The sequence below is a fragment of the Polypterus senegalus genome, chromosome 3, assembly GCF_016835505.1.
Source record: "Polypterus senegalus isolate Bchr_013 chromosome 3, ASM1683550v1, whole genome shotgun sequence".
NCBI classification, from domain to species: Eukaryota; Metazoa; Chordata; class Cladistia; order Polypteriformes; family Polypteridae; genus Polypterus; species Polypterus senegalus.
The window spans coordinates 197,168,638-197,240,726 of NC_053156.1; the positions used below are offsets into that span (position 1 = coordinate 197,168,638).

The 72,089-nt window shown below is 36.6% G+C and overlaps 2 protein-coding genes across 2 annotated transcripts in view; both read left to right on the forward strand.

The window, feature by feature from the left end:
- The first annotated feature begins 17,451 nt into the window (after positions 1–17,451).
- Positions 17,452–43,502, forward strand: glo1 (glyoxalase 1). Its single transcript, XM_039748353.1, has 6 exons — positions 17,452–17,637; positions 19,835–19,917; positions 26,871–27,011; positions 30,850–30,917; positions 34,409–34,498; positions 43,015–43,502. The coding sequence occupies exons 1-6, from the start codon at positions 17,560–17,562 to the stop codon at positions 43,104–43,106; spliced, it is 552 nt and encodes a 183-aa protein (XP_039604287.1). The 5' UTR covers positions 17,452–17,559; the 3' UTR covers positions 43,107–43,502.
- A 7,010-nt stretch (positions 43,503–50,512) lies between these two features.
- The window catches only part of btbd9 (BTB (POZ) domain containing 9), a 142,108-nt gene continuing 120,531 nt past the window's right edge, over positions 50,513–72,089 (forward strand). The window contains exons 1-4 of the mRNA XM_039748354.1: positions 50,513–50,759; positions 66,801–67,013; positions 68,122–68,485; positions 69,268–69,532. Coding sequence (XP_039604288.1) covers positions 66,829–67,013; positions 68,122–68,485; positions 69,268–69,532 — 814 coding nt within the window. The 5' untranslated portion in view covers positions 50,513–50,759; positions 66,801–66,828. The remainder of the gene's footprint in view (positions 50,760–66,800; positions 67,014–68,121; positions 68,486–69,267; positions 69,533–72,089) is intronic.

The following is a 72,089-nucleotide window of genomic DNA, read 5'->3' on the forward strand; positions in this document are numbered from 1 at the left end:
AACGAAGATGAGATGGTCTAGTGTTTGGCACAAACTCAGCGAAAGTGCGAGAGAAACTTTTAAGTGCTGGGTCTTAGCTAACATTAAATAAAGCCATTGACATCGCAAGATCACACAAGAGAGTGGCTCACATGAACTGACTGTGAACGCAGAAACGAGAACAAGGAAAAAATGCATTACACAATTGAGAAGGCAGCAAAATAATATACTGCGGAAACAAAGCGTGAATTTAAATTAAGTTTATGGACGTCATACAAGCATATTCATAAGTGCAGCTACTTTGTAATGGAGTTAAAATTGCTGTAGTGAGAAACAAAGCATGGTGTAAACCGTAAGTTTAAATTAAGCTTATACAAGACACGCTGCGGAAACGCATGGTGTTGTCATGCCTGCCGCTTGTCATGAATGAATACGATATTCGCAAGATACAAGTTTCATGAGAAGACACGAGGTATAAATGAGACTTTGGATCACTTTGTAACGGAGTTAAAATTGCTGTAGTGAGAAACTTTTAAGTGCCAGGTCTTAGATAACATTAAATAAAGCCGTGGACATCGCAAGATCACACAAGAAAGCGGCTCATGTGAACGCAGTACGTAGAGAACAAGGAAGAGCTCCAAAGAATGCAGAACAAAAAACGCATTACACAATTGAGAAGGCAGCAAAAGAATATGAAGTGAGTGACGCATACAAGCATATTCATAAGTGCAGCTACTGCGGAAACAAAGCACGGTGTAAACCGTAAGTTTAAATTAAGTTTATAGACACGCTGCCACTGCCGTTTGTCATGCCTACGACGAATACAATATTCACGTGATACAAGTTTAATGAGAAGACACGAGGTATAAACGAGACTGTTATTTTTAAAATGTTTCCTTTTCTTTTTCATACCTTCTTTAACACACTTCTTCTCCGCTGCGAAGTGTGGGTATTTTGCTAGTATAAACTATATGGCTAAAAGTCTGTAGACGCTCACATAATCACATTTATATTGGCTTGCTGGACATCTCATTCCGAACTCACAGTCATTTATATGGGGTTGGACCCTGTTTTGTGGTTACAGTAACCTATATTGTTCTGGGAAGGATTTTCACAAGGTTGTCCAGTGTATGGGAATTAGTGCCCATTTAACCAAAAGAGAATTTGTGTGGTCAGGTACTGATGTTGACCAAGAAGGCCTGGTTCACATTCAGCATTCCAGTTCATCATAAAGGTGTTCAAAAGGGTTGAGGTTAGTGCTCAGTTCAGGTCATCACATCAAACACCTCAAGCCATGTCTTTATGGAGCTGGTTTTTTGCATAAGGGCACAGTAATGCTGAAACAAGAAAGGACCTTCCCAAACTGTCATACAAGTTTTAATTATGGGTGTTCAAATTATTTATTCTTATTAATTCTCCGTATCCCTTGTGTAGCATTGCTTCTAGATTTTTGATATCAACATGTCATAAGATTGGCATTGAATTCTTTGATTCAGTAACACAGTTTAAGCCATTATTTTTAGCTTGTATTATAACTCCCCTTCCTAGCATTGAAAACATTCTTGCTCTAGGGTTTCCTAGAAGAAAGATGAAGGAAGTCTTGTGTTTCTTGTAGTGCAGGTATTGGAAAACTAAGTAAAGAGCATAGCTGAGACAAACAGAAATCTCATGAGTGAGACCACTGAAAGTTAAACAATAACTAGTGGCTCTTAATGTTTTATTATCTCACCTTCTCAAAATGTCTCATCACAAGTATTCAATAAAATTGTTTCAGATAAAAGAAACCATCTGCAAACTATGGTAAAAGAGCAAAAAATATATATAATTAATAACAGCAGCTATAACTGAAAACAACTGCAAGACAAAATAAAACACTGAAAAAACTGCAACTACAGTAAAAGAAAACCTAATACATATCATTTTTCCTAAGTGTATAATGTATTTATATCTCTGCCACCAAAATATCAAAACTAGTATGTGACCGTTAGAAACCTTTAGAGGAAGTTGCTCATTCATTATAGGCCTTTCATTGGTAATCTGAAATTATTTATGAAACAAAATCTCTCATTATTCCACAAGTTCCACTTTTTTCAACTTTTTAGATAAAGTTCCAACTAGAATTTACTTCAAGACTTCTCTTTTAAGAAAAATGGCATCTAATCACTACATTGACACGAGATATACATAGCAGCTAGCTTGAGTCCATTGACATTGGACAAAGTCAGCAGAGATGCAACAAAAAGACTGCAAAATATGAATAAACGAAAAAAAAATTAATTCACTTTGTATCAAAACTGTGGCTGTGGTATACACATTTTTAGGAGTGTTTGGCTTCAGAACATGTCAGAGGACTGGGACTTAGAAGGGTTCAGTCTTAGCTGATATTTTGGAAGGCTAAGCTGGAGAATAAAACATGAAGGGAGTTTTAAAAAGTTACATTTACCATACTCATACTGTCATTTTGAGACAATACTGGTTGCAAGGCTTGGCTCGCTGAAATGTTTCAAAAGGCTGCAAGACAGAATGCACAATTCATTTGAAAGCTGCCTAGAAAACTTACCCTAAAATACAAAATCTACATAAAATTGACTAATTATTAAAATCTGTAAGCTGGAATGTTAAAGGTTTCAATTGTGAGCTCAAAAGGAAAACAAAACAACATATTTTAACCCATTAAGGGCAGATATTGAATATCCATTTACTATAAACATTAAAGATTAACATAAGTTGAAAAGAGATTAAGCTGGCAAAGCTTTCACTCTGTCTATTGTAAAAAGAACAGAACAGTGAAAATTTTGATTCATAAACTATTACTTTTGTATCTATTGAGGCCACCAATTTGAATGGTACTATATTATGGAAGTGTGGATTTTGAACAAAATGTAATTAATTCTGGCTAATGTAAAGTTACATGTCCCTAATTGACTCACTGACTGACTTCCAAGAAATTCTTGGCTACCTGAAAACAACCTGCAGAAAAGCAGTTTTTTAGGACTGGCAAGCTTTGTTAGGCTGAATGGCGTGTTTCTGTTTAGATTGTTCTAATGTTTTAATGTTCTAATTTCATTCCCTCAAGTGATTTACGTGATATAAATTTGGTTGTCAAATGCAAAAAATAAATAAATAAATAAACAAACAAACAGCAAGAAAACTATCATGAGATGACCAGCTGGTATTTACTGTTCAGATCACATCTGTCAGATAAAATAATTTTTAATTTTGCAGATCCAGGATATCACTATACAGTTACATTGGATATGAATGACTTGAAAAACTATAAACTAAAAAAAAATATCATATATGAGTCAAAAAACAAAATTGAGACACTTTTAGGTGCAATGTGAATGTAGCATCATTAGGCTATAGCAACACAGAGAGTCAAATGCAGGACTGGATTTTTTTAACAAATTTTTACCATTATTATTTTACCATCATTATCATTATGACTTTTCAATAAAATTGCTCCAGGATTGCCCCCTATAGATGATGCCTATGGTGATATGCAAAAATCAGAAAAGATAATACCATGTACTTGACGTGGGGCTTTGAAATGCACATAGGAAGTTTTAATTCTTGGACCCATGCAGTGTGGCAAGGCATTTCAAACTGCATTATATGAAATTTGAAAACTTTTAAAATTAAAATATTTCTTGAAATTTTTATAGGTAGTATATAAACAGGGCACTAGATGTGTAGGTAATTCTTAAGTTACACACTTAACTTTTTTATATTATAACATAACTGGCCTTGCTGCTGAGAATAATAGGAAAAGGATATGGGCAATCCTGATACCTTGCTACTGTAAGTCTATTGTACACTTTATTCTTGCGTTTTATATAAAAACGCATCTGTAGACCTTATATAAAGTTATCCATATTTATAAGAAAGAAAAAGAATTTTGCAAAGGCTCTACTGAAAGAACCCTCAACATCTGAATTGAAGATCTAACAACAAAACAAATCAGTCGCAAAACAACATAAATCTTCAAACCAGATTAATACTGATGTGAGGAGCAAAGCAACAAAAACAATATTGGATTAGACACCAGTCCTTTGAAGGACACATGGAGACTCTGGAATTACCAACTCACCTAACATGCACTTTTTTGGAAAATGAAGTAAACTGTAGTGTCCATATTTCATCAAAAGAACCTGATAACAACTGTAAATCGTGATGGTGGAAATTTTATGTTTCAGATCTGTTTTGCTGCATCAGCACCTGGTCAACTCACTATTTTAGAATCCACTACGAATGATTAATTTTTCCACTGGTTGTTTGAGGATGATGTTAGACTACCTGTCAAAAAACTGAAGCTCAAATCAAGGTGAACCTGGCAACACGACAGTGACCCTAAACATACCAGTAAATCCACCAAGGAATAGGTGAAAAGAAAGAAATAAACTGTTCAGGCAAGTAAAATCCCATATTTGATGCTGTGAGGGGATCTGAAACGGGCCATGTACATAAGGCACCACTCAAACATCACAAAGCTGAAGGAATTCTATATGTAGGAGTGGAAAAAACTTTTTCTCAGTTGCTATCAGAGACTGGCAGGCAGTTATAGAAAATGCCTACTTGAGATTGTTTCTATCAAAGGAGGCAATGCCAGGGCTTACCACAGACAGAAATGGCATACAGTATCTAGTTATCTTTCTTTGAATAAACAATAGCAAAATATTTTTTTTCAATTTTTTGTGTCATCTTTATCTAAAGATCCTCTTTAAATGAGTATCAAATCACACTTGTTAAAAAAGAAAAAAAAATCATAGGCTGTACTTATTTTTTCACATGACTGTAAATGTGATTTGATTTTTTTTTAAAAGGACATATATTAATATGACAATGTCTTTTCATAAATATACCATTAACAATTTATTGGCTAATACTTTTACTAAATATTGGGCTTAGATTTCACCTTGAAACTCATGGAATCATGCCTGTTACTTAAAAATCTTTCATGGTTTTAACTTTAACAGGGAAAACCCATTGCTCACTCAATGCACAAAGCAGATTTTGTTATAGGCATTTTACCCCATTTTGGAAATAATTTAGAAATAAAAATGCATGATTCATTCATTTTTTTAAGAAAGCAGTGATGTGACTGGTCATCTGCAATTTGCAATCTTCTTAAGTTGTATTGTCACACTGTTAAATCAGTGAACTGAAATGATTAATCACTTTTTAATTCAGTGCCATACAAAGTTTTGACAAATGAAAAGCTAAATAGCATTCATCCACTGATTGCAATGAACATGGCTACAGTTTTTGTCCATCTATGTATTCATTATTTAACATGGAGGAGGATGACTTTGAAGCAGTTGAGCATTCAGACAGCTTTGGGCTCCTCGAAGGAACCAGCCTTAGAGTGTTAGATATTTTAAACTGCATGTCTTTGGGGTGCGGAGGGAAACGGAGTGTTGGACAATGCCAACAATAGTTTTACCAAGTGATAGTTGAGCCAAGTTTCAAATAAATTGGCTACATCTCTACCTGTATCTGGTCATCAATGGTAATAGGATGGACTGCTTCATATTGTTCTGAATTGGAGATTACACGAATGCAAAATGGGTTTGAGGCATCTAAATGGCTTCACTGCCCAGGACAGGCCTCCACTGCATGCCAGAAAAAAGCATCACTCTGAGGTGCTAACAACCACACCAGTGGCCTCAGGCTTCACAAGCATAAATGGGATGTTAGCCTCGACATAACCTTAAAAGTCCCAAAATATCTCAAAAAGCCCCACAAGTGGAGGGTAACCATAAAGCTTAGCTTGCGCACAGATGGACAAACAAACACATGTTTATAAAAAGATTTATTTGAAAAATACCAACAAATTGTAACAAAAGTTCCACAGAGCAACCAGAAGCATTAAATGAGTTGCCAAAAAGCAAACTATTTAAAAATCCAATCATGACCAGTATACTCAGAATAACCTCACAATGATCCTCACTGAGCCTCTTGTCTCCACAGCCTTAGTAGGGCTGGGGCAGTTCCTAAATGAAGATGGAAAGGTGGTCCCATCTCTTGGGGGTTCCACCCACAAAAAAACACCAATACGTAATAACATGAAACCAATAAAACAACTTAAAGACGAGAAAAATAACTCAAAATAAACAATGCAATAATAAAACACAAAGTACACTTAACCTCATCTCTATATATGACCTATATTAATTTCAAAATAAAATGTATTTAGTTAATATTTCAAAACTTTGGCCAGACATTATATCAGTGACACACACACACACACAGCAGGGCTGTTGAAAAAGTGTACTTCATTGCTGAAACTGAATTGCCAAATATTACATTTGTGTTGTTTGTGTGTTTTTTGAGGCCAAAATAATGTTCATTAGTGTAGCAACTAAAAGATGACAAGTTGGGGGTTGATTTGCTTCAAACCTAGTTTTGTTAAACTTGACTTGCTTATAGAGAATGTTATTTGATTTTAATAAAATGAATAAAATGTTAAATAAATAAAATAAATAAATAAAATAAAATAAAATGACAAGTTTAGTGTAAGCAAATGCCACACATATTTGAATGGTAAGTGTCCAAATAGGATGTAGTTTCTACTTACAAGTAATTACCCCAGTTAAGTTCAAATACTTCATTTCTTGATCAATATGCAGGCATCCACCCAAATAAAAGAAATAAGTGTCTGTGTGTCCATCTGGTTGCTATGTCTCAGTCATTCCAAAAGATTGCACATCATGAAAATTGTTAGTAAAATTCATTTAATTTGTCATTCCAACAGATGGCGCATCATAGACCATAACACTACTTTTACAATCCCATACCAAATGGTATATAACTGAGGCATATGCATTTCACGAGCTCTACATTAATTACTTAAATTTAAACCTGTCTTTAAAGGTAGCACAGTCAGTAAATAATGAACGTCTGATCACTAATGCATGAGGCATAAATCATATTTAATTACACATTCACTCTATATTGAAATGTATGCACTGCATACTGAAATGCTTTTACTATACAGGTATACTGAAAATCATACACTCTATAGTGAAATGCATACACTATGTTGAGGTGTACACACTCTATAGTGACACACATACATTATATACTGAAATTAATAAACTGTATAGTGAAACATAAGACACTTTATTTGGAAAACGTCAAACGCATAGACCACACACCAATGGTTTTGGAATTGAATGTCCAACATACTCATACAGATGTAATGTTGAAGTGTCCACAAAGTTTTGAACATATTGTGTATATGGTCCCAATTAGGATCATGAATAATTTACAATATGTTTTCTTTTTACTTTCCAGTGTTGTTATGCATTACGTGGGGAAAGGCAATAACCAGAGTTATTGAGGACAGACATGAGGGAAAACATTAAGCGAATCAGAAAACTGAAATGAAATATCAGTCCTATCATTTGTTTAAAAACATAACTCAGTAAGTTGAAGTTTAAATTTAGTAGAAAAAATCAGAAAACCACGAATTCTAAAGAACAATAAATAACACACAATCAGAGGTTTTTATTAGAATATCCAGAAACTTGGATGATGATGAATCTGTTTCAATCTTCATAGCATCACGCTGGGACATCAAATGTGTGACGTCTGGGATGACACTCTGTAGCAACAGATGATACTTCATGGTGAAGACAACTCAAAATATCAGCACTCCATGGAAAACAAAATGGCAATGGAAACGATGCAAAATGATTTTTTTAACTGAAAATAAAATGAATGGAAAAATATGATTCAGTGACTTAAAAAACACATACTGGGATATGTCAGTTAGTAAAAAAACCTGAAACAAATGCTCAAAAATTGCCAATCATTCAGATATCATATTTTAAGTTTAAGATGGCATAAAGTTTAATTGTGTATTAAATTCTGCTTACATACACTGGAATAAATAATAATATTTTAAAACACAAAATGAATTGATATAATGCTAAGCAAAATAAAATAAGGCAACTTTAAAAGAATGATTACTTACCAAATGAAATACTGAACTGCAAGGAAAGGATTAGTGGATGGGCAGTTACACTCTCCTTTTCCACTTTCTTTGTAAACATGTTTAATTTAATAATAGGGTAAATATAACAGCAAAAAATCAAAGCACAACACTTTCAAACACCAAGACTACCAAACACAGTCCTATGATATGATAACATGCAGCATGATTTCATCTTTTCTGGATCGGCAGGCAATTTCAAATTTTCACTGGTGCGTGCACATGTGCATGCTTTTAAAAATTTTTTGAATGCATATTTAGAATATGGGGTTTCAATGTAAATGCAAAGTAAAGATTGAAAACAAAATATAATTAATAGTTTTGCCAAAGTAATTCTAGGTCAAATCCATTAACACAAAGACAGCAATACTGAAAAAACTATACCTTGGCTTTCTGGGTAGAGCACATACGCCTCTGCCCCACATTGCTCCTCCAGTGGATGCCAATGACCTTTTGGTTGAGAGCTCTACAGTAAGAGTATTAGGTTCTAAAGGATTTATGAATAAATAAGATGACATTAGTAGAGATCCAAAGAGAGGGTTTTGCAATTTTTGCAATAAGTGTAAAATTAAAAAGTTGGATGAGTTGAGAGAAATGAAGAATGAGAGTTCCTGCATGCCTATAAGAAAGCTCTGACTTCCCCAAGGATAAAATGTGATGAGATTTTCTCTGATATGTAAATGATGATGCCTTTGACATTTTGAACATAAACCAATTTGTTTTTCCACCTTATAAGTTTGTATTTAATTAGTTAGTTAACAGTTGATGAGTGCACTCTTAGGTTAAGTTCAGTAAAAGGAAAGGTAAGCAAAGATCTAGAAGTTTCAACATGTATCTGAAAATGTGGAGTAATTGGGGGTGACCAAACTTTGATATTTAATTATTGCTCAACTGGAAAAATTCTAGCCCACCCTTCATAACAAGCTGGGCCTCTGACAGTCTTTTTGGTGTAGTTCGGGGACAATTTAATACTGGATTGTCTGATCACATAATTCCCTGAATTTGTCAGGTGTGGGATGTAGAGAATAACATGAAAAATATTTTTCCTTGATTTACTAGTGATGTATATTTTAGGTATCTGAATCTCATTCCTTGTAATGAGAAATAAAATTAATAAAGTGAATAAAAATAAAATCTGAAAATTGAAACATGGTGAAAAAATATGGAAAGCTCTTCAAAAATGGTTGAAAATGACTGTAGACTATGGTAGTGCTCTCCTGCAAATGTGCAGACTCTTCTATATTAGAACAGATAGATAATGTTTTTTAAGATTACACTTAAATGAATACTCCATCCAAATATTGTGTTTTTTGCCACTTACACAATATAGTTTCCATGTAATGGTCAAGAAATATTTTTAATCTCATGTTTTCATGGGAAATGGAGATAACAACTTTCTGATAGAGTGGGCGTCTAAGTAGACCAACAGTGAGCCACAGAAAACATTATAAAAATGTCAGTGAAAAAATCTCACGTTATATGTGTTGCATAGTCTACATGTCAAGTCACTTCACTATATGCTCAAAATGTGCAAAACACAGGCTTTTTTGTTAAAATATTGTTAAATAAGCACCAGAGATGAATGATTACCCTGATGAATGAGGAAGAAATGATAGACAAGATCTAGTACCATTCAAACACACATTATTATTACTAGTATGGATTTCTCATCAGCAATACATTTAATATGAGAATGCAGATATCTCATCCCAATACAAAACAACTAGAAGTTGGCTCACTAATTTAATGACATTCAAATGTTTACTTTCCAAAAGGTAAAGTGTTACCAAGAAAGACAGACACCCAGGAGGACTTAGGTGCATAGCCCTTTTATATCTTCTCTTGCTTCCCAAGTCTCAGTAGGATGATCAGGTTAACTGAAGCCACGGTTTTAATGTTGATCTCACTTTCTCAATCTTCTCATTATCTTTCTGTGTGAAGAGTTAATCCCAACTGTCTTTGTGAAACTCGAGACTTGCGTCAACCTCTTCAAATACAGTTAAATTACAGTATCACACTTGTTTACATTAATTATTACAGGTTAAAATATACAGTTAGAGTAAAGATCATCAGTCTCTTTAGTCAGTTCTTATGTCTTTTCTCAGCCTGGTGTTCCGATCTTGCCCTCCTCCATATCTCCAGTTTGTCATCTGTCCATCCCCAAAATGGGGTACTCAACTCCCTCTTTATCAGATCCATCGGGTATGCAAGTGCATCCTAAAGTCACCTTTTGGGGCTTGCAGTCTTCTACCTCCTACTTCTTTGTCACTTTAGCCTTTATATAAAGCAACAAGAGCAGACAGATCAGATCATTCCACTGCACTACAACTTCATATTCTTTGGAATATCAACAACAACTGAAGAAGAAAGAAAAAAGCAATATGATAAAGTACTTTTAAAAACAGACGTTAAGCTAAAGACATGAAAAGAGTGTATACAAACAAGCTTTTAAATAACTAATCTTTTCCACAATTTGTATAAGCCAAGAAACCAAGGAGCTTAATTCTGTGATGGAACACTCATCCAGAAATATTCTTTAAGTCATCCAGACTCTCTGACCAGTTTTATGGGAAGGATTTGCTTGGTTGATGATAAACAAAAGGTATGGTTGAAAACTATATACACTCTCAACAGGTGAGCACGAAAAATAACAAATAGCTCACAGAATTCCACCCTTGGGTAAAGTACTAGACTAATAGGATTGTACATCGTTGATATTTCAAAGTACATATTTCTCTCATTTTTGATAGTCCTTTTATTCATTTGATAAGGGGGTATCCTGAAGTCAAACACAATTCTCAAAGTGAATGGAAAAATAACTCCAGACCTGACAGGTAAACTGATGTCCACAATGAAACAACTGATGAAGAAAATTGATCAAGGAACAGGTTTCTGAAATTTAAAATATCAGTGAGTACAGAGAAATGGGTAAGTCATTTTAATAGTGTACGATGAGCAATTTTAAAGAAGAACCCATCCCTGTAAGAACAGTAATAAATCCCTTAGATAAAGGTAGGCTGATAATAAAATCTATGGGAATATGCAACTACAGTTTCTCAAAAATTACAAATGGATTAAGAAGCTCTGCTTTTTATATTAGGGTAAGCTTCTACATATTATTTTATGTCCTTTTGTAAAATATGCCAACAAAAATAATTCCTATTAAGTTCCTTGGTTTGTTGAATGCCCAGATGTCCTTGTTGTAATAAGACAGTATCCATGGATTATTTTGAGTGTACACAAATACAACCAGAAAATAATTATATGAGACGAGAAATCATAGTAAAAGTTGAGCCAAAGTCAAAATCAGAGAGACATTGAGGCATGAGCAAACAAGCTACGGAGGCAAACCAGCTATAAGAGTTGTGGAGACTGGCCTTAAAATCACCCCACACACGTTTATTAACACAATCCATATTTACAAAGTGTCACACAAACCCCACAAGTCCCCCAAAAGTCCTGGCCACAACTCAAATGCCTTCACTTCTTCAGGCCGCCGCCTGCCTCCTCCACCAAGCTCTGTCCACAACTCTCCCAACTCCAGCCTTGAATAAAGGGAGGCGGCCCCTTTTATAATCACCCGGATGTGGTCCAGGTGTTTCCCGGCAATCTTCCACCGACACGCCCCAGTGTGGCGGAAGTGCCAGCTGCATCCCCGGAGGCACTCCTGGTGTCCCTGCTCTTTTTCCCCCCATGGCGAAATTGTTGAGGTCCAGGGTTCCAAAGGCATAGGGGCACCCCTTGGTGGTGACCACGGGCCCCTACAGGGTGGAGCTTCAAAGCTCTGCACCCGTGGCCCCCAAAGGTACCAGGGTGGTCGCGCCCACATGGTCTGGGGAAGGCATAAGCCCTCCTCCGGTCCTCCTGGGCGTCCCGGCCGGGTCACCACCCCAGCCATCTCTGACATAGTCAAAAACAAAAGACAAGTTAAAACCAAACAAACTTAGAATTCGGCCTACTCGAGAAACAGCTAACTACACTAAAGAGGTTTTGTTTGTTATTCAAGTAGGGATACTATAGACATAAAACACCACCATATTTTCAACATAATGTAACTAAATCAAATGCATGCAAAATGATCAAACATCTTCACAATACATTCTCTACAAAGAAAACCCCTTAAATACTTCACAAAGTAATGTAAAAACTATTATCACACTTGTAATTTTGAGCACTGAGTCCAGAATAACACTTCAGATTTTAATTAATCTGGAGCAAACATAAAAGCTTCCTTAGTTCTTTAAGTATTTGCACATTTAAATATTTGGATTATTAACTGACCATGTTGAGTGAGTAAGATTTATTATTATTATTATTATTATTATTATATACAATAAATACTTCTTGAATTCCATCTATCCACTGCCTTCATCTTCAACAGCAAGTTTTTTTCCAGCTCACTCCATATTTCAAACATCATAAATTTCTTTGGCTGTCAGTTAAAAAACATAAGAATGCAATTCCTCATGGGTCTGTAAACCATTATCATAAAACAATTCCTACTCCCTTATTTGAAGCTTCAGCCTCAAAAAACTATAAACAGTCAGAAAGAGATACAGGAACTTGGGAAAAATGTTTCTTAAATGAACAAGTGCCTTCTATGCTTCCACTAACCAAACAATCAGCATTATTTTATTTTTTAGAGAAAGAGCAATTATTGAAGTTATTAGAAGAGTGAATGACGTTCCTGTAGTAGTTTGTGAATCAAATAAATCTTTAGGCCTGATTAACAGAAACTGGCACCAGCCACTGTAAAACAGCTTTTATCTTTGCTGGCTGAAAACTGTTTGGCTGGAATGTTTAAGAGGCATTAGGTAAATCATGAGGCATTACTTAATATTCGTAATGATCCAAACCAGTATTAAAGACAGTCCTCCATTCATTTCCCTCACAAATTCTATTTAGTTGTAAGCACTTCACAGATCCAGTAGAATCACAAACATGATAAACCAGAGAGGGGATTAATGGAGTTGGCTAAATATTCTTTATTGTGATTTTATTTAAATCTCTATAATTAATACAGTATATGGGTGAAGAGACTAATCCTTTTCAACATAATGGGAAATCTGGCAACTAAATCCATTAGCCAGATTCTGTTTAATATAATATTACAATATACTAATTTTAATAGTGAATATAACCTTCCTTTAGGTCAGTGCTTCTCAATTATTTTCTGTCATGCCCCCCCTAGGAAGAATAAAACATCTCGCGCCCCCTGCGCGACTATAAATAGTATCATTTGTCTATAAAATTGTTATAAGTACACCTCTGCATAACACTGTATCCTTATTAACATATAAGAGAATAAAAAAAGAAAGAAATATGGACCAATTTACAACAAAGAATAGCTTTATTAAATGTAACAGAAAAGATTTAAAGTGCATTCTAAATTTAAAAAAAATTTAAAAGAAAAATAAAAAAGCATGTTCCCCGAGGTCAAACGCGCCCCCCTTGACGGAGCCACGCCCCACTATTTGAGAAACACTGCTTTAGGTAAAGGTGCCCAGGGTAAATAAATTGCTTGCATAGTCACAATCTCTAAGATGGTAATGTTAATGATTAATTTTTATTGAAAATATCTGAAAAGTACTGGCAGTGAGTGGGAACAGCAAATATTACATAGCTGAAGCAAGACAGATAAATAGGTGAAATACAATTCTTTAAAGAAAATTAACCTAATTTGATTACATCAATTTTACCCAGTCAAACATTGGACTGTCCCTGGTAAGCAGGGAACAGCCTAATATTACTTTGGCAGTAAGGCTGTCTATTTCTTAAAAAAAAAGTTGACTCCTTATTGGTCCGAAGAGGTTTAGTAGTGCTATTATTGCATTTGTTATCCGTGAACCATTTGCCACCCATCAATTGAATGAAATTTAATCTTAACCGTTTGATAAATAGTTTCAATTTTCAATTTTTCTATAAATGTACCAATGATATTTTCAGAATCCACTAGAATCCACAAAATCCTCAAAGGAAAAAAGTAGCATTTAATTGTATAAGAAGAAAAAAATGTTGCCTCCCAGAGGATGAATAAAAGTGATCATCAGTCTGACCTCTGGAACTGGTAAATATCCCTTTCTCCGAAGCTATGAGATTTTAAATGCCTTGAACTACCATAATAACAGCATAATTCTTTTCTGAAATGTCTCTTTCTTTCAGCAAGACTAACAATGCATTCTCTAACCTCAGCTGGAATCACTAAACTCTTTTTAACTGACTGAGGTAATGCAGCTACTGTTTATATTAGCTCTTGCTTTCTGTCAGTTATACAAGATATTAGTAAATCTCCAATGTCCTCTCGGGCAGTTAATGCTAAAAATGTCTTATAGTCACTAATGAATCTTAAGTTTAACAGTAGATTTGTAACATCGTTTCATTCTGGCATGTCAAATGCATTCCTGTATTACTGCAAAAAAAGTTTGTTAATATGTACAATTAGGATGTTCATTTTCTTGCATAGCCCCTTCTAAAGGTTTACTCAAAAGCAACAAGAAAAGAAAGCTTTCTTGGATTTGTCAGTAGTGTAAGTAATTGGCTGACTGTTAAAGTTAACCTACACTGCTTAACAAAGTATTTTTGGAGTAGTTCTATAAAGTAACAATCTAAAGTTCATGAAATATTTGTACTGGTGCTGTCACTCTCCTAGATTATTCTAATCATTTTAAAGCCATGTGTTTTTGTTGTATTGTTAAATCACTAACATGAATTAGCAGGCTTCTGACATTTGCATGTCAAGCACAAGCCTTCTTAGAGTGTTTTCTAAATGTAAAATCTGAATGGATAAAACTTTTGTGACCAATGAGAATGAAACTCATTAAAAAGAGAACATATCATTGGTTTGATATATAATAATAAAGAACAAGTAGAAGAAACTTGAGCAAGATATCAAATGTTTTTGCATATTCTTCAGAAAATCTAATTGCTTGAACAATATTAGGGAGAGTAATGCATTAAGCATTAATAACAAAATAGATAATCAAGCAAAGGTTTTTGAGCCATGGATAGTACTCTAAAGTCATTGTGTTATTGATCTTAATGAATAATTTTGCAAGGAAAATCTCCTGCTTGGCGGGGAAGAATTTGGATATACATCCATTTTTTACGCCATGTATCACTGACTATATCAGAAAAGATTTTTGCCAAAATTAATTCACATCATATTTGAATAATAAATTTTAAGTCAGTTATTTTTTGCTTTCTTGTTTATTACGATCCATCTAATCATTTACTGGACCATAATGTTAAAGCAAAAATCAAATTTAGAAATGCTGTGGGCTTGTCAAACAATATGTTGTCTTCAAGGGTATTATGACCTAGATAGATTGGTAGATCGCAAAGGTAGTGCAGGTAGATTGCATTCAAAAATTTTTTTTTTAAACGTTAGTCTATCATATATCCTCCTTATGGCATTTACCACTTGATTGACATGCAGGGCAGCCAGTCTGAGATCTCTTCTCTTCTAACACACTGGTCATCCTGCACTCACGATCAAACGCGCGAGCTACTGCAAAACTCCGGTTGTGATCTAGTGAGCCTTCCAATTTATATCGATTAAAGAAGGGATTTTAAAAAAATTGTTTGGGGAGGGTATGGGCTGGATGTGTAATTGGAAGATGATTTTTCTCTCACAATGTCACAATCGAAGTGGGTTTGATCTGTCAATCTATCATTGCTATTCCAAAGTAGGAAAATGTAAAAACTATGAAACTGATGTCCTTCCAAAAAGTGACCTGAGAAAGAGAAAGGTGAGGGAACTAAAATCGCAGTCAATCGGACAGCCGTCATTTTTCACTTGGCTGAATTCAAAAGCTCCTTGACTGCTTTATTCGGCTGTACTTATTTATGCGAGTCAGCCTTTTCCCACATAACGATTATTAAATCCAAATACTGTAGTGACCATAAATGTATTGAATTGTTATTGTGCCATAAAGGTTATTCAGTTATGCAAGTCACGACAACATACATTTTATGTATAAAGTATACTCAGTATGTGTGTATATACTGTATATATATATATATATTTTTTTTTTTTTATAATGTAGGTAGATCATTTTGACCTGGTCATTTTAAAAGTAGCTTGCAAGCCGAAAAAAGTGTGGGCACCCCTGGCCTAGAGGTTATGGTTTTGGCAACAGTAGCAAGCTTCTGGTTGAGTCCCCAGCCCTCAGTGTTTGATCCTAAGAGGGTCTTTTCACCTGTGAGTCCAGCAATTCTAGAAATGCATAACATTGTAATATTGTTTTCTATGTAGATTTGAATAAAAGGGTTTGATCATAAAAAAGAGTCTACAGTATTCCAAAATATTAAGGAATTTCTTATATCTCAAAATCATTATGTCACAATCAAAACTGAACTTTTGTCCAGGAGAATGCACCAGAGGCTAACCATTTTTAAGGAGGAAGACTCTTAATTTGCAGCTCAGCTGTCCCCACATCCTTCATACTGCTTCTGACTTTGCATGGAAAATCCATTACTGGTTTATCTGGTATTGAGTGCATTGAAATTCATTCTTGCACATGCTATTTAACATGCGACATGTTGACACTCTCTTGTGCAATGATGTGCAAGTATAACTTCTTATTCTTGAAACTTTTGTCTTCTTTATCTCAAAATTTTAACAGCCCATTTGTAATTAACAGACAAACTTTACAAAACCCTGCTAAATATGCCAAAAGACTGTCGAGCAAGTCGCCCTCATGTCACATACAGTATGACCCTGCGGCATTCACATACATTCTCACGCATGAACCTAGTAAGGGAACTACAACATAAAAATACGGAAAGATTTTATTATAACTTCCCAAACATAAACTGAGGAAATTACACATCTCTCCTCGGAGTCTACCCCCACCCCGGAAAAGGCAGCCAATCATTTTCTGCACTGATCCAAGGGCAAGTGCAATTTGTATTTATAGTAGACTATTGTAGAATCTCCATAATGGCATTGAATTTAAGGACAAACATGTACAAATTACATGTACAGTATCACATTTTTGCAAAATATTAAAAGAAACGATGATGAATACAGCCAGAGACCTTTTTTTAAGAAATAATCAAGTCTATCGTTCCACCAAATACGAATATACAATGTGCTGGGCGTGTGATGAGTTTCAATAGCTGCTATTCGTAAATATGATTCAGTATGAATCAGCATGCAGCAGTTCCTTACTAATAGATCTCTTAGTAACTCGCTTACGTCTATTACTTACAAATGGTATGTAAAATTAGAGAGGACAGAAATTACAACAGACTGGTCTTGGCGAGCCTTCAGGAGCTCAGTTTGAATTATAATGTACAGCTAAGCAGACTTTCGCCGCGACATGAAAACTGCCAAGAGAGAGATCAAATACAAGTTATAGCAAGTCACAACTCCACCCGTAAATCTGTCAAAAGCAGAAACACGAGCGCCTAAAAATGATTGGTGCTCATCAACAAGATACCGCCTACTCCTTTCTTCTGATTGGTGAAGTGCGCACGCACACCAACTCTCCAATTGATTACTGACGCAGCAGAAGACGTCGGGGCTGCTTTTACACTTTTGAGTTGAAGGCGGCTTGCCATTTTTTGGAAAGAATTTCAGTATGTCAGACGAGCAGCTTCACGGACTGAGCGATGAGGCGGCTGAAAAAGCTTGCAAAGATCCGGATCCTCTGACAAAGGTTAGAAAATGAGTTATCAGATCTGGGACTGGCCTGTACTGTACTTCTAGGCCGGGAGTAAGGTTGGAGGAACCGTGTGCTGTTAATGTTGTCTGCCAGATTCTCGATAGGAACATCTCTTTACCTTACGATGTTTGCAAATAAACATAATACAGTTTTACCTGTAACTTGCATCATAGCACCTAACTTTAAAAATGGTAGAACTTGCTTCGCACTTCATATCAGCATAACACAGCTGGCACGTCTCAACATCAGAAACATTACCTTTTTGAGAATTTGCCCAGTTCACTTCACCCTTTGGAAAGATCAGCTGTCAATTTTATTTGTCTGCCCTCCACTGTAACCGGATTTCTAGTTTTACGTTTAGTACACTGTTGTACAGATATATTTGTAAGTATATATTTACGCATGGAAAGTTTGAATTTTAAGAAAGACCACGTTAGTGTCTTTCTGCAAAAGTAGTCGGTAATAACAACTATTGTCACCTGACTTCGTGCTGCTTTGAACAATTAAAAACTCAATATTTTATTTCTGTGCACCATGTATGTATGTTTTGTGACACAGTGGGAAGAGGGAGCCTGATAGGCGTTTAGACTCTTGTTGCTTCAGTTGTTATCGACGATGGTACTTGACGTTCGTTCCATGCTTTGTGTGGAGTTTGTGCTAGGTACTTTTCCAGTATCTGTATGGGTTTTCTCTCCCACATCTCAAAGTTGTTTGCGTTTTGTTGATTTGCAACTAAAATTAGACTTGGACGAGCGAGTGGGTGTAGGCCAGTGATTTTGGGTCGGGGACTGGCATACCATGTTCTAGTCTTGGGAATGAGTTAAAGTCTCTCCGACTCTGAACTGAACACTGCCTGCTTTCTGAAAATGGATAGATGGGAATAATTAAAAAAAAATCAATTAGTAGTATTCCCAATAAAATGAATTTGTCTGAATAAATGTTTTAAATGTTATTTTTTGGATCTGTTTTATATGACTTTTGTATTGGCCTTAGTAGCTTGAATGTGATTTGGTATCTTCTGAAAAAAATCGTGATTCCCCTTTTAAAAGAGAAATTGTGTGAGGAAAAAAATACATTTTATTAACATTACATATATACTGTAGTTTGTTTGTAAGCATCTTTTGAAGTACTGAATATCAAATTAATGCAGGGCATGAGACTACCTTTACTCCTGCTATAGTACATACAGTACCAGCCCCTTTCTTTTTCCTGTTCCACAGTAACTGTACTAGCACGGAAGTCACTTTTTTGTGTGACCCATTCCCACTCAGTATTCTGTGATTAACCAATATAATAGTGTAAGTGGAAATCTGATAGAGTACATACATAACCAGTACATGATATATTTACGTCAGACCAATTTGGAGCATAAGCATACACACTATATTCAGTACTGTATGAACAAAGCATAAAAGTAACCAACAGAGACCACCTGCAAAATACAAACCAGTAAAATGCTTTTGCAAATTGATTTATTTCATGCTGGCAGACAGATGATAATATGGCTGCAAATCACTATGATACATATACAAAGTTGACATAGCATGTACAGTGTATATACTTGTATTACCACTGCTGTATATAAACAAATCAACAATATGAACTTCAAAACCAATTATTATTATGGGCAACAGCATGTGACTTACAGCTTGTTTTTCCCATCATATACAGTATATGCATTTGTATGTATTCTTGTTCGTCCATATAATATATGCACATGCCTAGTTAAGTCACAACAGATCAAGTACTGCATTTGTTATATGAATTATTCTGAAAATTGGAGTCACCTCCTAGATAGGTTTATGTGTAGGGGGTTGACAACGAAGGAGTATGTTTAACTGTGGTGTTGGAATAAGTTGGTAGCTAGTGAGATTTATGGTTAAGGAGACAGAGGATGCTGGTTTAAATTTTAACATTTGTTTGCATTTTGAGGCTTAGCGGTCATTTTCTGTGCTTGTGCTGGATATACTGTACTTTATATAAGATTTAGTTATTGAAATAAGTGAGATAAAGAGCATTGTGCTTGAGATCTTGTTCTCAGACACAATGCTATTTTATTGTGTCATGCCAGATTACACTGTTCAATTTTTTTAACAAAATGTTAATATGTTTCATTGTCCTGCTGACCAGTCTGTCCTTATAAGCACATAGATTCTAACTATTGTTGAAACTCTTCTGCTGTTCTCCACAGGACTTCATGATGCAGCAGACTATGCTCAGAATTAAAGATCCAGTGAAATCATTGCACTTCTATACCAAGATCCTGGGAATGACGTGAGTGTTTAGAAATGGTCTTTAGTATTGGACGTTTTAATGTAGCACAAAAAATTCATCCTGATTCTCAATGTATAACATAAAGAATCAATTGTGCAGCTTCTCCGCTAGCATAAGGAAGCAGGGCATTAGCATAGTTTTAATTCTACTTCTGTCTTTGTTGTGGTTAACCACATAGTCAGCCTAGTTCTGTTTTCTGTGGTCTCATTTATAAAACTTTGCGTGGATTTCAATATGAAAATATAAGTACTCAAAAAAAAAGAGAAAATTGTGTACACCAAAATAATATATGATGTAGAAAACCTAGCATATGCATATATTTTAAGTAATTTACCCTTTATAAATCACAATTATCTTCTAAATGTGCGTACATGAATGTGTCTTGACCCCCACCCAATTGCCACCCTGAAACGGCCATATAGGAACTATGATGACCCCCCGCAAACATATACAGTCACAATGCTGCAGAACTTCATTTGGTGGTAGAGCAACTTCCCTCCTGATGCATCGAGGCCCTGCAAACCTGCATTTAAGAGTATCTATCTGTCTGTGCTCCACAAGTGAGTTCTGGCACTCAGGGAGATGTGTAAGGCACCTGCCTCTGAGCTAGTAGTCATTATCACCTGGAACATTTAATGATATAATTGCTGTTACAATGAATAGTATCGGCCATATGAAACACTGAGGGTTCAGCCATCACATCTGCCAAAGCTACTGTGTCTCAAAGTAAATGAATCATGGGTTGTTACGGGCCACCAAGCCATGACATTGTTGAGTCTTGTCTTGGCATCACAGATGACTTGCATGTTAATTGAATGCAACTCATTACAGTTAACAAAAGCAGCTTCATTCTTACTGGGTGCCAATATGAGTGTAGTAAATTGCTCAGATTACATTAGGAAAAACAGATACTTCTGCAAGTTGCCTTTTTATTTTGGCAAAGACATGTTATCTCTTGTGTTTGTAGTACATTTAGACTATATGAAAATTGGTTGTAGCATGTTGTCAGTCTGTTAATGGTTTCCAGCTCCGTGGCCATGATGGTCTGAAGCTTGGCAGAGATATTCCTTACCTGTTGGCCAGTTTCTTGAGAAGTGACAATAGGCAAACTACAGTACATAAACTGACAAAAAAACAAAAATTCGTTCTGTGCAAATATGCTGCTTTGGCCTTCTTTAAAAGGGAAATAAAATAGAGGTTGTACATCATATTCATCAGTTTTCAGACATAATATGTTAATGCACATTCTAATAATGTCTTGGTGACATTATTTTGTGCACAAATCATCATTTAGCTGATTTGGCTCCATTTCCCTACATGATCAAGGGTTTTGTCATCTCAAAGTTTCTCTAAAATGTTCCCTATTGATGGGTTGGTGTTGCCTTAAATATATGCATGTTCTCCCTTCAGGTGTTGTTTTTTTAATATATACTGTATATCTTAACATTTGCGTGGAAAGCTGTGTACGCACATTCTGGGCCTCTATTTCTATATGCACAAATTTTACAAATCTGATCCCTGATATTTATGATGCCAGTGAAAAAATGCCCTTAGTGATTCTTTAAGTGCAGGGATTACAATGCCTTTTGAGATAACCTTACTCAGAATTTTATAGGGTGGTGCATTCTGTTCATCCAAAGCAGCATTTTTTTCCTCGAGAGTCACATATATGCTAGACCCATGCATTTTCTGTCCCCACTTGATGTAAGTTTTAGGGTGGCTGTTAGTGGTTAGAGCTTATCTCGGCACATCTGACTGAAGTCAGAAATCAACTGTAGACAAGAATCTAACGCATTTCTGGGTATATATACAATTACACAACCACACTTACTTATATTGGGGTGACCTAATAAACTCTACACAAACATTTTTAAGTTTTGTTGCCAACCTATTTAAAAAGTTATAATAGATATTTTAAAACATATTTCTAAAAATATTTATATATATATGCTTCATTTTAATTTATTAACTGTACTAGCTTGGAAAGAAAAACAAAACAAGACAATTTATTTACAAAGAATATATTCTGAAACCTTTTTCAATAAACAAAAAAATTCAAAAAATAAATTTAAATTTTTTCTGCCCAGCTGGTGAAGTTCTGCATGCATCCTAAGCTTCTTAAAGATTAAAGCATCCTCTTTAATGTCCGTAACAATATGAAAATTACTTAGAAATTTTAGATTTATTGATAAAATACAGAGAAACTAAATAAACAAACATATAATAAAACAAGGTTCAGAAAGTTACTGGACAAAGTCACGGATGCCTTATAATACTTAATGGCTACACTTTTAGAGACTGAAGTTTTTTAGTCATTTGCCAGGTCATTATATATATATATATATATATAATATATATATAAACTGAACAACTTTGCCACTGATCAGAGCTGTAGAGTTGTTTGAAAAAGTAGTTGCGAATATGCATCTGACTTTATACTCGTAAAACAAGGGTCAAATACTCAGTTCAAAATATTAGTTTGAGCTGCTTTGGGCATTCCATGTCAAAGTACCTAAACTAATACAGCCGTTGCAGCTTACCGTATATCAAACTTCTCCGATACACCATATAGATCTGCAATCTGTCGTATTTTTAAACCGCATAACAGAAGGTGTTCTATTGACCCAGCTGGAATGTCAAAGGATGGACGTCCAGAGCAGGGTACTGCATCACCTGAACTGGAGTGTAGTAGAGTCCGTTCCACCTGTTCTTCGATAATTTCAAAAATAGTTTCATCTATATCGGAGTCTAAAAGGGCCGCCAACATTGTAATTTCTTCCGATAAATCTTCAATTCTCTCTCTGAAATACGTAATATCTTCGTCAGAATCCATTTCATCGGCAGTAGTAAGCATTTTTCTAATTAATTCATGTGTTATCGATTCACCAATCAGTAACTAGAGGGCGTGTTAGAGCCCACCCTCTCAACTTTGACGAGTGAAAGTGACAGTTTTATTTCAAGTCGTATTTCATGACGGTTTGCAGGAATGTTACGGACAAAATGAAATAAATAAATAAGCAACGAAAAACATTTCATGACACATTTATTTATTTATGCTCACATTTCACAGTTCGTTTATTTATTTACGCATTTATTTATTTAATTTTGTCTGAAATATTCCTCCATACATAATGTGTCACCCGATGAGTGTAAAAGCCACCACTGACCTTTTAATGAACCAATAGTCTGATCATGTGCAGGAGTGCTTTTCACTGTAAATACTCTCTTGTGGTGTTTGTGGGTTGATGTGATTACAGTAATCCCTCGCTATATTGCGCTTCGACTTTCGCGGCTTCACTCTATCGTGGATTTTAAGCACATCTAAATATATATCACGGATTTTTCACTGGTTCGCGGCTTTCTGTGGACAATGGGTCTTTTAATTAATGGTACATGCTTCCTCAGTTTGTTTGCACAGTTGATTTCATACAAGGGACGCTATTGGCGGATGGCTTAGAAGCTACCCAATCAGAGCATGTATTACATATTAACTAAAACTCCTCAATGATATAAGATATGCTTCCTGCACGGTGCTTGATTGTTTGCTTCTCTCTTATCTCTCTCTGCCTGACAGAGGGGGTGTGAGCAGAGGGGCTGTTTACACAGAGGCTGTTTGCCTAGAATATACAGACGCTCCTCTACAAAATGCTGCTTTATCGTGGTGCTTCTGCATACTTAAAAGCACGTATTGATTTTTTGATTGTTTGCTTTTCTTAGCGAGCGCTCTATCTGACATTCTCTGCTCCTGACGGCGCTCTTTTGAAGATAAGATATGTTTGCATTCTTTTAATTGTGAGAAAGAACTGTCATCTCTGTCTTGTCATGGAGCACAGTTTAAACTTTTGGCTAAAGGGTGTTATTTCATGTCTAGAGGGCTCTAATAATGTTAACAGGGTGGGAGAGTTTATAAGGGCTTAAAATATATAAAAATAACCATACAAACATATGGTTTCTACTTTGCGGATTTTCACCTATCGCGGGGGGGTCTGGAACGCAACCCCCGTGATCGAGGAGGGATTACTGTATACAGTTTGTGCTGTGTGTTTTACAACATAACACAATGGTCGTGTTAGCTCTTTTGACACAAATAGGTAATGACAGGCAATGCAAGGTGTACATTTTTAGGAATTATAATTAATTTTTGGCTCATGATGATAACGGGCTCATTGGCAGATTTAGACTTCTTAGAGCTGTTCTCTTGGAGTTTTGTGCTGACTTGGAACCTTCATCAGAGATGCCATCATGCAGAAATCACACAGTCCTTGTTCTGTTAAAGGTTTAAATAACTTTAGGGTATATAGTGGCAGCATTAAACTTGATGATAATCTGGATTCTTGCAGCCCTAAATTGTGTAATGCCATCTATATGGGATGGAACAATTAAGAGGCTACACAGATACATCCAATTGAAGGCCTAGATCAAAAGACTATTTGCAATGATTGCTGATTTTTATAAAGTAACCAGTGTAATAGACTTCACATACATTGCAATAAAGGCACCATGACAGAATAAATTTGCTTTTATAAACAAAAAGCATGTTCATTCATTTAACAACTAATATGTGATGCTCAAATATATGTCTGACAAATATTGTTGCGAAGTGGCCCAGCTGAACTCATGATTCCTTTATGTTATTAAACAGTAGTGTGAGAAGCAGACTTCAGAGTCAATGCTATATGTGATTTAAGTAATTTTGCCATTGCCAGTTATGTTGTACAACTCACAGCACATCCTTTTTTAGATAAAATAAAGAGGCTACATATTAAGGCAATTAACATTATGCATTAGGGGTTATCAACCAAACTGAAGACAAATATATTGAGAAAACCTGTAAGTTAACTGTAATGTAATTGCTTTAAGAATAGCAAAATGTGAAGGACGTGTCATTGAGATGCACAAGGAAACAACATTTCATTGTCCTGACCCTGGAGTTTCTAAAATGCCAACACCAAAAAAGTCTCTGTAGAATTTGTGGATGGTTGAAGCCATTTCTCAAGCTAAATTCATATATTATGAATTTTTAGCGTATATAATGAACTTTAGCGTAGAAAGTGATAATGCATATTTCTGAGTGTATGCTAATTTTTATACAGTACATGAGGTGCTTGGTGTGTTGATTTTTTTTTTTCTTTTTTGATTCAATATAACCACATGATGCCAGACTACACACCACATCTATTATAATTGTTAAAATTGGCGTGTCTGTTTTCTTAAATTTGTTTGTTTAGTGGCTATTAGGACCGTCAAAATATACAAAAAGTAGGGTTCAATTACTCGTGTTAAAAATAAGAATATATTCAAATGTATGTTAAAAGTTCTAAGTACTACTACATGTTCGTTTGTACTTAACATGCCTTTATATGATTCATTATTATTATTAATTTTCCTTTTTTGCTCTAAGACATACAGCACTTACGACTTGTGCACCGACATAGCCTTCACTTGAAAATATGGCCCTTCAAAATAATAGGATTTTCTGTACATGGAATGTCAAATGGAAAAGTGGAACCTTGATATTTCACATGTCTGTAATGCATATAAGAAACTCGTACAAAATCACTCACAATTACTTAAACATGTTAAATTTATGCATTACTTTAGTCCCTGCAAAGACCACCCCCGCCCCTTGCCCCAGTTAACTCAATGGTGTGCCTTTCTGTATTTTATATAAGTTGAGGCCAGGTGAGTCTTAATATAGTAAATATTGCATTGTAATAGTCCTTAAGTATTCCCTCCTGTCTTCTCCTTGTTTAACAGCAATTTAAAAATTCTGCTACTAAGTAAAACATAATTCTCTGCCAACTTTTTAAACAAATCTCAAGAGATGTAGGCTATCTTTTTTTTAAAAAACAAAAAAACAAAACCAAATAAAAAAAACAGTTTATGGGAGGTAGATTCTCACAGCGGTAGTCGTACAGTAACAAATAGGATTAAACTAAACAGGATTATTTTCCTACTTATACGGAAACCATATTTTATATTTATATTTGAACTGAATTATAGCATGATATCGAATCAAATATATTTACTTCAATGCCATAGAAAAAGATGTGCGATACATGGAAATATTTGTTTTGCTGAACATATTAAATAGAAAACCATGGATGAACATACATTTAACTGTTAATTTTTCACTGTGCCTGAAGTGAAAACATGTAAGTGCAGGTACTCTGTTTTTTTGTCAGCTTAATGGTCCTCCTCCCAATGCATTGCAAATATTATATGATTTCTTAATTGGGTCCACTTCGAAATTTTGATTACTATGATATACGTAGATGAGACAACTTGGGGATTGGGGCTCCCTTTCAATGTCAGAGTGAGAGATGCGAGTACAGCTTGGTGAAAAACAGTATAAAGCTGGTACGCCGTATCAGTGTGTAGCAGCCCACATCAAGCCCTGATCTTTAGTAAAAAGATAGAGCATTGGTGTCTCTCTTATTAAGAAATCAGTTGGCCGCGTTGTTCAGAAAGTGCGTATTGGAAAATGCTGTCAGTTTCTTCCATGTTATATTACTTTAGGAGTGTTGTGGAGATATCTTTGAAGGTATCCTCAGGCTCTACAATCTCTCACAATATGCATTATATAAAGTTTGTGCTGTACTATGATTAGACATTCTTTACAAATACTGTCAAGTCTCTGATTAGGTATTTTATATGCTTTCCTGACAATTGGATTAATTTGGTTATTATGAAAAGCTGGCACATAATGAATGACAACTCTTCTGCTATCGACGTAGTTGGGAAATACGTTACAGTGAGAGGATTATGCTTTAGATAAGATTCTATAATATGCACAGTAGCTCTCATTGCTTTTACTTTCCATACAGAGATTTCAGGGCCTTTTCATATGGTTTTTTTTTTCTTCAGTTCATGTGTATAGAATTTACTACAGGATACATATACAAATCACAGTAAATTTAACAAACTTTAAAATGTGCCTTTTTCTTCCTTAGTTTGCTTCAGAAGTTCGATTTTCCATCAATGCGTTTTTCTCTGTACTTCATGGGCTATGAAGATAAGAAGGATATTCCACATAAACTGGCAGAGAGAACTCCATGGACTTTTTCTCGTCCAGCCACCCTAGAACTGACACAGTGAGTTTTTTCATATTTGTGAGATATAGGCTACTTTGGCTTTTGCTGTAAATGCTATACAATATTCTATGGGGGTTAGGATAATGTAATAGGAGGTGTCAAAGTGAAGCCATTTTGACACTCCTTTATTAATTCTTAATGGCTGGTCAAAAGCCCTACTCTATGGTTCTATATGTATGCTGTAGATTCTTTTTTACAGTAGGATATATTGAATGAAAAATTCAAATTAACATTCAAAATTAGATTTTGTGACATTTATGTAGAGGAGTCAAGCAGCTATTTTTTAACTTGCATTCATTTGTACTGCATGGGTAATATAAGATAAATATAGTTATAAAATAATACAAATACAGTAATTAGTGTAAAAGCATATTAAATAATTAGCATTATTACATGAAAACTTTTCCAGTATGATATTAAAACATAAAATAGACAGACAAATAAAAATGAGTTTTGTTCCTATGCTACTAAAGCTTATAAAATGTGATTTAATTTCTTTAAAAGGAAATCTGTCCTTTTTATACTTTACACGTTACCCATCCAAATGAACGAGTGCATAAAAGAATGTTACAGCATAAGAGCAATAAAACAAAACAGTAAAAACTGTATAAACAGCAATGCAATAATGCCAAAAAGGTATTATAAAAGGATAGAAAATAAATTACCTTTGCTTATAGTTAAGGATGGCTACATTTACATTCAAATGAGAGTTTAATCAAGAAACAAACTTAGAAAAAGGCCATCTTAATTCGATCAAATCTTAGTAGCTGTGCTAACTTTAATATAGTATATACTGTATATATATATATATATATATATATATATATATATATATATATATATATGACAGCAATACACACACAGCACACATATATATATATATATATATATATATATATATATACATACTGCTCACAAAAATTAAAGGAACACTTTAAAGAAACACATTAGATACATCAGATCTCAATATGAAGTTGGATATCTATACAAATAACGACAGGGCAATGTCTTAGGAACAAAAGGATGCCAAGTCTTTTAATGGAAATGAAAGTTTTCTGCCTACAGAGGGCTCAATTGTGTAGACACCTTAAAATCAGAGTGAAATGAAGATGTGGCAGGCTAGTCCATTTTTTTCAAAAACTTAATTTCTGCTACTCAAAATGCTTTTCAGTATCTTGTGTGGCCCCCACGAGCTTGTATGCATGCTTGACAATGTCGGGACATGCTCCTAATGAAACGACGGATGGTGTCTTGTGGCATTTCCTCCCAGATCTGTATGAGGGCATCCCTGAGCTGTTGTACAGTCTGAGGAGCAACCTGGCGGCGCCTAATGCACCTAAACATAATGTCCCACATGTTCTATTGGGTTTAAGTCAGGGGATCGTGAAGGCCATTCAATTGTTTCAATTCCTTCATCCTCCAGGTACTGCCAGCATACTCTTGCCACATGAGGCCGGGCATTGTCGTGCATTAGGAGGAAACCAGGACCTACTGCACCAGTGTAGGGTCTGACAATGGGTTCAAGGATTTCATCTCGATACCTTATGGCAGTCAGAGCACCATTTCCTACGCAGTAGATGTCTGTGCGTCCCTCCATGGATATGCCTCCCCAGACCATCACTGACCCACCACCAAACCTGTCACGTTGAACGAAATTGCAGGCAGCATATCGTTCTCCTTGTCTTCTCCAGACTCTTTCACGTCTATCACAGCTGCTCAGGGTGAACCCGCTCTCGTCTGTAAAAAGTACAGGGTGCCAGTGGCGGACTTGCCAATTCTGGTGTTCTTAAGCAAATGCCAGTCGAGCTCCACGGTGCTGGGCAGTGAGCACAGGGCCCACTACAGGACGTCGGGCCCTCAGGCCATCTACATGAAGTCTGTTCCTGATTGTTTGGGTAGAGACATTCACACCAGTGGCCCTCTGGAGGTCATTCTGTAGGGCACGAGCTGTGCTCAGCCTGTTCCGACTTGCACAAAGGAGCAGGTATCGGTCCTGCTGATGGGTTGAGGACCTTCTACGGCCCTGTCCAGCTCTCCGAGAATAACAGCCAGTCTCCTGAAATCTCCTCCATGTTTTGGAGATTGTGCTGGGAGACACATTAACGCTTCTTGCTGCAGCACGTGTGGATGTGCCATCCTGGAGAAGTTGAACAACCTGTGCAACTTCTGTAGGGTTAAGGAATCGCCTCATACTGCCAGTAGAGATAATTACTCAAGCCAAAACTAGCATGAGTGGAAAACCAGCCAAAAAAGATCAAGAGGGAGAAACTTGAAATGACCTCCACATGTAAAACCAGTCCTGTTTTGAGGGTTTTCTAATTGTTGCCACTTTAGTGCACCTGTTGTTAAGTCCATGAACACCAATACAGCTGAAAGTGATTAACAATGACCTCAGCTGCTTAACCAACCAGAAAATTATCAGACAGGTTTAATTGATTTCATGCCAGGCCCAATAAAAAAAGTGTTCCTTTAATTCTTTTGAGCAGTATATATACCCGCGCTTCGCAGCGGAGAAGTAGTGTGTTAAAGAAGTTATGAAAAAGAAAAGAGAACATTTTAAAAATAACGTAACATGATTCTCAATATACAGTAATTGTTTTGTGAGTGTTATGAGTGATGCTGTCATCAAGGATTTGATTATCATTATTTATTTTAATCAGGTTTGTATTTGTAGGATGTGTTGTGTTCAAGTTACATTCCGTGTTTGTCAATCATTGTAAAGATAACAGGTTTCATTCATCAATTCGTCTCTTACTGCATCAATAAACAGCTTATCTTCCTCTTTATCTGAGACGTGACACACTGCATGCACGGGTTTTTTTTTACACTGTCTTCCTTTAGCGGGACATTGACTTTTCCACCGTGTGCTTTGTTTTCAGTAGCTGCACTTATGAATATGCTTGTATGTATCACACGCTTCATATTTTTTTGCTGCCTTCTCAATTGTGTAATTCGGTTTTGTTCAGCACTCTTTGGAACTGTTGCTTTTTGTCTGTGCACTGTGTCATTTCACGTGAGCCGCTCGGTGTACATGCATCGAAGGTTCCCAGCTGTGCTGTGCCATCTCGTGCAATGTCCACGGCTGTATTTAATGTTAGTTAAGACCCTGCAATTAAAAATTTCTCTCGCAGTTTCGCCGAGTTTGTGCCAAATTCCACCCTGACCATGTCATCTTCCTCTGCATAAGCACAGTCCTTCACCCGTGAATATTTAGCGGCAGTGTTTCTATTGGATTGCCGCTGACGGACGGCCTTATATGGGCAGGCACTAAATTACGCCTCCCACGGGCATCGAGCAGAAGTCTATTATAGTATATGTACGAAAAAATAGGTTCCAGTTATGACCATTACGCGTAGAATTTCGAAATGAAACCTGCCCAACTTTTGTAAGTAAGCTGTAAGAAATGATCCTGTGAAATTTCAGCCTTCTACCTACATGGGAAGTTGGAGAATTAGTGATGAGTCAGTGAGTGAGTGAGTGAGTGAGTCAGTGAGGACTTTGCCTTTTATTAGTATAGATTGGTTCTGAAATAGTTAGAGACAATACACAAATTAATTTTGAATTCATATCTGCCTGGTACATAAATGATTATTTTTGAGGAAAGTAAGGTCATAAAATGGTTGTAGTAGTAACATTATTAAGTATTTTCTACAGTTGTGTTCATTATTTGTGTGTTTTCGTTTTTCTATGAGAAATTTTTTTACTCAAACTAAAATTTTGTGTGCACAACCATACATTTGAGTTCCTGGATCTTTCCTGGTCTAGTTGCTGTTGTACTGTTTTTAATGTGTCGTAAGTGAGAAGAAAGTGAGATTAATTCTTGTTTCCTTCTTTAAAGTAATTGGGGCACAGAGAATGATGATGGTAATACCTATCATAATGGCAACTCTGATCCAAGAGGTTTTGGTACGTAGTTATTTTATGTATTCTTTTTGTTTAAAGTGAACAGCTTTTTATTAGACAAGTTTTCAAACATGAAACCTTGTACAAGTTAGTGTGTGTATGTGTGTATATAATGTAAAAATAAGAACAAGTAAGGTAATTCCAAAGATATTGGACTCATAGTGGAACTGCTTCTCATTAGCAATATGTGCAGTTAGTTATGTCTTTTTGATAAAAGATTGCACTAGATATATAAATATATTTTAAAAATTATATAGAAAATGTGACAGGGATTGTGTTTTTTTCCCCTTCCTATTTACCAAACAAGGACAAAATAATGAGAATGGAGGACCATTTTTTACAATTATAGTAATAGTTTTCTGTATTAAGAAAAATTTTCTAATGTTTATATGGTATGAAAATTTTCTTTTAATGTGCATCTTCATCCCTTTGTCCTAGTTGTAGGCTATGTTTTTAATTAACCACTTATGTTCTCCATCCTTATTTCCTTTAAAGGTTTCAAATACCTTTATAACATTTCCATATAATTCCAGTTTACTCTTAAAATATTAAATCCTTTCAATTTTTCATCACAGCTTTTACCTTGAGTTCCTGGAAGCAATTTGGTATCCCTTCCTTAAACTTTTTCTAGCGCTGTTATGTCATTCTTTTACTCATTCAGTTTTAAAAAATAATTGATTTTTCCATTTGATACTTACCCAGAAGACAGTTGTGTACATACTAAAACATATGCAAGCAAAACAATACAGCCAATTTTAAGTATAGCATTTAATGCTTGTTAAATTATTTATTGTATCTAAATTTCCTTCCTGGTAGTATAAATGTCTATAAGTAAATATTTTGTGATAAATGGGTGTCCTATGTGGATCTAGTAGATCATTGTTCCATGAAAGGACTGGCTTGGGGCATTCAGATTTTTTCTGCGTGAGCAACAACTTCTAAAAACTAACACTAGTATTAGACATGCATTTCTATACATAGGAAAAAAACAATCAAACTTAATGATTTACTGTATTGCATATTTAATGTTAAGTATTGAAAAATTAACTGATACATTTTTTTTCTTTATATAAAAAGCTTATTTCTACTGAAAATTTCACTGTATATTATAATATTTTCTCTTCTAATCTTTTCTGTCTACCATAATCTATAAACTCTATCAACATTAACAATCTCTAAAGAATTTAAAGAGTTTTAATTCTCATCATGTTTTCCATGGTTTTTTTTTTGCGATTTTTTTTATTTTGTTTTTATGTTGTTCATTAGACTAAATGTTCTTTCACAGTTATCCAGTTGAAGCCTGAAATATACCACAAATGACCAAAAGTGAAAATACCGTTTTGAAGTGAAGTAATCCTGTTTCTTAGTAAATGTTATCATATTTGAAAATGTCTTTACAGTTCCAGTTTCTAATTTCTCAATATTCAGTATCTTAAACCATGGTTACTGGTTACAAAGATCCTTTTGAAACGAATTGTAGTCTTTCTTCAACAGAGCACTCTGTTTGAAGGCCAGTCTATTCATTGTCTCAAATTTAAATGAAAAACTTTCCAGATTTGCAAATGTAGAAAACATTCCTTATCAAAGACAAACCAATCTTTCAATTCTTCATCTGGAAAGTGATTTCAATATGGTCACATGTACAGCAGATAAAAGTGATTATTTCTACCTGAAAATGTCGCTTGTCTCCCAGATAATGTGACCTAAGATTCTTGATTTTTGCTTTGGCAAACTAATTTTGCATAAGTCTTCCAGTTCAGGTAGAATACCATTAAATATTTTGATAACAAAACGGTGTTCTGCATTGTTTAACTTATCTAAGTAAGCATTGTGAACAGGATCATTATATTCTTCAACTAAGTGAACAAAGGTTTATGAATGTATTCACATTCATTCCTATACTTAATGCATAAAATTACATACAATTTTTTTCAACTGCTCATGTCAGTTGATTCATCGACTATCAAAGTATACTAGGCTGATTTCCTAATTTCATTTAATGGTTTGGATTTGATTGTTGAATTTATTCACTCAGTGAACTTAAAGGCATATGTCTTTCTTAACCAATTATTTGGTATTTTCACGTATTTGGCAATATGTTCATGAATATCCTGGACCGCCAATTTAGAAGAATATTTCACAGCCAATAATTGTTATCTATCAAACCCTTTAGCTTGTCAGGTGTTGCTTGCTTTCAAAGCATAACTTCTTTTCTGTCTCTAGGTTCTTATTTAGATTCTGTTAATATTTCTTCAACAAACCTTTCATTTGAATTTTAAGTTTTGAGATTTCTGGCTCAAATGTCATTTGAGATGGTCCTCTTTCTAGATGCTTCATGCTTTTACTGGGGCACATTTGTTAAAAAAGCCTGCTTTCAAGCACATTTTCGAAATTACATCATCTGTCTCAAAGTAGTTAATAATTTCTTTCAGAATCACATGTTGTCTGGCACTATGCGTCAAGTCTAATTCAACAAAACATTCCGTGACTGATTCTGTCTTAAACACTGTTTATTATGTGTATTGGTTGAACTGTTATCAGCTTTCCATTTAGACATGGTTAAAGTGAAAAAAAAAAACCCAACTGCATAGGCCATTTCATATAGCACAGTTTTGTTTGGAACTTGTTTAAATTGGGTAAGCAACTGAATTCGTTAATTTAATTTTATTTTTATAGTTTATTTTTATTTGAAAGTTGGTTCTTTTTGTGAGTGACCATGCAAAATCTGTGAGCATTGCTTCTGCACTACACTTGACATTGACAAGCTAGGCCATCTGCTCTTCACACAAATCAAGATTTAGATATGCTGTCTTCTAGAGAGCTTTTTGAACACAAGCAGGTATAAAAGTTTTGGCTAGCTTCATGACAGTCTTGTATACACTTCCTGTAGGCGGGTGCTGTTAAGGAGCCTATGCCTTGAAATTGCAAATATAGTTAGGCTGCTGTATACTAGTGACTCGATATTCCTGACAATATATTTTGGAAAGGTTCTTTCTCATTTTGCTATTATGAGAAGTCCATCCATCCATCCATTTTCCAACCCACTGAATCTGAACACAGGGTCACGGGGGTCTGCTGGAGCCAATCCCAGCCAACACAGGGCACAAGGCAGGAACCAATCCTGGGCAGGGTGCCAACCCACTGCAGGACACACACAAACACACCCACACACCAAGCACCAAAATAAATGGAAAGGTTTGACATGACACCAATTTGTTGCTGTTTTCCTCTTTATCAGCTCAGTCATTGGGTGTACCATTTATGTTTAGGGACTACCATCCTGACCATAATACTGCTTGTGCCCAAGTGATCATTCAATAAGTGCTTTTAGGTTTAGCTTCATACCAGAGCTCTTTATCTGACTGTTAAATTTTGAATTGCTTACTTATTAGATAAGATTACCTTTTTAAGAATCTTTCAAGTAATAATACAATCACCAATAATAATTTGAACTGGTATATGATTTCTCACAAATCTGTTTTTTTGTGTGGCAGGTCACATTGGGATTGCTGTACCTGATGTCTATGCTGCATGCAAGATGTTTGAGGAACAAGGTGTTACCTTTGTCAAGAAGCCTGATGATGGTAAATATAATTTTTGAAAGTAATGCTGCTCCCCAGGTTTGAACTTTTTTGTGAACAGCTTAAAACATTCATTTCAAAAACATGTAATAATGGTTTGAAAAATGGATGAATAAAAATGTGCTATTTCCAGCTCAAATGTAGACAATTAGCAGGCTTTTATTACTATAAGTAATTTTCAAACAGTACACTGTTGTGGCTAAGGCCTTATTTGAATTTCCTCATGGGATTAATAATCTAATGTAGACGTTAAACCTCAAACTTATTGTATTATACCGAGCAAGTCAGTTTATTTATATTGTGGTAACAGTGGGAGAAAATCAATGTACATTTTTTGTGTTAGCCCTTTTTACTTGTAAAAAATCTGACATTCTGTTAAAAAAAAGATGCTATATAAAATATTTGATCATCTAGGGCAATTCATACTAATTGTTTCTATAAGCAAATGGTATACTTACGTACCCCACAGATGTTGTTTTGCTGCATCTTGTATTCTACCTTCTTCCTGTTGGACTCCTTAGCCTGTCTTAGTTGAACCTTAAGATCTTTCTGTACACTCCTCAGCTCTTCTTGGTCCAAATTTTTTTCTTGTTAAGAAACATCACTGGTAATCCTAGGCTTATTATTAGCAAAGCAGTGTAGTGTTTTAAAAGAAACAACAGTGTCCATACAGAGATTCAGATAGATGTATGTTATCTTAGTATATACAGTATGTAAAGTTATAGTTAATATTACCCTTAAAATGCATTCTAAATGGAAAAAAAACTTTATTTTGTCTTCGTCAGCCATAACTCAAAAATGACTAATTTTATAGTTGTGTGACTACAGTCAACAAGACTGGGGGCAGTACAGTGTAAAATTGGATATGAATCCTATCAACTTTGGGGTGTTTGTGATATGAGTGAACAAGTGAATTTAAGTAGATCTCTGGAATGTAATGGATGAAAGCAGATTCAGAAACTTGGTTGGCTGTATGCACAGAATCATAGTAAACAAGAAAACCAATAATGCATCTTCCATTAACTTGGCATTAATGTTTTGAGGGAAAAAAATGAAAAGTAATTTGCAAAACATTTTAAATCGGTCACATTCACACATACAGCTCAGGAAGTTGCCAAGTTAAAAGGGATTGGGGCATTCCCAGTTACTGATGAGTGGACCACCTCACCTTTTGGTTTGCAAGGTACACTCCTCAGCCTTTGAAGGAATAGAAAAACAGAAAGGGCAGTTCTAAAGTACATTAATCACTGGTGATCCACAATTTTATATATAAAAAAGTAAGTACTTCCCAAAAAAATGTTTTTTCTTTTTTAAAATTCATGGATATATCAAGATTTGATCTTCATTTAAACAGAATGTGGCAATGTAATTGGAAGGGGTGAAAATTTGACTTTGCAATGATGTATTCAGTGAAAAATGAACAGAAATACCATTTCTATGTGTAGAAAGAGTAAGTACCTTCTTGACTGTTATACAGTAGCTCGCATTCGCCCCTTTGGCAGAAACAGCTGAAACTAGGTGTTTCCTGTAACTGTGTACCACTTTCTGACATCGGTTGGGAGAATGTTTTTCCCACTTCTCCATGTGGATTTTTTAAGCTACAAGATGTTTGAGGGGTATATTACATGCACAGCCTGTGTCATAATGCCACATTTCCTTCTTATTAGCCATTACTTGGTGGATATACTGCTATTTTTAGGGTTATTGTCATGTTGCAAGGTTGTCTTTTGGTTGCGCTTCAGTCATTTGACAGATGTTCTCACATTATCCTTAAGCACCCTCTACTACATGTTGGGTCTGTGGTGGTGAGGTGCCCAGGCCATGATGCAGCACAAACTTGAATATTTCCACCACCACATTTTACACCTGGTATCAGATTGAAATGCTGTTTTAACCAGACATGTTTTTGGATACCTTGGTCAGATGTGTCTGTCTTTGTCTTGTTTGTCCACAGCATATTGCCCCAGAAGTCCTAGTCTTTGTCTAGGCATATATAGGCAAACATTAGTCTTTCTAGACAGCCAGAGTTTCATTCAGGCACACCTCCCATATAGATGTAATTTGTGCAGGCTCTTTTTAATGATAGACTCATGCACTTTGATATCAGCAATCACAATGACTACCTGAAAGTCTCGTGATAAAATTCTGGGGCTGTTGGAAACTTCTTTTAGCATTTTGCATTCTGCTGTAGGGATGAACTTGTTGGGGCAGCCTGGCCTGGACAAGTTGGCAGTTATCTGAAATCTTCTCCACTTGTAGATGATCTTCTGCACAGTGGAGTGAATGATTTCTAGTTGTTTTTAGATCTTTTTAAATCCCTTCCCAAACTCAAGGCACTTGTGGTCTTCTTTCTGAAACCCTCAGTGAGCTCCTTCAATCTAGGCATAGTGATAACACAGACATCAACAACAAAAATCAAACCAAACTAAATGCCTGAGGTTTAAATAAGACAGGTTCTTCCAAAATTCTCTCTAATGATGATCTAATCATTTGTATCTAAGTGTGATTTTAGGTATTTTAGATAGTGATAAAGGGGTCTACTCACTTTTTACCATATGCAAAATTTGCATTTAGATTTATTTAAATTATACAGTGGAATACAAAATGTAAATGTGGCATGTTTATTATATTTTGAAACCTTTATCTGTAGATATTGTTCAAATGAAGATTAAATCTTTATATAGCCACATTTCATGGAGTGTATTTTTTCATATGACTGTAGTAGCAAAGGAAGACAAAAATATGGTGACATGAAACAGAATTAAAGTTACACTGATGCTGGGCAAAGCTTTCTTCGAGTCATCCACTACCAATTTGTCCACCCCTACTTCTTAGTTTTTTTATTTTTCCCTTCTCTGTCTCTTTGTGAAATCACTATTATCATCTTTGTCTTACCATCCCATTGGGCTAAGCACTTTATGTCACATATGAAATACAAGAATTTGGGTGATAACAAAACTCACTTATTTTGCTTGTATGACAAATTTACAGGCATTTAACCAGGACAACTTACAAAAGTGCTCAACATAATTAAGTAGTTGTTAGACTGGGTACTGCTCTGAAACAAGTGCTACAGGACTAGGTTACAAAATCGACAACTGAAAAGGAAGCGCTCCAAACCAAACACAGCAACACAAGACTAGTCACCCTTTTAGCTATGAAGAGCCTTACATCAAAACCTTTAGCGGTTAGAAAGATATTCACAGCACAAGTGTGTCTTCAGATGCTTTTTACTATAAACACAGTGATGGAGTTGGCAGTTCAGATGGAGATGGGCAGCTGAGCACCAATTAGGAGCTGCACATGAAGGGTCTGGATTGAAATTTGTTACCATATAGAGGTGGTATTACCAAATAAGAGTTAACGTCCCGAGAACTACCCTGTGGGCAAGCATCAAGGTTTTGAACTTGTTGTATACTGCTACAGGGAGCCAAGGTAGTAATCTGAAAAATCGGGAGTGGTCTCTCCTAGACTTTCTCGTATACTCAGATATGGAGATGGATATTTGAGGAGTAAACTGCAAGACAATGATTATATTTTTATATTATGTACATTAAATCAAATTAATAATATATTGAAAAATTATTATAAAGGTAAAGTTGAATAAACCTGAAAGTTGAAATACCCCAAAAGTTGATAGAAAAATGACGTTTTGTACCTAATACTTGTATGCACAATTTAGTTGACCTAAGTGAAAGCTTACTCAAGTTATCATGTTTACATACACACACTCACACACAGACACAGAAACGTAATTCCAAAAATGGTATTTTTGGACTCTGGGAGGTCTAAAACGTCAAGATTCATCAAAATCTCAAAATGGAATTTTTGGAGGATTCCAATACTTTCCCTATACTTCATATACGAGAAAGTAAAAAAAGGAGTGACATGCATTTGTTAAGGCTGGTTGAACACAAGAGGTACCACTATATTGTAAATGTTCTGCAGTGGCTTGGTAGAGTATTCAGGCATCCCTACCAGTAAAGAATGATGATATAAAGGACTTGACAGAACAAAGACCTGTACCAGAAGTCATGCTGTATCAGATGTGTCCTGATACTGCAAATATTCCACGAAGTGAATCTGCATGAATGAGAGGCAGATGTAATGTGATCAGTGAAGGATAGCTGGACATGAATCAATGAATCATCACAGTATTCTTAGTTTCAAACCGTTTTATGCAGATCAAGGTGGGGAGACAAATTCTAGTAGCTGAATCAAGGGAGCATTCAATACAATGTAGGAACCAAATCTTGAATGGAGTACCAGTCTACATATAATTTAGGTAAGAGAAGGCTGCTTAAGTGAAGGGCATGTTATTTAAAAACATACTAGCTTTAACAAAAATAAAGTAAATTCTGTGATGCCTTTGAGTTTGCCTGACATGAAAATATACACATGTGCATACCTGCACTGCAAAATATGCAGTGTTAAATAGACTCTTATAGTATTGATTTAACTCTTAAGTGTATGTGTGTATATATATATATATATATATATATATATATATACACACACACACACAAACACACAAACACACAGTATGAACATTGTCGTTGACACACTCTTTTTATTTACAGACCTAATTATTACTTCCGCACTGGTGATTTTGCAGTGGGGTCTTTCACTTCTCCCATGCTGACGTTTATTGCAAATTTTATCCTTCTTGCTACATCCTGTTTGAAGAAATAAGAATGTGCAAATTACAAAAACATGCAGTGTCTAGGCCAGAATTCAGAACCTTTTGTATTATTGTGGATCTCCAAAAAAAAACACTGTTTAGAACAGTAGGTTGAATGACCAGTTAACTTCATATATAATTTTGGGGATATGGGAGGAAAACCCATGTAGATATCTGGAGGATATGTAGATGTGACACAATTAAGTCACTCCCTTACCATGCCATCCTCTTCACATAATATTGTTGCAATAGTTGTGTAAATAAGAAAAGGATGGTCAGCTGCTTTTCAATCAGTGCTTATAATATATATTTTCCACTACCACAAGGTACTAGGTAAAACCAGAACTATGCACACTAGTAACCTAAATTCTCATGTCTTTCCCACCCTTATAAGAAAGAGTACACATGACAATAAACTTGAGCTTTTATGTTAAAGCAGTCATTAACTGTACATTGATAATGTATAATTTAGGCTCACATCATGGTGATATTTTTTTACAGTATACTTTTAGGTTTTTTTACTGTTAAAAGTCTGCACAATGCCCATTTCTTTAAACTTGTTTGTTACATACCTTTATAATGATGGATACAAATAATTTCATGCTTCAGACTTGTCAGGTGAAGAAGTATTTGCATTTGTTATGTGTTTTTAAATGCACGTTCTGTCTGTTGCCTAAGGCCGGATGTTATACTTCACGTGACGCGATGCATGCTGCAGCGGACGCTCCTGCTACGCAAGCGTTGTAGTGTTCATACTTGCGCACGTACTTTACGTAAATCTGGAGGAATCCACCAGATGGCAGTGCAAGATATTATCACGGTGAGAACATGTTTGGCTTCTCTGTGTTGTGAATTGCCTAGAACACCTATTAAATTCTGATGACACCTTACCGCAATATCTCTGAAAAGGATGTGTATTGATTAAATCCATCAATCCAGGGATGTGTCCATTCCAGTAAGCATTGGGCACAAGTAAGAAACAGTCCCTTGACAAGGCCTCAGCTCATCGCAAGGTGAATACAAGCACACACATACACTAGCGTCATTTTAGCGGCACCAAATCCCCAAATCTGCATATCTTTGGAAGGAAACCGGAGCACAGTGTGGGATACAAGCAGGAAATACCAGCAACATAACTCCCTGCGAGACAGCAGTGCTATCGCTCCACCACCGTGTGACGATGTGGGTTCAGGCTCCACACTCCCTTTGATATTGGAAGCACATGAACCCAACACCGTCGATAATGTTGCCGAGTGAGCTAGTCAATGGAGGCAATAATTGAGCATCTTAGCAAGGGGAAGGTAAAAAGTGCAGAAGTGCTTTTATTAAAAACAGTCAACAAAACAAAAACAGTGCTCAAATAAATAGTGCAGTACTTCATTGATAAATAATCCATAAAAAGAACACGTGGGGGTTAAAACCATTGGAAAAAAAACACATTCCTTTAAAACGTGAGGTTAAAATCTTCTCTTGGAAGCAGTCTTTAAACACTAACACAATCCGGTGCCTATTTTCTGTATGCGTCTCACCTGCTTATCCCGTTTGGGCATCGCAGCAGGCAAGACGCTCTCTGCAGCTGCCCTCCTACATCACACATTCGAGACTGGAGACCTCCCGATCCCTGGCTTCGGTCTGGCACTCATCCCAGTCCCCGAGACTTGATTACCCTCAACGGCCAGGTCGCCCACGTTGGGGATTCCATCACCAAGTCTCCCGACTTCCGCTGCCTTTTCCATGGCCTCTCTGCGGCCCGTCGCTTTCACCTTGTCACTCCCGCTACCAGATCACTCAGCGGGAGCGACATCTACACAAACACCTGGGTGTCGGCCTAACACCCAGCTTCCTCGCAGCTGCCCACGAGCGCTCGATCGCGCGCTCACCACACGCTCCGCGTGTCCGTCTCTCTCCTGCACCGCTTGCTTCCACGCTCCCTGTAACCTCCGTCCTCTCCTTTCCTTTCTCGCCGATCGATTCTCTCCCCATTTCTATTCCCCTCCGAACGTTTCTTTTTTTTCTCCCCAACCGACTTGCGCTTCTTTTAAAAACGTGAGGGGCCATCACAGCTGCAGCATTAGCCACGGGAGCAATCACGAATGTGGGCAGTTCCTCACCTGTGCACACGGTGAGAAACGCCCACATCGACGACTGCCCCGCGGCTCGCTACAACAACGCCCCCCTCACGAAGCCGCCTCGGGTGCGGTGATTATTTATTTAAAATCAGTGGCCTTTTCTCCACGAGCTGTGGACCCATAACACCACACACCGTGACACCCCCATGTGTGTAATTATTCCCCCATGTGTGTAATTAACAGTATTCATTATTTAAACGAAATTATATGTAAAATGTAACATACACACTTTAATGCATTTCATCATGAAAGTGATATCAAGTATAAATCTAAAGTTTCTAAATGTGCAGAGAGTTGGAATATCATATATTTAATTTGTTCTGTGTGGCGATCTATTGCTGCTTTCCGCTGCTGTCAGGTCCAAGAAGCTCGTAGCGATTAAAAACTGGGATGACGTTTACGATGGTCTGCTTTAATGATAAAGTAAACTACGAGGTTAAGGTGGACATTTCGAGATTAAAGCCGAAATGTCCACTTTAATCACAAAATACACGTTTTCACCGTGTCCTTTATTTTTTTCTCAGTGGCTCAAATATAACGCCATACATTATGTTGCTGTTGTTAAGTTGCAAAAATAAAAAAATAAAAAAGACGACACAAAAGATGGTATGTGATATGTATCGTGTCATTACGTTCGGGAACTATCTACATGTGACAGAAAGCCTCTATGCAGATCCTACGGGATGAATGCTTCGATGTGGTGAAGCAAAATGCCGACATACAGATGCATTCGTGGTGCTTTAATATTCAAGCGTCGCATATTCCCGATCGTAATGACACGATACATTTTAAAAGTCTCACATACCATCTTTTGTGTCGTATTTTTTTATTTTTGCAACTTAACAACAGCAACATAATGTATAGCGCTATATTTGAGCCACTGAGAAAAATAAAGGACACGGTGAAAACGTATTTTAGGATTAAAGTGGAAATTTCGCTTTAATCTCGAAATGTCCACTTTAACCTCGTAGTTTATTATTAAAGCAGACCATCGTAACCGTCATCCCAGTTTTTAATCACTACGAGCTTCTTGGACCTGACAGCAGGTAAAGTAAAAAAAATGAAAAATAGACTGCACAAAAGATGGTATGCGAGACTTTTAAAATGTATCGTGTCATTACGATCGGGAATATGCGACGCTTGAATATAAAAGCACCACAAATGCATCTGTATGTCGGCATTTTGCTTCACCACTTTGAACCATTCATCAAACAGCAAAGCGCGCACATCGATCCCCGAAGGATCTACATAGAGGCTTGCTGTCACATGTAGATAGTAAACAGAGACTGTGACGTCACGTTCCGACTTTTAGTACACTGCGCCCCCCGACTTTTGCTGGTACTGCAACTCACGCACGCGTCGTGTTAATTTCTGAGGACCTGCTCAGAGGACGCGTGAAATGAACGCTGGGAACGCGTGGCAGCCATGATGCGGGCGCGTACGCATTCTGAGCGTGAAGTATAAATCGGCCCTTAGGCAGCTGAAAATAGCCTGGGAGAAGTACACCTTAACATTGACAAACACACTATAATGTCTATTCATCCATTTACCAAATACATTTAAACCAATCTAAGTGCTATTGAGAGCTAGACAATAGTGGAATTCAGGTTTGATGTATATGTTGACAAGTTTTAAACATTTTGTTAAATATGTGGGTGGTTTACCTTTCTTTCTTAACATCTCTGTTCTTTTTTTAATTTTTTGAATAGGTAAAATGAAAGGCATTGCCTTTATTCAGGACCCAGATGGCTACTGGATTGAGATTCTCAGCCCTAATACTATGCTTTCCATCACATCTTAGAAGGAGGAGTATAATAGTGTACTAAGTGGAGTACAGAAGAAGACCTGAGGATTTAAATGACTGTATGCAGTATTCTAAAGTTGAATTAATCATCTGCCCACCCCGAAATAATTATCTCTTATGAAGTTGCACAGAAAAACACCTCCGTCATGTGATAAACAACCAGCTGAAGTTAGATGGATATGTAACCAAGTGGCTACCTCGATGCTTTACTTGGAAAAAGAACATATTTTTGAAACTATGGCCTACCTGGCTGAAGATTTAGTAAATTCTAATCAGTTTCAGTTAAGCCTTCATAACTTTTCTGTTTACCCCTGTGGTGCTACTTTATTTTAATAGTAATATGTTAATTGGGGTGTTTCTGTATGGCAATAAAATATTGTCTGTGTATTTTGATATCCACAATGTTCTTTGAATATATATAATATATACAGTAATCTCCATTTGTTAACCAGGGTGGCATGGTAGCACAGTGGCTAATACTGCTGCTTTTCATAGTGTTTGAATTGCTATACCTGGTTGTTTTCTGAGCTGAGTTTGCACCTTCTCACTGTGTCTCTGAGGAACTCTGGTTTTCATCCCACATCCCAAAAGACATAAAAGTTAGGTTTGTTGAAAACTAACTTGGTTCCTTTGTGTATGTGAGTGGACTAGTGCCCTAGCTAAGGCTAAAGCTTGTTCCTGCCTTGCACCCACTGCTGCTAGTATAGGCTCTTCCTCTGAAACCATGAATTAGATTAAGTAGATTTGAGAATGTTATGTTATTTTCTAATCTGTTTATCTATTTAAGGCTCACACATGGCCAGCACTTACCTTGGCAGGATATATTTATTTTATTTTTAATAGTTTTGAGAAGGGGAGCCTTGCTGACACCAGTCATTTGAAGTAGGGCCCTGCATACATCTCAAAAATAAAAACAATGCATACAATAGATTAAAATACTTTTTTGGCTTAAGAAAGCCTGATGCTTCTTTAAATACAAAATATAGCACTGAGTTCAAGAAGAATATTCAGTAATAAATCAGTGTGGTGTGATAAATGGCATATTTGGATTTAAACATTATGTAAGAAGCATTCATAAAAATTATGTCGCCATAACCAAAAAAATCACTGCTCACGGTTAACAAAAGCAGGATCATTCTCACTAGGTACTCATATTGTTATGAATGCTGACAATTGTCCCAGTTATATTAGAAAAACTGAGTGGCTCTTGGGAGCCTAAATCAGCTCATAAGCTGATGGGTAAAAAAAAAATCCAACCTATCTCTAAAAACTCGATCATTTTGCGTATGGCCATTTACATAGTTTTCAAGCAGCACCAAACAAATCATATTGTGTCAAATCATTAGGCTATAAATAGGCCAGATGGTATGATATTTAGAGCTTTCTGTACACTGAGTGAATCATTCTTTGATTTCTAATCCTGAAAAGTGACAACAGGGGCCTGCTCCAGAAAGCAGGATTCATTTGACATCTGGTTAAAGTAGATCAAGGTTCATGGAAATTGGGTTATTTCTATTTCAGAAACACTGTATTTAGCCAAACGTGTTTCTAGAACGGGCGGCACGGTGGCATAGTGGGTAGCGCATCTGCCTCGCAGTTAGGAGACCCGGGTTTGCTTCCCGGGACCACCCTGCGTGGAGTTTGTTCTCCCTGTGTCTGCGTGGGTTTCCTCAGTGTTCCTTTTTGTTCCTAATTGTTCCTTAGTGTGTATGTGTGTGTGTGTCCCCTGCAGACCCCCATGACCCTGTAGTTAGGATATAGCGGGTTGGATAATGGATGGATGTTTCTAGAACAGATTTTAAGACAGAATTACATAATCAATCAATATGGCCAAAGACATAGGCGGTTTTAGACGGGGGCCAACAGGGGCCAGTGCCCCTGTTATGGCCCCTGTGCTGAAGAGACAAAATTTTAATTAATTACTTATGGTGATGTTCTGTGCCCCCATGAAAAAACACTGGCCCCACCCTGGCTCCCCTGGTAAATTTAGTCCAGAACCACCACTGACCAAAGATGCAAATAAACTTACAAATCCTGCTATTTAGAACAGGATCAGGATTTGCCTGTTCCAGAAAAAATGATTTGACAAACTCCAGCTACGTTATAGGGGCAACTAATGCCCTGAAACAATCCCTCAAACATACAAGTTTAATGTGAAAGATGAATGCTTCATAGCCTCAATAATTAAGGAGCAGAGCATCTAATCATAAGATCAAAGTCTGTAAATGTCCTATCAGAAATGCTGATCCTAGCTATACTATTTAAGAAGCAGAAAAAAATTATGAAATGTTGAAAATGGCATGCACCTTCCTTAATGAACAATTGACACAGAAGCACAACTCTTTCACCAAATTCTGCACATAATCAGACCGTGATCAGACATTGTGGCATGCCCAGATAAGTGTTGCATGAATATTACAATTTTGCACCAAGGCTTTAATATATCTGAGCAGCCTTCTAAAACATGATGTGCTCAGTGTCACACATTGTGGATTTTACCTGACATTGATGAAAATCACAGAGAATTTCCATCTTTTTTAACTGTAAAGGGCTGTTGGCAAAACAATAAGAAAAGTGTGAGTAACTTTGAAGTGGCATCTGCTCACACACACACAGACACACAAGCTGTATTCTGTATTCCCAAAACAGAAATAAATAATCACCATCAAAGGGTAATTCCACAGAGTCACAGGTAGAGCAATCAAATTTAAACCAATCACAACACTTTTGAGCAGTATCAACTGATAAGCGACCCACTGGTGGAACAAGCTGCCCAGCTTCATCCCTTCTGTGGAATTCCTTGCCTTTTAAAGAAACACCTCTAAAGACTCTCCTTTTCTGTGGATACCTATACCATCACTCATGGTAGCAAGTAGAATAACTTTATGTATGTTGAACTCTTAATGTCACGGGTGTTACACTTTTTTGATGATATTAAAATTACAAAAACAGAACACAGTGCTTATTTGAGGACATATAGAGTAATATCGTCAGGGATACATTTTGCACCATGCAAAATGTATTACCACAAAAAGTTTACACGTATTTCACTGATTAAGTGTTTAGGCATTTACTCTATCAATTATATTCCTCCACATTATTTCCTTTTCCTAAAGTGTTGCTGTTTTATTCTTCCTCGTTTGATGGATATGCTGCTGATCTTCATGGACTACCACCGACAATTCTTGCTCTCCCTTTTTAGCTTTTATTGGCCACCCGAGTCAGATGAACCTTTCCAGGTAATTCACAGGTTTTGAATGCCTTTTCATATTCTTTACTGTAATGATGAAATGTTACAACCAGACAATGTCCCCAAACACTCATGTCAATTTTGACACGTCACATGTGTGACTCTGATGGACCTGTACTGGAGATCTGTTTTGCTGTACGAAGCCACTATTATACATCCAAAAGAGAAAAAATATATAATGTACAAAAGTCTTCCAAGGTAATTTTAAAACAATAAATGTATCATTACTTAGATTACACACAATGTTTCTCCCTTTTAAGATGGATGATTTAAAAAAAAATTGCTTAGCTTTTTTAAATGGAAGTGTTTTCAAATTTGAAAACTTTTTACAGCATGCTGTATTTGAGATATCTCAGTGGGGTGAAATCTGATTTCTAATGTCAGTCTTTCTCAAATTCATCTGCGAAAATATACAATCCTCTTCAGCTGTGCTGTATGGTAAAACTGGATGACATCACTTGAGCTTGCTGAAACTCTGAGTTGTGGTTGAAGGATTCTTGCTAGCTTCAATACTTCATTGTTGTCTGGCACATGTTTTTTCACACTGCTCACTGAACTGACATAACACTGTATTAAAACATCCATAAATCTATCAACTGCTTGCTTATTCTGAACCTCCAATAGTGCTCTTCTGGATTTAGTTCCAATAAAAATGCACTGCTTCACCTCATAGTTTTCTGAGTCGGTGATGTTAAGTTCTGTAAGATCTTCAGCAGACAGATTAGCTATTGCAGAAGGTTTGATTAAATATGAGAGCAGTGTTTTCACCAAGGTAACACACTCATACTAAAATACAGGGATAGTACATGAGTGTTGGCAATAGCATTGAAAATAAAAAAAGTAATCGACATTTCGTTATTGGCTCAGACAATTGCCAAGAAATTCGTTCTACAGTAAACAATGTCATTTTCATCTGAGGACTTAAAGTAATTTAGGGAATTATATTGATTAAGGATCCTTTGCACACACTCAAGATAACTGAGCCATGTAGTTGAGCAAGGGTTCAATATTTTCAATTCATCAACCTCTGTGAAAGGCTGGAACTCTCTGTAAAGCTGATTTCATTTGCAACTGTTTGCATAGAGGATGCATATATTATCTGCAGAGCTCTTCTAATATTGGACAAAACATTACCTGAATCAGGTGAGCAGAGCACCCAGAGTGACATCTACAGTGTATGTGGAGCACTCTGGGTTGAAATGCCATGAATAAGTACCGATCGAAATTTTCGTCCAAATCATGATCCAATTGCAGTAACATTTGTTAGAGGAACGTTGTCTACACGACAATATCTCAATATCACATTAAAAATTGTTTCGGAGTCAGCTCTTTCTATATCTGCCATACGATAAAAGCGATATTGCATTTGATCTTATTCATGGTCAAATAAAAAAAATGCAAGTTTCTGCGCCTATTCGCAAAATCCAGTTTCGGTTATTTGTTTAACGTTCTTTACTAGCATGGTTACTGAAGTAATCCATTACGATTAAAGGTAAACTATCTATATATATAATTCACTAAGACAAGACAACCACGGAAAGCACGCCGGAATCTATATATATAATTCACTAAGACAAGACAACCATGGAAAGCACGCCGGAAGGGGCGTGGATTCACTAAGCCGCCGACAAGTGAGGCACCTATGGCGCACGCAGGAAAGAGCCACGCCCACAAACTTTAAGACCATTGCATACAACAACTCGCAGGACAACGCCCACCAACTCGGACGCGACGACACAGAAAAAATGGCGTCATTTATATTCGTCTGTCGTAGAGGCCACATGCAGTGCAGGTCAGGTTAATGTCATGCACCTCCGAGCTACGTTGACTGTTCATAGAGGCATGTTTCTCGCGGAGGTCAATCGCCATATGCAGCGTGTGAAACGGTTTGCGAGGGATATCCCATGGGATCCTTAAAGCAATCCTTTACAACTGAGGTTAAAACACACTGAAGTAGGCAGTCTTTAAAAACCGAGTTTTCAGTTACGACGCACACCCACACGCATGCACCATAGCAAACTGTTTTACACGCTACATGCAGCAATTCGCATCCGCGACAAACATGCGTCTTCTTAGATGCTCCTGCACTTTGTTCACACCCCCCTCGCTACTACCGTGATCGGGTGTCTTGGTTGGATTATATATATATATATATATATATATATATATATATATATATATATATATATATATATATAAAGGCAGCCAAAACCGCACAGGGCAATGAAAAGTCTACACTTCCATCTTTTCATTCTCTTTCTGTTGTATCCTCAAACCCTCCCTTTTTAGACAACTGTGTCTTTCCAGAAGTGTTCAACCATCAATAAATAATTATGCGGCGTTTGTTATGCCGCGGGTTCACTAGTTCTGTATAACAAACTTGACCATCTTCAGATCTGTCTTTGTTACCTTGTGCTTCCCTTTACAATTGCATAATGCTTCATACTACTAGAGTGACCACGCACGTCTCTCACACCACCCGACGCATTAGAAAGTGTTTTTTTTTTGCACCATATGCGAAATGTAGTTTTATTGCTGTGCTTTTCTGATCGTATCCACTGAATACATTCAGGGTCCCTCGCCCAAGTTGACAGAATTGAGCACTGTCTATTTTTGGGGGTATTGTCATCATTACTCACATTGTCAGGTTTAATGTTTTCCGCTTAGGTGACCTTTTTCCCATAACCCATCATCACTTATTGATAACATTGACCTACTGTATCAGGATACGTTTCGTTCTGAGTTGGAAAACGTGACGCAGATTCATCGGTCTACTTAGGAGAAATTGAAAGGTCAGTAGATCTACACGAATTTCTTGACACGGAACTCACTGGAATGTTTAGTTCGCTGAAAATGAGACAGCTATTTACGGACAGTGTTTTTTTTACGGATTTACGGACGAGGTGAATAGTACTTTTTTTACGAACTCTTCGTAAATTTGCAAACACTTGACAACCCTGGTTTGCAGAGTAAAAACATGGTCAGCATCCGTTGCAAGCCAAAACCCAACTCTAGACTGATGCTAGTTTTTCAAAACGAACTATCTACAAAACAGTTATTATGTTGCGCTGGTGGTAGCTTCATCATTCTGAGAGTACAAATGTACCCATCCTTAAATTCCTCACTGTGCATTTAAATGGTCACTTCAAGTACATGATCAGCTTCATTGTACGGAAAATACAGTACATGCAGCGGCGGCTCTATGCGACCCTGGGCAGAGAAAGAATCGGTGGCCCATTCGCCCGCCAATGTATGGTATCATTATGCACGGCGGAAGGGACGTCCGTTGCGGACACTGCATAGCCGCCTCGTGCTCAAGACACAAGCGTTTAACTTTTGCCGAATTTTGCCGCAGCGTTTTGCCAGCTTTCACTGTTTCCACCGTTTCGAATAATCAGATTCGTGTACTCGAAATCTCTTCATTTTGCTTAGAATGGGTATGCGAATGTCTTGTGCCCCCTATCCGACCAGATATTCACTATGACTATTGCGCAAACACTAATACTTTATTAAAACTAGGTGAAACATTAACATATAAGACGACTCGCCCACTTGCACAAGCTTCGCTTCTATATGCGCGTGTCCGTAACTTGAAAACCAAGTGGCGGCCCATGATATTCTCATTACGGCAGAACGTTATAATACTGCATATAGCTTACTGCTCCGACTCTAGCGACCTTAGTAAATACTAATTTACTAATTAACAAGAAACACAATGTTTTTCGGCCACATTGCCGTCAGCTGTGTCGTTATTTTCTCTTTCTATTTTATATTCACTATATATTGGCGTGGCGGCCCTCTGCAGGTGCACAGTTTGCACATGCCGATGGCCGCCCCTGATTGGAATACTAGTGACATGAATACTCGGGACCCCCAAAGTACACAATGCGAAGCATTCTAGAATATAAATATATGTCTGCGTTAGTTGCTTACACTGCATTTTTGCTCATTTTATCAGTCAGTGGCATTAAAACGTAAGCACTAGGGAGCACATTATTCTAATTTGCAATTCTTAATGACTTAATTCAATAATGCATACACATTTTCTCTGTTTCTTTGTTATTACGGTTTAGCTGAGGGCTATAAAAATGACAAATCAGGTAATCAAGTTTAATGAATAAATCGCTCCACGAAAAATCCAAAGTAAAGTATACTCATTGCTCTCCCTATGACAGTGAACTTAAAGAGGAGCTTTCATGCCCGATTTGCGCGAGCATGAGACATTTACCCATGCGGCGACGGTAACGCGCACGTACGGTGACGCTGAACGTGCTAATTCACGACAAGTTGTGCCTTTTCCGGGACTGACGGAAAAGCCGGATTGTGTAAACAAAAACACAAGAACCAGGGATTTAAAGAGAAACGTCTGTTCTGGAGGAGACTCGTGGAAAATAGTTTTGGTGAGTAAACAGCAGTTTTCTACTTAGTTGTTAAGGGTTAGTTTGGGTATTTCAAGGTATCTGTTTCGTTCTGAAATGCCCGCACGCGTGTATGCATACCTGGGCTGAGAAGGTGCGCATTTTATAGCTACTCAGAACGTGTGAGATTTGGTTTTGTGTGTATTTTGGAGAACATTAAACAATAACAGCTGGCTTTTTATATGCACGTAGTCATCCACACTGGGGAATGTACAGACAGCATAGGCGTGTCACCTCATGGACTTATACCACGCGTACCAGGCGATGGTGTTTATGTCCTTGACGCACGAGATGGAGCCAGAGGCGGTGTCTCATTAGAGGTATAGAGGAGATGTTACTATTAGATGGTGCTTTTTATATTTAGTTCATATGCTTTTTGTGCGATCATCCAAGTACGAGTACAGTACTAGTGTTGGGTTGTTACTTACAGATCACTTAAGTACTTTTTTCTGGATAATCATACGATCAAGAAGAACAATAACGGCTGCACGAAAGCTGTTGCACACACCTTACGTGTGTCTCGGAGTCAGCCTGGCTCTGTTTCTCTATCGCTGTGTCGCACGCGCACACACACACTCCAGGGGTGGTGGTACTATACACTGAAAATGATCAGGATTTGCGAGAGCGTCCTTCATGTAGGCCTTGATTGTTGCTATGGTTACGAGAAGAATTTTCGCAGTTGTGGGCAAAGAGCGTGTAAAGCACACCAGCTCACCTTTTTAAAATAAATGGAAGAACACAGTGATTTTTTTTAATGATCAAAAAGATACTTAGATGAATGCATCATTATTTTACATGAAAAAAACAAGTTTTACCATCAGTTAAATCCATTTTGTGATAACCTTACACCTCAAAAAGTCCAAGATTCCAGTTTTGTCAGCAAATATTTTTTTTGAGTGGAAGCTGGTCCATTAATTAAAATGACAGCTTTCTTTCTATACTTTATTTTTGTCATTTTAAGTTTCACTGTTCACCTTCCATAAAATGATGTGTTACTTATCCGCTGGTAGAGGTAAATTTCCTATATTGCTTAATTTGTGCTAGTATACACTTGCAAGAGAGAAAAGATTGCCATAGATAAAAATTTCAGGTTAAGCTTAAAAGGAAAAAATATTGCTTTGATCACACTTTTACAGTATAATTTCCTGATATGTTGTATTTGTGTTATACTCATTGCCACTTAAAAAGCCCAGCATAGACCTACAATGATTATAAAATATAGTGTGAATTGAAGTTGCCCCTCAGAATTCTCTTTCATCATGACATTGCCACACAGAGTACATGTGACAGTGAAAACACTGCAAGAATTCCACATCAAACTGTTACCCTATCCTCCTTATTCTCTGGATTTGGCACCTTCTGACTTCTTTCCCTTTCCTGAGATGAAGAAACACCTGATTGGTCGTCATTTTCTCACAGATGATACCTTCATTAATAATGTGGTGCAGTGGTGTGACTTGCAGGAAGTTTAATTTTTTCCCGAAGGCATATGGAGGTTATAACACCACTGGCAAAGTGTCTTAACTGTCAGGGAGATGGAGACTACATTGAAAAATCCTTAAGCGGCTTTGTGCTATAGCACTTCCTTCCCAGGTAGGCTTACTTCCCAATCAGACATCCTTAGAAATGCACACATACATATGTAAAATGAAAATTGACCTCAACCAGAAAGAATGAGACCCAGATTTATCCATGGTCTTGGAGTCTTTGTGACCTAATGGAAATTTTTCATTTTGAAATTATATATTGTTGTAAAAAATATTTGTCTTCTTACTAATATCCTCTGTTTTTGTATATTTTACTCCATGAATAGCTTCAAATGTTTGAATAAAAGCCAATATTAGAGGAAACAAACTTGAATGAATTGAATTCATTGTGAACACACAATACAGTTTTAAAATTGTTAACTTCATTTGAGGAACAGCATTATCCAACAACGCTGTCATGCAGGTGAAAAAGTCCTTACTGCAGTTTTTTTTAATTCTTGGTTTCGGCGCCTTTAGCAAAAATAAACACAACTAAATACTGCATTGCTTCCTGTAATTTGATATCAGTTAGCATTGCAGTTGGGGAATTTTAGGCCATTCTCATTCATAGAATTGGTTTAATTCAGGCACACTGTGAAGTTTCTGAGCGTGAACTGCTTATTTCAGGTCCCGCCACAGCATTTCATCAATACTAATTTCAGGACTTTGACTTGGTGTTTTGTTGCGGGAAAATGGTTCAAGGGATTAGAACATAAGTAGGCAAAGAATCAGAGAGAAGAGGTTCAATACTTCTATTTTATTTACTTAATCAACTTTAATAATCAAACACATATAATGCAGACATACAAAACAAAACAAAACAATACTTACAGACATATAAAAAGACATAGAGCCATCATCCCAGACCAGTAGACTGAGGGGGCCCGCTTGTCAGTCTTGTCAAAGGACCAACCCATTTTGCCTTTCATTTACCGGGTGGTGCGCGCTGTCCCCACGGTTGAGCCTCCAAAGAAACTGAGGGCGAAACCTTCCCTTATATACAGTACTAATTGAGCGTCCTTGCCCAAAGCGGCTTACGTGCAAGCAGTGTATACAGAAGTGATTAGTTTCAGCACACACACCTTTCCACGGGACGCGGTGTTGTTTTGCACTTGGTCCTGATGATGACGACACCTGGTACCAAACGGCACACAAAAATAAGAATTGCGTAGTGAAGCCCCTTGAAGTGAAAAACAAGTCAGCATGCCCCTTTATCCTGACGGAGACGGCGTCTGGTACCAAAAGGCACACAAAAATAGTGAAGCCCCTCAAAGTGAAAAACAAGTCAGCATAACCCTCTGGCCATATTCCCAGTACTTTTCCTTCTTGAAGCTGGTTTTTGCGCTGAGCGACCAACGCCCATCTGCTCTCTTGATCCCCCCCTCTCTTTAGAAAAATCCTTCCATTACATTCTCGCTCAGCAGCAAACCCAGCGCTCTTGCCCTTCTTGTTCTGATTGCAATTTTTCGTAAAGCACAAAATACATAACAGTTAAATATAGTCATTAAAGCAATAATAATAAAACAATTGTCCATAATAAATGCTTTTTCTTAGCTTGGAGAAATATTTTTCCAGTGAAATTACAATTTTTCTTCAACCCAGGTACTTTTGCACGTAGAGGGTCACCTCCTGGGGAGCGTTACTAGCACTTCACCCAAGGAGTTTCTTCTGATTTGGTATTTCATCATCCACATTGTCATCAAGAAAAGAATAAAATCTTTAACTGAAGGTGTCCATGGTTCAAGAAATTGGATGCACACCTGTTTGACAGCAACTCTAGCAATAACTAATTAGGAAACTAGTAATAAGCAACAACGTACTATTAAGAGAGTAATTTCTGCTTCACTAACATGAACCCCCATGATACCCAGGTTCAAATAAAGCTAATACTAATTAATATTATTGGTGATGATACAGATGGCATAAATATTTATCTTAAATAACTCAAAAGTTCTCAGTTTTAGGTTGCCACCGCTGTGCACAATGGTAATCGGAGATAGAGTCCTTACACACCTCACCATGCTCACATCTTAACACACTCATTCATAAAATTGCCCAAATATACACCCAGCTGTGGTCTCAACCTTGAGCCACCTTTATCACATTAATTCAGCCATCTTGTGGACAGTAGGTGTCAATCCTCCCTTCGGAAGATGTCAGCACTACTTCCAAAATGCAAATCACTGGGTCATTTTGAGGTCACATTCATTTCAATTTCAATTGCAAGGGTTATACCCAAGCTTCTTATTAAGGATTCATATCTTCAGAGATCTTCAAACTTCATTTGGGCTTTTAATTCACAGACCTCACACTCACCACTGTATGTATAAGACACTCCATCTCCTATGAGCCAAATTATTACTTCATTTCACTGATTTCCATAACATATATACTCATCAAGCCATGATGTTAATCATTTGACCTGTATCACCATCAACATGCTAGCCTAAACTGTTTTATCCTCTTCTAAAAGCTATAGATGTCCTGACCTATAGTATGTGTCCCTTATCCCCAAAATACTAGTCATATGTGTCATCCCATATGCTTACTATTATTCTTTTCAATTAATTAAATGTACCTAAATGTAAAGCTCTACATTATTTGCTATAACACTACAATCAATAACCTAGAATATCTAAACTGGACTGACCCTGACTAGTAATAGTGCATTGTCCCTTCAATGACAATCACTTAACAATCTCTAATAGATCCCTTATGTTAGATTAGATTCAATTCTGATTAACTTTACAAATAACCAAATCATTGGTCCTTAAAGGTGACTTATTATCTCATACAAAATATCAGAAGGCATATCAAAACATTTATCTAAAAATAACCACTATGAATTAATACAAACATTCATTAAATACATATTATTTAGGAATCCCTATATTCTGCTTTGTCTACAAATAATTAGCTTTCCCTTCTATATCTTTCACAGTTCAAATACTTTTAACCCAAAAGATGTTGCCATTTGTCAAACAAGTGGACAGTCAAAGCAGGCTCCAGCAAGAACATTGAGCCCTGCAGAGTAAAAGTGTGACAGATTTTCTTCTCTAATAAGGACCAAAGCAGGTGTTGGGGTCCAACATCCCAAGCAAAAAGGACCCAAGTAGGCAGATGTCATCTATGATTCGGAATCCACGATGATCTTTTGGGCTCAAACATCACCAGCATAGTTGAGCTCTTGGCAGCAGGTATCCATGATGTCTGGAACTGGAATCGAAGTGTGTTGTCCAGTAGTCAGCTGATCGATGGCCTGATTCATGACTTGATTCCCTCTTTGGTATGGCTGGGTTCTCCTTGGAGTCAGATAATTAGTTTATCTGCAGACCTTTATCACAGCCCAATCTCTGGTTCAACTTCAAATGCTGTCATCTACGATGCACTAGGAAAAACAGCTTTCACCTGCAGATGTAAAGACTTAAAACGCTCATTTAAATAGTCAGCATATTAATTCTTCATCGGTAGCTACTTATGGATCCAAAAAACAATATGTCATAAGATGTCAGATCTGTTTCGTTGGGGGTACCCTATTAAAAATATTGCTAGCAGTGAAACAAACGGTCAGTTCAATCCAGTCTGTGCTTGTCTAAGTCAATTTGTCTTTAAACAGTCAGAGTAAAAATTTAGATTGATAAGCACAAAGTTCAAGTCCTCCTTTATAGCTGTTTCCAGTTTGGCTGCGGTTGCAATTTCCACTCAATTAAAAACATGTCCCAAGTCATTATTAAAATAAAGTCAATCAATGTATTACAAAAGGAAAAGTACTCAATAATAAATCATTACAAAAATTGGTCCCAATAATATTGACATAATATTCAAATTATCTGCATTTGTTCCAAGATTTAAACTGGTTTCAAAATGTAAAATTTAAACAAAATTAAACATAACATATCAAGCAGAGTCAAGAAAGAAATCCACAATCTAGACGGGTAAATTCTTAATCTTTTCCTTGGTGACATTAAATAACAAAAAAGTTAGGCTCCACATTTCTTCCCCCATGTATCTAATCACAAACCATTGTTCAGTTATGCAAAGTCCTAAAACATTTTTCTTTTTACACAAGGTGTTCATTTTAAAGTTTCTATACATGTATAAAAGTGAGCCTTCCATTAGTTTTGTTGTGATACCAGTATTCCACTGTATTTCACACAAACATGTCAATATTACACACAAAGGAAATGAGGAAAGAAATCAATATATCAAAATGCCCTATAATGCAAAATGTGTCTTTATTTACTATAAAGCCCTCTAAGAAATTTGCACATTTCTACCCATATTTAGAATGAAGAACCCACTTGTTTATCAGGTAAACTAAGAAAATACTTCAAATCTACTTCAATTATATACACTGATTTTCTTTTCCCCATAACCTTCTGTCAAAGACAGTTGATCTTGCACATTCTTTCATTGTTATCTTCCAGATGTTTTATTACACGTCTTTCAGAATGTTGACTCCAAAGAGTACAGTCTGTTTTCCTCTTAGTTAACCCTCCTTATTCCCTTTCTTTCACTTACAGTTTGGCATTGGCTGTTTTTATACTGCCACATGCCATTCTTCATACCATTGTCGATTTGACCATCACCAAACAAATGCACACCATATTGTCACTTACACTTACCTTCATTACCACATACAAGTAACCCTCACATTATAGCAGCTTTCCTTGTGCTCTGCCTCCAATATACAGTAAATTTTGTTTTCTAAGCAGCACTAATCAACATAGGCTTTGAAAGGAGTATTACCAATAACCTGCTTCATTTTGCTAAAAGAATGTCTCCTTCAATCGGAATTTACTCATTTTAATTAAAATCCTCCCTTTTATCAGAGTCTGGCCAGTACTCAAATAAAAGGGGTGCTCATATAATATGCTTAATCTGGAGACCTTTTTACACCACCTGTTCAAATCTTTTTTTAATTTAGAATTAAGAGCTCTTTTAATTTCAACATTTACATTCACAATAATATCAATTATTTAATTCTTGCAAACAACACACATATTTTTACACATTCTTTTAAGCACACTGAAACCTATTTAACATATACACACATAGGGATCCCTCTAATACACTATATAACATACACAAAATCACCCAAACCATTGTTTTAATACATTCAACTTTACCTCAGTTTTGTCACTTATCACTTATTATTTATTAAAAGTGAATGCATTTTCATTTTATCAAATGTTACTCATACTCACATTTATTTTAACCCATATTTACTCAGAGCTCTGGACGTTTATATGCACACGGCAGCTTCAGCAAATCATAGTTGAACTACATTACCCAGAAGTCTCCATGTTTTTGCTTTCTTACTCCCAAACACACGACGCACCCACAGAACAAACAACAGGCACGCTCACACATTTTAGCACAAACATATTTACACACACACAGAGAACAATTAATGCTCAGGCATACACATAGTATACAGGCACACACATTGAATAAGTTCAGCACAGACATATATACACAGACATTAGCGAGCGCCAGGTACCTTTGAAGTTAAATACAGTGCACTTTTTCTTTTTCGCGCATTATATTCTTCTCAACGCTTGTTATTCTTTTTGGTGCTATCCTACATTTTTCTGAAGGCTGCTTTACTTATCAGACTATAATATAAAACAGCCTCTCATGACATTAACGGATGTTAACTCTAACACGATTCTACTCAGCTCAAACGGCGCTGGTTTCTAGATCAAGGAGACTCCATTGGTGAAATGACTCGGCGACAACGAGGAATTGCTTCCGTGGCGATCCATTCCTCGCCAATTAGGGCAAATCCAACTATCAAGAAATCACGCGTTCGATACTACAGCAAGACGGCACTCTCCAAAAAGACTAAACTGTCATTGAGAATATTAACTCAAAACAAACAACATGTAAGCTTCAACATAAATCACAAATAAACTCGAATCATGGCATAAGTGCTAACTACTGCGCCACCACACACTTTAACACTGAGCGATCGTTGCTTAATCTATATGGCATTCTCTTTATACATTGCTACGTGTACTGCTAGCTGCTCGCAAATTTTTAGCCAGGTATTTATCTTGGCTATGCATAAGGCTGCCTCATCCATCATCCCTTCGGCCCGCTGTACCCGCGGCAATAATACAGCTACCTTGGATTCGGCCATCGAGGCTCGCCCTAACGCATCCGTCAAGTCCATTTGCATTTTCTTAACCTCCCTTTTTCGTCTACCAAGCTGTCCAGACATCTAACTGCCGTTAGTAAAACCCACCCCGCCTGCAAGCCCGTTATGGGTTCTTTTGCAGACACTTGACATTTCTTAAGCGCAGCTCGTACATTCACTGGTGTTGGGGGGCCTAAACTTTGCCAATATTGTGCTAATCCCCCCCCATGTCTCAATTCTCTAGCGCAGTATTCCCATACTGTTTCCTCCCTGCCGGGAAGAGGTAAAGGAGCCGTGCCAGGGTTTTTATCCTTTTTTTTTTAGATATCTCTGATTTCTTTTTGCTTCACTCAATAGTTCAATATTTTGCCAGATTCCCCAAAATCCTGTTCGTGACGCCAAAATGTTTTGTTGCGGGAAAATGGTTCAAGGGATTAGAACATAAGTAGGCAAAGAATCAGAGAGAAGAGGTTCAATACTTCTATTTTATTTACTTAATCAACTTTAATAATCAAACACATATAATGCAGACATACAAAACAAAACAATACTTACAGACATATAAAAAGACATAGAACCATCATCCCAGACCAGTAGACTGAGGGGGCCCGCTTGTCAGTCTTGTCAAAGGACCAACCCATTTTGCCTTTCATTTACCGGGTGGTGCGCGCTGTCCCCATGGTTGAGCGTCCAAAGAAACTGAGGGTGAAACCTTCCCTTATATACTAATTGAGCGTCCTTGCCCAAAGCGGCTTACGTGCAAGCAGTGTATACAGAAGTGATTAGTTTCAGCACACACACCTTCCACGGACGCGTGTTGTTTTGTACTTGGTCCTGATGATGACGACACCTGGTACCAAACGGCACACAAAAATAAGAATTGCGTAGTGAAGCCCCTTGAAGTGAAAAACAAGTCAGCATGCCCCTTTATCCTGACGGAGACGGCGTCTGGTACCAAAAGGCACACAAAAATAGTGAAGCCCCTCGAAGTGAAAAACAAGTCAGCATAACCCTCTGGCCATATTCCCAGTACTTTTCCTTCTTGAAGCTGGTTTTTGCGCTGAGCGACCAACGCCCATCTGCTCTCTTGATCCCCCCCCCTCTCTTTAGAAAAATCCTTCCATTACACTTGGTCACTCCAAAACTTTTGTTTTTTCTTTCTTGGCCATCCAGTTTGGATTTTTACTTATGTTTTGGGTCACTGTTCTGTTAAATAACCCAGTTATGCCTCAGGTCATGGACAAATGACCAGACATTCTCTTTAAGAATATTCTGTTAATGTGCAGAATTCTTCAATAATAACAAGTCCTCCAGTTCCCAATGCAGAAATGCATCCCCAAACCATCACAGTAAAAACCCTATGTTTTATTGTGGGTATGACGGACCTTGCTGTGTAGTACTGTATTATCCTGATGCCATACAAAATGAGACCAAAGTGTCATCCAAAGAGTTCTACTTTTGTCTCTCTTTTCCATAGAACACTATTCCAGAAGGCGTGGGAAATCATCCATTTGTTTCTTTGCAAAATTGAGATGAGCAGTGATGTTATTTTTGGATAGCAGAGGTTTGCTATTCTCCTATGAATCCCATTTTTGCTCTGTCTCTTTCATGTTTTGGAGTCCTAGTCTGTATCTAAAGCTAGTGATGCCTGCTTTTGTTTGAATATTCTACTGGTTACCTCTGTGTTTCTTTAATGAGTTGTCACTGTGGATTTGGGGTGTTTGGCAGGCTAACCTTTCCAGAAAAGATTCACCATTGTTCCAAATGTTTGGAATTTGGAGATGATGGATGTCACTGTGGTGGAGTCGAGTCACAGAGCCTTAGAAATTCTGATTCTGTAACCTTTTCCTGAATTATAACCTCTTTTTTCCACATCTATTATGGAATGTCCTTTGATTGGCGTTTTGTTCTTCTAGAAATCTTGTGGTGACTATTTCATTGATTCATTCATTTTTGGTATGTTCAGTTAGTTGAGTCTAATTATCAATTAACTTTGGTCAACTGTTTGAATGAGTAACTTTGTGGCAATTTCTTTTTCACATGGGCAATGTAGGTGTTGGATAAGTATTTCTTAAATAATATTCAGAAGCAATTTAGAAATTGTGTTACATATTTTCTCTTGTTCCCTTTCATGATACATTTTGTCTATAGATCTGAAGCAATTCATTGTGACAAATTTAAAAAAAAAAAAAAAAGGGATATTCAGAAGAGGACAAATACTTTTTCACAGCACTTTACATACAGTACATTTAACTCCAAATTCCAATATTCCAACATTCCTATGTTATATTTTAAAATGTGGCATTTTAACTTATTTTAAAATTAGTTATTTTTCAAGTAAATTGTAACAGTTTCATTTTGATGTAATTTCTGTCATTTCTGGTGACAAATATGTTCCAAGGCAGACTTTTGTATTAATAAATCAGCTTTAGTCATACTTAAATATACAGTGATAATGGCACATGTGAAAGTTGTTTGTGTTGTACTTTCAATGAGTGTTAAGCTTGTTATCATGAGAAAACATTTTAAAAATTTGTGTGAATGTATAGACTTCTGTTCTTCCATGTTTTACTCAAATCTCTTGTTTGCACATCTTTGTTTTGAGTAGTATCACTTTCTATATGAGTTAAGGAACAACATGAGAACTCTGTTGTAAAAATCAAGAAGGTACCTCTGCCCATTTGTCATCTGCAATGAAATATAGATTTGACAATAGGCATCTTTGTACTTGAGCAGAAAGGACTTGCACTCAACAAAATGAAATTGCTATAAGCATACCACATACCCGTGCTGAACTCCATCACATAAATAATGGGAGTGCAGTTTGTTGCAAGATGGCAAGTAGATACTAAGTGGGATTCAGTGGATATATTGAAATGGTAAGAAAGCCAAAATTGTGCTGTTATATATGGTATATGATGGTATATAGTCATTTTGTCACTTAATATTGCATTCTAAAATGAAGCGTAATTTTTATATTTTAACAAGCCTCCTCTTGCATTTTATAATAGAGCTAATGGGTACCAGGTTTCCAATGTGAAAAAGCATGCTATTTTAAAAAGGGAAAAAGTGAAAAACAAAATATGTTCGTGAGATTTGATGTTTTAAAAGTAGACTGGCTGTGCACCTCTTTTCTGTACTGGTTGCTCGTTTTCCACCTTGGCATCCTCCCAATCACTTTGGAAAGTCATCCCCAAGTGCTGTTATTTACATTAAAAAGTTGATGCCCAAATGTGAAGTGGTGTCTTTTTTCTGTATGCAACTAGACAACAATAACTAAAAAAAGTCACAACGTTACTCACTGTCATTCTATTATTTCATTAATTCACATTGATATTGCCTGCTGCCGCTCAGTATTAAGATGCATGCTTGTGCTTTGATGGCTAAGCATGAGAGACTGAGTATGTACATTATGTATCGTGCAATCAAGTCACAAGCATTAAAAAGTCATTATAAACAGAAATTTTGTTTTAATCGGGATAAAGTTTTGTAAGTTTAGTACAAATGTTTTACAATAAGAGAGTGGAAGGTCAGAACTGTCATTACTGACTCACAGAGCCAGGATCTCCATGGTGTCTTTTTGTACAAAAATAAACTCTTATGTGTGCTCTTCATTACCAGGCTGCCATTTGACTTGAAACTTGCATGTTGGTCTATTTAAAATAACAATAAAGAATGTAATAGTCAAGAAGTGTATTGGGGATAAAAACAATTATTCAAAATTTGTGTGCCCATCTGTTTGTTTAATAAGCCATTGCCAACAATATAATGTTGAAGAAACTGAATTGCAGAAACAAAAATAGAATAATAATCAGAATGTAGCTTGATGATGTGGGAGAGTTGTATTATATATAACTGCGATCAGACAGGCAGTTTTGATGATCTACGGTAAAATGTATTATTTCCAGTTTACTTTCTGTGGTAAAATTTATTATTTCCAGTTTACTTTACTGTTGTCACAAACATGCCTCAGAAACATGGAAGTAACATTTTTCTAAATCGAAGCCTTTAATACTTCAAAGTGGATGTATTTGGAATTGTTTAACACTGGGCCATTGGTACCCATTAGCGTCATTATGTAATGCAAGAGCTGGCTAGTTACTTTTTAAATTCATAAAATATGCTTCATCTTAAAATGCAATTTTATTTGTTAAATTGATATATGCCTTCACTTTGAAGAAATAACTTTGACTGGAAAAATACCAGTCTTATCCTTTTAATAGTTCAGGAATTAGCCATCACCTCGGCCCTACTCTAGTTTTAATTGCTACAATTTGACTATGCAGTAATGTACTATGCTGTTTTTAATTACAATAAACAGTTAAATGCAATCTGTACTATTTACTATTTCCTTCTCATTTGGGTCTCAGCGGATTTATATCTGGGGCCCCATGTATAAACGGTGCGTACGCACAAAAATGTTACATATGAACGCTTCCACGCTGAGATCGTGATGTATAAAATCTAAACTTGGCGTAAAGCCACGCACATTTCCATGGTAGCTCATACCCCATTGTACGCAAGTTCTGCGCTCGGTTTTGCAGACTGGCGGCACCCAGCGTCGGAGCAATGCTACTGTTCTAGTGTGGTTTCCTTTTCTTTTTTAGATCCACATCCCTAATATGGCTTTATAAATACACTGAAATTAACTTCATATTGTTTATTAGTTTAATGCATCTGATTGTAATTAACCTGTAATAATATAATGGTCCAAAGAATGTTCAGACTATTCTAAATACAACAGCTGCTTTAGCGTTGTTACTCTTACTGCACCTTCTTCTTCTTTCAGCTGCTTCCATTAGGGGTTGTCACAGTGGATCATCTTTTTCTATATTACTCTCACTGCACCACTCATAGTATTTATCACTGTATCTGAGTGGGGAATCACAGATCTACAGCAGCTGATCGGAAAGAGAATTATCAGTATACAGCATCAAACACACGCTGCCTCAGCCATGCTGTCTATTGATCTGCTCTCACACAGCAAACACTTTAGAGCCTTTCCTCTCGGTTCAGAAACAGTTTCATCCCAAGAACTATAAACACACTTAATCAGTCCGTCAAGTACTCCTTGTAGAACGCTTTGTTCTTATAAGTACAATTACCTCACTGTAAACTTGTGATACAGTTATAATATTGCAGAACCTGAGCAATTTTAAAAACTGTGTATTTACATATGATGGCAATGTCATTTTTAAGATAAAATGTAGCAAAATAAAACTTTAACTTAATTTAAATAATCTATATTGTTAATAAATAAACACGTGAGGACACTGTTCACGGATTGTTCCTTCCTCGCACTGTATTCTTGCTGGGACTGGCGCAACATTGGATGGATAGAATAATTTGATATGTACTACGAAGATATTTCAGTGTTCCTTAAAAGTTTTGAAGAATCGGCGTTCTAAGCTTACAGATGGCTTAACGTCTATTACAGAGCTGATTGTGGCAGTTGGGTATTTGGAGAAAGAAAAGTAAGGACATGAATTGGGGGTTAGTACGTTTGAAAGAGACAGTACTGCTGCAGTAAATTATTTCATCGACGGTAGCACATGGCGCTGCAAGCATCTTGAGTGAGACATGAACAATCACTGTGCCACCGTGTTCCCATGTTTAATAACATGCTTTAACTCCTATCATCATGAAAATGATATCAAGTACAGTATACATCTCAGTATTTTAATTATTCAGAGAGCTGTAATATCACAAATGTAATGGATTCTGTGTCCTGTCGGAGGAAGAGAAAGCTGGTTTAAGAAGCACATAGTGATTCACACACATAGAGCACATAGAAGATCAAATACAAAACAAAGCATTTAACGTACTACTTTAGTTACGATGGGATTTGAGAAACTAGTAAATTTAAACGATTTTAAGATGAAGTTTATGATGTTCTACTTTAATGACAAAATAAACTACTTGAATAAAGTGGAAATTTCGAGATTAAAGTTGACATTTCATGCATTTTTTTCCCCCACTGTGTGCCTATTTTTTTTTTCTCTGTACCCTAATAAGCTTTCATATGACACTCAGACGGTGGGCTACCACTCGCCTTTTAATGGCGACTTTGATATCTGACAACTTCTTTTTTAAATTTTGGGCACTGTACGACTTTGTGAACTTGAGCTTTCGAGTTTCTCCGACATTCTATGTCACTCGATCAACTTCCTTTTGTTGTTTATACCACTGTTTAAATCAACAAATAGTACGTTTTTCCTTGCCTCCACTTGGTATTCGCTGAAATTCTTCTATTTCCCTGTGTGCTTTTGCCATTGCCTTTTCACAAAACGCTGAGCTTAAGGGCTATTTATATTGATTTGCATATTCAAAGAGGCATAATTCTGGGTGGAGACGAGGCGGGACAGCAGGTGCGTTATTTTTCACGCTGACTGGGATTTATGTAGCGGAAGAACGTGGAAGTTGATTTATGCATCTGGATTTTTTTTTGTGCATAAGTACATTTCTGCTTTTTTCCGTACGCCATGTTAGAGTGTGAATTCTACTCACGGCGTTATGCATGAAGCCCCTGGTCAGGATAAAACAAAACAAAACTCCTTTCTGATTTTAAGCATATTTGTAGTTTCTAGTTAGATATACAGTGGTACCTTGGTATATGTCTGCTTTGGAATAAGTCCAACTTGGTATACGTCCTGTTTGGACATGAAAAATTTTGCTTGGTATACGACCTTTGTTTGGAATACGACTCACGTGCTAACCTTGTTTACCTCTCTCGAGACAAAGCCACGACTGCCCACGAGCGTTAGTGCGCCAGTTGCTAGCATTCAGTGAGCAACCCTCGCTATAACTCTCTCTGTGAACTTTCACGTGTGTGATATAGCGCGTCCACAGCTCCTGTCAAAGTCCAGCTTTAAAATAATCACCTCGCTCGCAGCTTGGTGAGGGGGCGTGGTGGTTATGTGGCTGAAGGTTGTCAGGGCGATTAGCGATGTGGGCGTTTCTCACCAAAGTGCACTTGTGAGGGACCGTCCGCATTCATGATTGTTCCTGGGGCTGTTTATCTTGATAAACAGAAGCGCGAGTTGGCTTGAAGGGGAGTAAAAAGAGAGAACGGACGGGAGGGTGAGTGAGTGAGCGAGAGCGAGCGAGCGAGCGAAGTACTGTTGCTGAAGTAGGCAGAGTTAACGTCGGCTGCAAGTAGGGCGACTCCCCTGTTGGGAAGCAGGGGGGATGCCAGGTAAAAAGGCACCGGGCTTCTTCTTGTGTTTTTTTTTTTTATTTTATTTTTAAAGAATGCTTCCTGCTCTATTAACTTCGTTGTTTTTAAGAAAACTTTTTTCTATTGTTTTTAACCTCCACGTTTCACTTCTGATTTTATGTATTATTTATTGGAACTTTGGAGACTGCACTTTAATTTGAACACCTTGTTTTGTTAATTGTTTTAATAAAAGCACTTTGCACTTTTTCACCATCCCCTTGCTTTACCGATGAAGTTAGCAGTGAGGCACATTACCGACGGTGTAGGGTTCAAGGGCTCCCCGGCAGCAGATGGGAGTATACAACAAACCTGCATCGTCACAACGTGATTTTGTGTTTTTTTCATGTAAATTTGAATTGATTGTTGAAAAGTATGAAGGTGGCATGCGTATCCGGGACATGGCTGTTGCATACCGTTTGCCGAGAACAACGGTATCTACGATTGTGAAAAACAAAGATGTTATTAAAAAGTAAAGTGAGGTAAATTTTTCATTTATTTTATCTAATTGCTTTTGTATTTATGTATTTTAGTATTAAGCAGTGTTTAAATTATTTTATACAACCCCATCAATGTATAATATGCCAATAGCAATAGGATTTTTTTTTTCATGGGAACAGATTAATCATTTTCCCTTTATTTCTTATTGGAAAAATTTGTTTGGTATACGTCCTGTTTGGTATAAGTCAAAAGGGTCTGGAATGAATTAAGGACGTATACCAAGGTTCCACTGTATTAATGAAGGACACGAAAAAAAAGCACACACACATATTTCAGTGTGGTATTAATTGTCCAGGGATGCACACAGCATGGTGGCATTTTCTTGCATAATGTTTAGCAGAACTTTACTTTGCACATTTAGATCCTTGCTGTAATCTTACATTTGACATTTTGGAATTGTATGTATTGGTCATAATTATTTGAAATATGAATATTGTGCAGAAATTGCAGAAATCAGATGTTGATCCTGGTGCATTATATTCATGAATCAGTTTTTTTTATTATTATATTCTAGTGTTATAAGTGAAATTTAAAACTAATAAAACATCAGAGCATTTATCTCAATTTTCAGAACTCTTTTGTTGTGCTGCGGCAACAACTTTATTAAATGTTCACAACTTAATTTTTCTTCCCTCATTCAGATGCATCAAGAGCTGATTGTCTGCTGCCATGAGTAACACCCACCCTCTCCGTCCCTACACGTCTGTGTCCGATATTGACCATGTACATATCCTTTCAGAGGATATAGGAGCCCTAATTCAAGGAGAGGAGTACAGTGATGTCACCTTTATTGTGGAGAAGAAACGATTCCCTGTGCACAAGGTTATCCTTGCTGCTCGATGCCATTACTTCAGGTTAGAGATGAAGTATATTGTTGTGATGATATTGGTAAACAGTGTCAGCCTTTTCAGAAATCAGTAATTGCTGAAATATGTTTAAAATAACAGTTTGTTTAAAGCATGAAATGATATTTTGTTTAAACTAAAAGAGGTAATTATAAAGAGTTTGTTTAAATGCTTAATGAGGCAGTTAACAAGGTGGTCATCTAAGCATTAAGTTATGAAGTTATGTAAGAGAGAAGAGATCAAACACTTAAAGGAATGGCTTAAATCTTAAGTGATGTATAGCTGGGCCCAGGTCACGAGACTGTAAGCAGTGGGATGCATAATGTTAAGATGAGTCGCTTCAGCAGTTTAATGAAGGGTCTTTGGAGTTTCAGAGGGAGAGAAGGACTAGAGGTAGAACACACCAGTGAGATGACCCTGTGCTCAGAGTCAGAAACTTTGAGTGATGTTCACTCGGCTTCACTTTATGGAATCTTCTTCTCAGAAGTTAAGAAATCTTGGGCAGTTGGCATAGTTCAAATTCATATTGAGGAGTCTGTTAAATTCTAAAGTAAAATCAACAAATACAATCCTGGAATAATTGCCTAGAGTAATCAATTACCTGAATACTGCAAAATATAGTGAATTTAATTGTTAACTCATATTCATTTGGTCCATAGGGTATTTATATGAAACTGTTCAGGTTTCATTTGAGTGAATTTTTGCAAACCCAAGGCAAACACTCATGTCCTTATTAGTGAAAAATTGTTTCCACTTGATTACTCTGCCATTAATCATATTTTTGCCCATTTTCATTCTAATGATGATTTGAACACAAATGCTAACCAAGGAAAACTGAGGCTTTTCCTTTATATACAGCCTTTCTATAGTTGTAACTACAGTAAGTTCAGAGTAAAAATATATAAGTAATCTTTAAAAGGACTATTAATATATTTTTTTTTTCATAGCACTTAAGTGTTTTTGAGTTTCTGTTGCTGTTCAAGTGTTTGAAATCCAGGAATTAATTGGTTTGCTTTCTTTCATGTTAACAGACTTTTTTGAGACAAATTATCTGCTCTGATCTATTCTTAGGTGATTGTACTTTAATCATCTGGAGCTTTTTTTTTTCCCTTTCTAGAGCTTTACTGTATGGTGGCATGAAGGAATCTCAGCCACTTGCTGAGATCCCACTGGATGACACTACTGCAGAAGCCTTTGCCATGCTGTTACAATACATATACACTGGTCGAGTCTCTCTAAGTAGTGTACGAGAAGAAGTATTGCTTGATTTCTTGAGTCTTGCACATCGTTATGGCTTCCAGCAACTGGAGGACTCCACCTCAGAGTACCTTCGTACTATCCTAAACACACACAATGTTTGCCTTATCTTTGATGTGGCCAGCCTTTACTCACTACTCAAGTTAAGTAACACCTGTTGTACATACATGGATCGCAATGCACCTGATGTACTTGCCAGTGAAGGATTTCTTTCTCTTTCTCAGGTATTCTAACTTTATATCTCAGATGTCTTTTGTGCTTTCAGAGTTTGAATTATTTGGAACATATAATCAAACTGATTATATTTGTGAACCAAAATGTATTTCATTTATCATTAATCTATTTTTCAATGTTTGCTTATTTCTGTTATTAGTCATTCACAAGTATTATTAGTTTTTCACATCCTGTTTTCATTTTTTTCTTAGTAAGATAATGTCTTATTTTGTGCCAATTCTAATATTTAATTAACTGGAAGTGGTAGTAACTGCTTCATAGTACTCTCCCTTATGTCCTTGGTGGGTCACCATGCTGTCAGTGTGGATTAGGTGTTTATGTTGTGATATGATTAGTAAAACTGAATTTCTAATACAAATGTCTTTTATTTTATGTTTGCACTGCATGACTCCTATTGTATCTTTAGTGTTTTATTAGTGGAATGTGCACAGTATAATATGGTTGTTCTGTCATCTCTGTAGCACTTTTACTGTTCCATTTTTTTCATTTGTCAAAGCAATTAAAACTTTGAGGATTAAACCTTGTTTAGTTAGAAATAGTGGTTGCTCATTAAAATAGTCAGTCAGTAAAATTTTTTCACAGTTTTCAGGTCTTCTTCTGTTTCTAGATCAGTTTTCCGCATCATTTCTTTTAGCTGGAGGCATGGTAATTCAGTGGTTAGAGCCAATGTCTTGTACCTTTTAATGTCACATTTTATTTGACTTTATTTTCTCTAATAATTTTAGCATTTGCATGTTAGAATTAAATTCTCCTTACTTTTCTCTTTTCCCAGGCTGCTTTGCTGACCATAGTTAAAAGAGATTCTTTTGCTGCCCCAGAGAAGGAAATCTTTCAGGCTTTATGTAGATGGTGCTGCCATAACACGCCTGAAGACCCCTCTGACATAATGGGGGCTGTTCGGTTACCTCTTATGAGTCTCACAGAACTGTTAAATGTAGTACGTCCTTCGGGTCTGCTGTCTCCTGACGCCCTGCTTGATGCCATAAAAACACGATCTGAAAGCAGAGATATGGACCTCAACTACAGAGGAATGATGAGTGAGTAAGAAGTTTTCTGACATACTTTTTTAACCCTTATTGCTAACTGGCTGTGATATGCATGCCTGATTTTAATCCTCAAAAAAGGACACTGATCTAGCAGTATTACTTAGGACTTCAGATGCAATGTGCTATTCACATTGCTGTGGTTTAGTAGTTCTCAAACTCAGTCCTGGGGACTCCATATGGCTTCAAGGTGTTTTGTTACATACAAGTTTGGGTTTTAATTTAACTCCTAGCCTAATAAGCACAACATTACTTAAAAAGTTTTCATTTTTGGGAATTCCAATTAAACAACAACCCAAATATGGTCAGAATCACAGACCATTGTACCATTTTTATATATGTAAATATATATCTCTCTCTATTGTAAAAAAAATCCTGCAAGGGAGACGAGACGTGATCTTCTCTGAAGACAATTTCACATCCCGTGAAAGACACTTTAACGTCATGCGAAGACAATTTGACGTCGCGAGAGACACTGTAAAATCACGCAAAACAAGGCAGTGAGACAACATTTAAAACAAGTTCACGGACATCTAACCAAGCAGTTGTTGGAATGCTTTTGGCAGACAGACATCATGTGCTCCCACCTCTGAAAACAGCGACAAGCAGAAAATGCAGCTTGCCAGCAAATGATCCGACCTCTTCTCCTTAGTGTGCGTTCAGACTCTTCCCCCCTCCCTTTCAGAACATGAGGGGCAGAGACGTGAAGTGGCAAAAGAACAGTTGCTGTACAGGCTTTTAATTGATAAATGGGAATTGCGACATAAAGAACATGCAACTCTGTAGCAGCAGCAGATGATGATCCGACAACATCTCCTTAGCGTGCATTCAGCCGCCCCTGCCCTCCACAACACGAGCAGCATTATACATCTTGCGAAAAAGATTTAACAATGCCTGGGGCCAGAAATAAAGGACAAGTATTGTTTTTAGAAAAGTTTTGAAGTAAAAGTGAAAACAATTCCCATGAAAATAACAATCACTTTAAATTGTATATCCGGTAACCAAACCCAGGGGTGGGCAAGTGAAGCAAGCAAAGGGGGAGCGGAGCCCCCTAGTGAATGTAATAAACACCTAAAATGCTATCATCATTGCAGTATTACCATTCAATTGAGCTATATTAGTATTTGGCTAAGCTGCTTACACTAGATTAGTAGGCAATACTTTTTATTAAATATAAAATATTGGTTAACATTTTAAGAATGTGATCATTTATTTATAAATACATTAATAAAAATAATTGTGAAGTGTTTAGATCTAGATTTTTTTTTTTCCCATTTGGAATATAATATGTCAAAAAAGCTAAGTGAAGTTAATCAGAACTTTATGATAATACATAGATTCTACATTTTTTGCATTATATGCAGTATTTTTACAGATCTTCTGTGTTTCAAGTCCACATCATTGCAAGTCTATGGAAATATAACAATTATACATAAAATATTTTTGCACAGTGAAGCAACTAATTGACTTTGGCAACTGGAACACTGTGTAGAAGTAAAAATACATGCATTTTTTTCATTTAAATGACTTTTAACCATTAATTGTTGTATATATTTTTTTGTGTTTAGATATACATTTAATTTACACCGTCCACCCCATTGTACTAATTAGTTTTTGCTAATTTTTAAGGTGTAATTGTTTCTTACCAGTCTTATACTGTGTGATGCACACAGAAATAATAAACACGGTACAAAACATTTTTATTTCTTTAGCACACAACTAGTGCCACGTTCTAGTTTAAAGTAATCTGAGCAAAGGTTATTTATGCAAACTGAAGCTTCTGGGTTAGTATACAGTAATTTAATCCATGCACAAATGTTCGGGCCAAACCCAAACTTCTCCAATGTAGTAAAAAGGTATTTCCATTCAATCATGTCGAATGCTTTTTCTGCATCCAATGATAGTATTATTTCTGGGGTGTTTGATTTAGTTGGTGAGTATATTACATTAAACAGGCGTCAAGATTTGAAGATAAGTGTCGGCCCCTAATAAATCCAGTTTGGTCTTGTGATATTACCGAGGGAGCACTTTCTCCATCCTTCTGGCTATGATTTTAGAGAGTATTTTAACGTTGTTATTCAGAAGTGAAATTGGTCTGTATGATGCACATTGTAATAAGTCCTTATTTTGTTTTGGAAAGACAGTGATTAATGCTTGGCGAAAGGTTTGTGGAAGAAATTGGTTATCTCTGGCTTCTGTAAATGTTGCTAATAGGAGGGAAGCTAGCTGAGCGGAAAATTTCTTGTAAAACTCTGCAGGGTAGCCATCAGGGCCTGCTGCTTTCCACCTTGGAGTGACTTTATAGCATCTAGTAATTCTGATAATGCCAGAGGTTTATCAAGTTCCTCCACACTAAAAGCGTCTATTTGTGGTATCTGTAATGTATCCAGAAATGCATTAGATTGTATATTGTCTTCTTTAAACTCAGTAGTATATAGGGATTTATAGTAGTCTCTGAAAGTGTGCATTATATTTTTGTGTTCGATGATTTTATCTCCGTTCGTGTTAGTGATTACCGAGATTGCGCTGCGCACTTCTTGCTTGTGAATTT

Excerpts from the sequence above, each read along its gene's own strand:
- glo1 (XM_039748353.1), top strand. The coding sequence starts at position 17,560 with ATGTCAGACGAGCAGCTTCACGGACTGAGCGATGAGGCGGCTGAAAAA. Across the intron at positions 27,012-30,849 it reads GCCACCCTAGAACTGACACA|TAATTGGGGCACAGAGAATG; the intron begins GTGAGTTTTTTC and ends CCTTCTTTAAAG. Across the intron at positions 30,918-34,408 it reads CTCTGATCCAAGAGGTTTTG|GTCACATTGGGATTGCTGTA; the intron begins GTACGTAGTTAT and ends TTTGTGTGGCAG.